A 72089-nucleotide genomic window follows, 5' to 3' on the forward strand; every position below is an offset into this window, starting at 1 on the left:
CATTAACACCATTCATTACCAAAACTCTTCCATCACCCCAAATAAAAACCCTGTACTAATTAAGCATTGAATCCCCTTTTCCCACACCCACTGAGCCCCCATAATCTGTTTTCTAGTTTCAGACTATGAATTTGCATATTCTAATTATTTATTATCGGTGAGGTAATACATTTGTCCTTTTGCATTTGATCTCAGTCAATATACCTCATTCCTTTTTACAGCTAAATAACAGCCCATTGCATATATATATATACACATACCACATTTTGTTTATCCATTCATCTTTTGTTGAATGCCTGGGTTGCTTCTACCAGCAATTCTCAATTTTGGCAATTGAGAATTATGTCACTATGAACATCGCTGTGCAAACATCTGTTCCAGTCCTTGCTTTCAGTTCTTCAGGGTATATACCTAGACGTGAGATTGCTGGGTTTATGGTAATGCTATACTTAGATGTACAAAATGTTAATGACTGGTTAACATTTTGTGGTATACCAGCACATATCACCCTAAAAATAGGATAGAAAGAGGGACCAGAATCTCCTTAAGGCTTTACAAATGAAGAATTGGGCAAATGGTTGGTACTTGCATTTGTGGACATCTCACTGCTTTCACTAATTTTCTCTTGACAAAAGGTAAGGGCCAAAGAGCATTTCAGTGTGCCATATCAAGCAATTTTTTCAAATGCAGACTCTAGAAAACCACCTAACTATGAGAAGTAGGGCTACCTTTGGGTTAAAATCTGGATCCCTTCCCACATTTTCAGTATCTAGGAAGAGGAAAAGAAAGCTAGAAACCTGGCACTGAGACTAAGAGTGGTTTCCCACCCAACTAGCTGTCCCAGATCTGAACACTGAGACTGGCCTGCTGGGTGGGGATGGGGGGGCTCTCTCCTTGAACAGGGCACCACCCCCTAAGATCTTACTTATACAGACACATCCATTCATTCACACTTAGTTCAATTCCTCTTCCCATGAAGAAAAAGCCTCCAAATAGAGGAAGAAATTTGATAAGTTATATCCTGAGGCACAGCCCTTACTAGATAGGAAAAAACTTTCCTGGACTGTACATGGGACTCTTGAGCAATAAGAGAGGAGAGAAACATTTTAACAAGCATTACATTTTTATTAAATTTCTAATCAAATACAATGATTTATTCTTTTCTATAAAATAGTTAAATATTTACAACATTATCAATTTGGAAAAAGACAAACAGTAGGAGGGAAAAGTGATCAAAGACAGATTCAAGCATAGAATAAATACAGTCTATTAATATGTCTGTCTGGACCTGGTAGTTTCTGCCATGTTGCCAGACCCTCAACCTTAGAATTAGGAATAGTTTAAAATCTCCTCCAGCTTCAACATGTCCAAGGGGGGGATTTTGGTGACTTCAAAGAAAACTCTGCAAAAGGAAGAGTAGTCTGCTCAGCATAAAACAGACAAAAGCCAAGTAGGCCTCATGTGACAAATGGAGCATAGAGCCCCTGGTTCCCTATCTTGCTTTAACCCTAAAGCAGAAAGGAAGATGAAAGTATATGAATCCTTTTTCCTTAAGTGAGATTAGTTTGGGCCCAGTGCTTTAAGGCTTCTCCATGACTGAGTACAACTCTGCCCTCAACGGGCTTGGTACTTACTGATGAGAGTACTTGGAATACACAGTCTTGAGCCTGTGGCAAGACTGGAATGTCAGCAGGACGTTCAACTGCCTGACCAAAGGGTGAAGATCAGCAGTCTTGTAGCCACTGTAATACTCTAGGGTAGGAGCCTGGAAGCAACAGCAAGAACAGTGACTTCTAAAGCATATCATTCCTCCATCTCTGCTACCCCAAGTCCAAACTTCCTACCCATTGCATAAGCAGGGGTGATATTCAAAATATTTTAAAACTTATAAAGCATAGACACTGTCCAAAATTATATTGATTTTCTAGAATAATACTATTCTAGAAGACTGAGTTCCAGTCACAAATTACTATTATAGCTATATCCATATGTATTCATTGAAATTAGCCTTGATCATAGGTGACCATGTGGCTGAAATCCATGAATCAAAGGATCTATAATTTATTCACGCTTATGTCCAGAGCCAATGGCGAGACAAACCCCAGGACAAACTTCAGGTTCCAACTCAAAAGCCAACAGGAACTAGGGCTGTTCCTCCTCTCTGGTTTTAAAATTATCACTCCTGTGGTGGAAAGGGGAACTTTAGAGTCATTTATGTCACCAGAAACAAAGTTAGAGGTTAAAACATGGGAATGTATAGCACACATACACAAAAATTATCATTCCATACATTCGTTTTTTCATTCATCTTCAAAAAAGGCCCATTATGTAGCAGAAGCAGTATAGCAAAGTATTTAAGAACAAAGATTCTGGAGGCAAATTGCTTTGATTCAAATCCCAACTCCACTAAGTGTGGCATGAAGCTAATTATTCAACCTCTTGTGCCTCCGTTTCCCCATCTGCCAAAAGGGGATCATTAACATAATGATATCATAGTATTAAATGAGTATATATAGAGAGAGCATTTAAACAGGGTCTAGTACATAGTAAGGACCCAGTCAATGGTTTCAGTAATTTCAGGATTGATGTTACCAAGCCCTGTGTAGGACACTGGGTATACAAAGATGCCCTTGAAGAGTTTGTAGACTAGCGAGGGAGGCAGACACACAGAGAATGGCAAACTGTGATGGAAGTGAACATGGGATACTAAAGGAACAGAACAGCAGGATCAATGAACACTGGCGAGGAAAGTCACAGAAACTTTATACAGGAAGGCCCATTTACAATGGGGGTTGAAAAAAAGTGGGAGCTCAATAGGCATAGAAAGAAATAGGACTAATTTTATAAGTTACAGGTTGTCTTAAAAGGTTTTAAATTATTTCCACTGAACTCCTTTTTTCAATATATTTTACCTGGAAGTAGAGGTGGAGACCTAGAGGCCCACCAATTTGGATCCCTTTACCTTTTATGTTGTCCCTGAGACAGGAATCCCAGGAGTCTACCAAATACTGTTTGAAAAACACAGTGACAGGAAGTCATTGGTGTGAGCAGGGGAGTAACACAAGGGAACAAAATGTTATATTGGGCGTGGTAAATGAGATTAATAGTCTCACTGCCACTGCATTGGTTCAGATCCTCAATGCTTTACCTTGACCACCTAACCTACTCATTACTGTTCCTACCTTTAGATTCTGTCATCTAATATGCTGTCTATATTGCTGCACAAGCACTGTTTCCAAAATAAACAACCAGTAGTATATCTGTGCTTAATTAATTTCCAATGCCTTAGGATGAAGTGAATTTCTCACAATCTGACCACAACCTACTATTATACTCTCATCTCTTACCATTCCCTATTAATATAACCTTTGCTCTATCCATAGCAGATATTTTATCCTGCCCTAAATATATCACACTCTTTCCTTAGTGCCTTTTCAAATATTATTCATCTTAGCTAGAATGTCTTCTTTCACAAGTTCCTTCTTATCTGAGTCCCACCTCAAAAGCCACCTCTTCTGTGAAGCCTTCCTTATCTATAGTAGAGGCAGTATAATATAATGTACTGTGGAACCAGACTACATGAACTCAAATCAGGGCTAGTCTTTAGGTGACACTCCCTGGTAAAACCGTACCAAGTTGAAACATTGAAATATTTCTGCACCGATTGGCAAACAGTTTGCTGTTCTGAGCCCCTCAATTGTCCCCTCAGGACCTACCAAACTCCCCCAGGATTCAAGGATCAGTCTTGCTCAGCATGTGGCCTCCATGGCTCCAGAACTATGTTCACATCAATTCTGATTACGTGGCAGTTATACATTTTGAATAGCATTCTTATTTCCTAAAGCCTAGCTCTGCCTCTTACTAGTAATATCAACATGGAAAGTTATATAAATTTTCAGTACTTCATTTGCCATTCTATAAAATAGGGATAATAGTACTGATCTCATACAGCTGTTATTAAATGAGTTAATACACAAAGTACTTAAAATACTAAGCATTCATTCAATATATGCTAGCCATTATTATTTATTCTTTTTGTCATCATCACTGCCATTTATTGAATGGTTTCTCTGCCCCAAGAAATTTCAATATGACTGGTCCAAGTTCATACAACTGCGTGTGGGGTTCTTTCTCAGTACACAGAGGTTTTCCCATCTGCAGTGGCTCTAGAATATCTAGGTAGGAGTTTGGGGTGGCTGGGAAGGGGGGCTGCATTTGCACAGTGATCATACCCTGTTCATGGGTTGCATGTTACACATCAATAAAAATTTAAAGTTTCCTAAAGTTGCTTTTATTTGTAATTTTTGAGTGAGCCTCAAATATTTTTCTTTGTAGGAGGGTTTGGGGACCCTCCCCTTCAGAGAAGAGCACAAATGTCGTATCTCTGAGTCCTTATTATACACTTGGACAGCTGTTTTTATGACTCCATTCTCTAGGTCAGTGCTTTTCAAACCTCGTTCAACATGTTTTCTCAGGGACCAACTTTGGGTCTAGGATAAGAAATGACCCCACTCCTGCTCTAACCAGAGTAACTCCATATTAGTGTGTTTTGTGATATTGGACTTTCAGGCAAGCTTTCTTTGAAACAAAGGGTGCTGTGACTAAGAAAAATAAAATATTTCAAAATCATTGCCATAGAAATTCTTTTGGATGGCCAGGCTTCCAAGCTGTTGAGATGTTAAAGAACTCATAATTGTGGGGATGCAGTAGTTTTCTCACCTATAATTTTCTATTGTCCTAATTTACACCTTCCCCCTGAGCCAACCCTATACTTGTCAAGTCCTATCCTTTGTCCCCCACAAGTATTTACCCAATGTCCAAGGTTCTTCATGTAGAGAGCCAGTAGGAAGGAACCAGCAGCCAGTTTGGAAGCCCGCTCCTGAACATAGTCATATTCCTTCAGGGTCATCTCACAGATGAAGCGGGACAAGGTCAGAGTCTTCATACTGGCATGGACACACTAAAGGCAGCAAGAAGGCTGGTTCAACAATCAACTTAGAAAACCAGCACCAAACCAAAGACTCCCCCCCACCCACTCTCTCCAATGATCCCAGACCTAAATATCTTTCTGCTTGAGTAATTTACCTCTCTTGCCCCCATGACTCCATCCTAAAGGTGCCTACCCCCCAAAGCACAGAATCTTTTGGGGAAGATTCTGAAATTAGGAGTGGGATTTGTCACCTGTATGGTTTTCAATCAAATTGCAATTGTGTTTCTGGTACTCTCCTACCTCCCCTTTCTGTACTAATCATCCTTTGAAGAGTCAGAATCCCCCAGTTGTAACTTTGTACCTGGTTCCAACCTAGGAGGTTGTTCACACTCCCAAAAAAACCCTTACCTTTTCTCGCTTGAGCCTTTAAAAAACATGTGAACTATAACACACACACACACACACACACACACACAAAAGTATATAACACATACTTGTAGAATATAATAAATAATTACAAAGTGATCTCCCATGTAAGCAATACCTAGGTGAAGAAAGAGAACATTACTAGCATCTCCCCCCAAACTGCCCATATGTCCTTTATTTTCTTGATCACAGGATATTTTTCCCCTTCCCTACTCTGCCTTCATCTCAAAATCTATAGGCACACCCTGGAAATCAGCAAGTTGGCCTCCCTACCTCATAAAGATTGCCAACCTTTAATCCAGTTGGTTGGATTGAAAGAGAAATTTCCCTTGCTCCCCAGTTGCCCCCTTTTCCTTTTCTTACCGCTCAGGCAGCCACTCTGTGTAATAGAGACTAGCCCAGCAGAGGGAGAATGAAGATGTGTCTCTATCCCTTACCCTAGCATATCTGCGTAGAAAATGATAGGCGATGGGAATGTTGATGTCAAATTTGAGGGTTTGCAGGATACTGATCTCCATGGCAAGCATCTCATCTCGCTGATAAATATTATCACAGATGTACAGGAAGTCATTCACTAAAGGTGGGCAACGTTCCTATGGGTAGAGGGTAATGACAGTCACAACCAGGCACAGACAGCCCTTTCCTCTCTGCTCAGATCTGAAAGGCAGAGGAGAGGGGTGAGGGACTAGGAGGCAACCACATTTCTTGACATAAAGCTTCAGGGTAGCTCTGAGAACCAGATTCTGTTGATTTGAGTGGTTCATCAGAGAAACAAGGCCTGAGGGGAGGAACGGGGGCAGATAACAAAAACAAGCAAACAAAACCCCACACTTTTAAGCTCTTTGAATTTAGTACAAGTTCCTATCTCTCTGTTCCTAAAGATTCAGAGAGGTTAGTTGGATCGTTTAGGGTCATGAAGAAAAAGGCCAGCTACTTACTTTATACTGCTACTTCAAAAATTACTATTTCACTGGACCACTGAGAATCAATACTATGTAAAAGCCTCCAGCATCCAGGTTTATAAATGCTTCCTTATATTTGTAGACAAGACTCCACTAAATGGGGATAGAGTTGAGGCAAGAAGAAAATGGCAGGAGGCAAGAGCTTCACCAGAATGAAGCTTTAAAAAGAACTACCCATTTAATTAAGCACATGCCCAAATGTACACATGTTCATATAGATAATGGAAAAACCTTGATGATGCCAGGTAACTGAGCTACACCACCATATCCATCCAACATCAGCTTCCCTGCTTGAGGAAGACAGACGAAAGATTTGGTAGGGAAAAATTATGCCTGTATGTGTATATATTTGTACACACATATTATGACTGTATGTGGACATATAATTGTATATGCCCATATATACACAAATCTATACAGTCAAATTTGTGTGTGTGTGTTTCTATGTACTTAATTCCCTCCATGCCCTATGGACTCAGGCTCACCTCAAATTTTGCTGCAATAAGGAAGGCTGTGGAACCAAGGAGTTGTAGTTTGTCCTTTTTGCAAACTGCCTCCATTAGGTAGTGATCCACCAGCTTCACTGCCAAGTACAGGGTTTCATGATTCATCTCAAAGGTCATCTAGAAGAATACACAAACAGGGCAGGAATCTGGATATTGTCTAGCTTCAAAGCCAAATCAGATAGCTGTAGCTACATGGAGTGTCTGCAACATTAAGAACAGCGAAGTAACCAGACCTGGACAACGAGGATTCTACTATGAACAAGAGAACTGCCTCAGCTAGGAACCTGGGTATATCTCCTATTATTTTCAAGATCTTGACATTATCTATGCTTACACATATGAGGCAAGTGGCCATTCTTAGAAACCAGAGAGCTGTTGCCGTTGATCTCCAATACTTAGATTCTTCATTTCCTCATTTGCTACCGTATACAGTGAACTCCAAAGAGAGATCATATTTGTTTAGCTCTGAAATATTCAAAGACTTGTTTATTAGTAAAAATACTAGTTTACTAATAAAAAAAAATTAGTTTGTAGTTTCTCTTCCTAACTAGGTATGCTGCTAGAATTTTCAGTTGGCAGTGAGTACCAGTAACACCATTTGGAAGTGAGCTGAGGGAATGGAGAAGACAAAGAAGATTAAATAATTAGTAATATAACCCTTCTTCCCTACTTCCTTTTATTTATTCTTGTCTTGCATTCGCCAACTCCAAGAACTATAGCCCTAGTCCCAGGGTTAGTGCCGGCCCTAATGATGCCTTTGTACAAATTAGGAAAAAAGCATCTTCTTTGGGTGAATGAAGCCCTGCAGGTACACATCTTATCAAGTAGACGATATCTTTGTATGAATTTAGGAAAAAGCATCCCTTCCTTAGGGCACAGGATCCCCACAGCCAGAATGTACAGCCTGGCAAACAGTATGAGCTGGATTTTAATACCTACTTTCCCCTTTGGCTGTAGGCCTTGTGTAGGGACAATTGCACAACTGTACTCAGGGGTCCCACCCAATCCTCAATGATGCTTCTTCTTCACAGTCCTTCAGGTTCTTAGGTTCAAGAATAAAAAAATACACACTGAGGGTACAAGGGTAGTTCAGGGGTAGAATTCTCCCCTGCCATGCAGAAGACCTGGGTTTGATTCCCGGCCCATACACTTCTCAAACAAAGAAACCAACAAAAACAAAGAAATAAGAACTCAACAAATGGTGCTACAATAACGGAATATTCACGTGGAAAAAAAGAATGAAATGTGACCCCACCATATAGCATACAAAATATATATATATATATATATATATATATATATATATATACACACACTAGACTAACACCTCAACCATTGCATGAATCCTTTCTTTAATGTCTCCACTCATTACTGCTCAGCTACTGCCATAGCACCTTCAAATACAGCCCAAACTGTCTTTGAAGGCTTCTAACTGAGAATTCTTCCTTCAAGTAGAAATCTCCCTCCCTGCAAGCTTCACTTCAACTGGATCCTGTTTTGTAAGCTACTCTCAGTAACTGGAGCCTAGATAATTGAAAAATAGAAAAGATTAAACCAAAGCCTAAGAGAAATAAATGTATATTTCCATGGGCAAATGATTTTCGAAAGATGGCTGACTACAATAGCTCAGAGACACATTAAGTTTCAAAACAAAAGAAATTCCAAGAAACAGTTCTTATTATTCCTGGGATCTTCTCAGTAACTTATATCTTTATTAGTTCTTTCTGATGTTATAACAAGTTAACACAAACTTAAAACAACACTAAGCCAACATGTTACAGATTTGGAGGCCAAAGTTCAAAATGGGTCCCACTGAGCTAAAACTATGCTGGTAGCAGTGCTATATTCCTTTCTGGGGGTGTTAGTTGAGAATCCATTTTCTTGCTTCTTCAAAATTCTAGAGGCTGCCCTCATTCCTTGGTTTGCAGCCTCTTTCCATCTTCAAAGCCAGAAATTGCTAGCCAAGTCTTTCTCACATTATACCACTCTTCTGCCCCCTCCTTCCTTTTAAGGGCCCTTGTGATTATGTTGGGCTCATGTGGATAATCCAAAATAATCTCCCTCTGTTAAATTCAGCTGATAAGCAACCATAATTTCATCAGCTAACTTAATTCCCCTTTGGCCTACCACACTGTCCAAAATAATATAACAGGAAATGGATGAGGAGAGCTCACGCAGATGAAGGGTAATGATCACCACCTAAATGTCAAGAAATTGAGATCAGGTAATTACCAAAAGGAAAAAGAGAGGGGGTGCAGTAGAAATAGAAAGCAGAAGTTCTCTGAGGATGTCTCTGTGATCAAATGACACAGCCAGCTCTTCTATAACCTCCCTCCAGTACCTCACATACACACTTGGACTCCCATGATGCATTCTAGTTTCAATGGTGGCATCTCAATGTGTAGGTAACATATGAATGAACAGTTGAAATTTGGAGTCAATAAATGTTCAAATCAGCAACTGTGCCAATTAGAGCAATATTCTTTCCTACCCTTCTACACTCCTATCTTTCTAACATTACCTTAACACTTAGGACTACATAGAACAAGTCTAATTCTTCTATGACAGCCCTTCAGCTACTGAAGATGGATATTATGCCTTATATAGGTCTTCTCCATGCTAGACCAAATAACTTGACTTTCTCTAACTGTCTTTCACATGATATGGTTTTCAGTTCCCTCAACATCAAGCTCCAAATGAGGGTCTTTTGTGCCAGTTAGAGAAGAATGGCAGTGCTCCAGATAATTTCAAGCAACTACTACAAATGTGAACAAAAAGCTCTTGAGAACAGCAGTAAGGTTTTCTCCCTCATGACTGCCTCTGGCTAAAGTACCCTTCCAATTCTTCATAAACAGTGCTCTTCTCATCTGGAGATAAGTAAGAAGAAAAGGGAAATGATAAATAAATCAAAACTGTAGAAAATAAAAGGATTACTCTTAATATCGTACTATGAGATAAGTGACAAAATCCATTTCAAATTCAAAAACCATCTTCTGTGAAAATGAGTATATGGATCAACATGGCAATGTAAGACATCTGCTGAAAATCTCCCCCCAGAGTGTCAGGGAAAAAAGGGACACATCTCACTTGTTCAGAATTCTGGAGGAAGTAAAAGACTGGAGAAGGATTCCACAAACACTAAATCAAAGAGAGAGAAAAATACAGGTTGGGGTAACTTCTGGTCCAGATCAGCTGTTCCTCTTTCCACCCCCTCACTCAGTTCCACACAACTTGGGAAGTGCTCTAAGGTAGTGACCAGAATCCATCCCACCTCCCACTAGGGACACAGACTATATAAGATCTCTCACAGCAGTGAGACAGATCCCCATATATATCAAGACATAGAGACCCAAGTCCACACCTAGGGCAGAACACAAGACACTGAGAAGTATCTTCCCAAGGGCCCCAAGGAAAAGCTTCCAAAACAGATGATTAGGGAGGGATCAGCAGAACCTATTTCTTTCCCAAAAGCAGCAGTAGCTGGGCAAAAACTGTTTGAATTAACTTTTGGAGACCCAGGAGACCAGGGAGGATATTTCAATGCCCAGGTCAGTGTAGAACAAAGAGACTGAGAAAACATGGGCAGAGACTATAATTCTAGCCACAGCTATCCTTAAGGGACAGAGCAGCAGGTGGCCTAATCCTTGCCTCGCAGACAGCTGTGGAAGCCCTCTTTCCCAAGTTCAGAGAGGGACACAACTCAAAACTGAGCCAAATACTGGCCAGTGAAGTGAGAAAGTGGGATCCCTGCAGTTTCAGACCAGCCTGGTCAAACACTACTGGGCTCCGAAGATCACTACCTGTTGGGCAAGCCAGGAAGTACAGGGGGGTAAAAAGCAGTTTTTTTTTTACAGACTCTAAAGATCCTATCCCAGGCCCATAAGAGCTGGTCGACAACCTCTGCATGGGTACCCAGCACTGTTTTGACTGGGAAATACTGAGAATCCAACTATCAAAGCAGTACCCTAAGACAAACCCAAGCAACAACTAAGTCCTAGACAAGAGAGAGAAACTGACCTTCAGAATAGAACCATCAAGATAATCAGATGATGAGATATCAGCAAAAAATTACAAGACACACTAAAACACAAAGATATGGCCCAAAGAGAACAAATTAAAAAGTCAGAGAAGACACAGAATTAGAACTAATAAGATATTCAAATAAATCTCCTAAATCAATTTGAGGAGATAAAGGAAAATGTGAATAAAAAGATAAAGGATATTAAAAAGACACTAGGAGAGCATAAAGAAGAATTTGAAAGAATACATAGAAAAATAACAGATCTTATGGAAATGAAAGACATGGTAGATGAAACTAAAAATGTACTGGAGACATGCAACAGCATATTTGAAGAGACAGAAGAAAGGATTAGCGAGCTAGAAAACAGAGCAACCAAATTTGAAGAGACAAAAGAATGAAGGAAAAAAATGGAAAAAGTTGAGCAGGTTCTCAGGGAAATTACTGATAACACAAATTACACGAACACATGAATCATAGGCATTCCAGAAGGAGAAGAGAAGGGAAAGAGGCCAGGAAGAATATTAGAGGAAATAATGGCTGAAAATTTCCCAACCCTTATAGAAGACATAACTATGCAGATCCAAGAAGCCTAAGGCACTCCAAACAGAATAAATCTGAACAGAACCACTCCAAGACACATACTAATAAGACCACCAAATGCTGCCAAATGCCAAAGAAAAGGAGAAAATTCTGAAAGCAAGAGAAGAGCAATTCACCACACACAAAGGAAGCCAAATAAGACTAAGTGCTGATCTCTCCTCAGACACCATGGAGTTGAGACATTTAAGATACTGAAAAAAAAAAGTTGCCAGCCAAGAATTCTCTGTCCAGCAAAGCTTTCTTTCAAAACCGAGGGAGAGTTTAAAATATTCAAAGATAAACAGAAGTTGGGAGAGTTCATTAGTAAGAGACCAGCCCTACAAAAACTACTAAGGGGAGTTCTGCCAACAGAAAAGAAAAGACAGGAGAGAGAGGCTTGGAGGAGGGTATAGAACTGAAGAGTATTAGTGACTAAAGGATAAAAAGAGAGAACAAAATAGATCTGAAAAATTAAAGCTAAAGGATAAAATAATTAAAGAAAGTAATTTACAGCAATAACATTCAAATGCTAATGCATTAAACCTCCCAATCAAAAGACACAGATTGGCAGAATGGATAAAAAAAATATGATTCATCTACATGTTGTTTACAAGAGACTAATTTTAGACACAAAGATGTTGAAAGTTAAAGGATGGAAAAAAATATTCCACACAAGCAGTAACAACAGCAAAAAAGCTGAGGTAGCCATACTAATGTCAGACAAAATAGACTTTAATGTAAAATGAATAAACAGAGAAAATCAACAATATAAGTGAAAAAGAATAAGTAATTTTTAAGGTTAAACATTCTAAGGAATTGGAGCAAATATCTACCTATGAAATCTTTTCACTCCAAAGAATTAGAATAATTTTTTAAAGTATATCCTCAACCAGATCTGAGAGGATACTGAATCTAAGAAAAGAGAACATTTCTGGAATCCAGAAAAACTAGTTCCTGGTGAAAAAGCAAGTACTTAATTAAAAATTTTAACAGATGTTGCGAGTAGATTAGATACTGCCAAAAACCAAATCAATCATTCCAATGGTCACCTTAGGAACTCTTCCCAAAACTGAGGTAAGAGAGTTGAATACAATGAACGCAAATTTGAGAGACATACAGAATAGATTCTGGAGGTACGTATATTTTCACACACAAACACAAATATACACATATAATCAAAAGGGCAGAAGAGAGAAGGCCAAACAGAAATAAAGAAATAATACGTGAAAATTTCTGAGCCGAGAAACACTTGAATTTTCAGATTGGAAGGACTCACAATATACTACACAAAACCAAGGAAAACAGGGTCACATCTAGACATACTTAGTATATTTTTTTTAAATTTCAAGGCAAACATATTTTGAAAACATACACAGGTTTGATAGTTAATCAAACAGTATTTAAGATAGTATTTAGGGCAGGCCATGGTGGCTCAGCAGGCAGAGTTATCGCCTGCCATGCCAGAGACCCGAGTTCGATTCCCGGTGCCTACCCATGCAAAAACCAAACAAACAAAAAAAGATAATATTTAATATTTAGAATCTAAGACACTCTGATATTTATATCTATAGATTTTTTTCCTTCCTTGCTTTACTTTTTTTTATATCAGTCTTCTATTTCATTGCAACTGGATTTTTTTTAACTTCTTTATTGTATAATATAACATATATACAAAGCAAAGAGAGAAAAAAGCAATAGTTTTCAAAGCAGTCTTCAACAAGTAGTCACAGAACAGATCCCAGAGTCTGTCATGGGCTACCATACCATCGTCTTAGATTTTTCCTTCTAGCTACTCCACAACGTTGGAGGCTAGAAGAAGTAAGTATTTTTTATCATCACAACTGAGTTTTTTTCTTTTTTGTGACAAATAGCATATATGCAAAAAGCAATAAATTTCAATGCTCAGAGCAACAATTAATTGTAGAACAGATTTCAGAGTTTGGTACAGGTTACAATTCCATAATTTTAGGTTTTTACTTCTAGCTGCTCTAAGATACTGGAGACTAAAAGAAATATCAACATAATGATTCAGCAATCATATTCATTTGATAAGCCCTATCTTCTCTATATAATTCCACCATCACCTTTGATCTTTCTCTCACTCTTTAGGGGTATTTGGGCTATGCCCATTCTAACTTTTTCATGTTGGAAGGGGCTGTCAAATAATATGGGGTAGGGAGATAGAACTAGTTGATATTCTGGAGAAGCTGGGCCCTCTAGGTTTCAGGACTTATCTAGTCTGGGGACCCATCTGGAGGTTGTAGGTTTCTGGATAGTTATCTTAGTTCATGGAACCTTTGTAGATTCTTATATATTGCCCTAGGTGTTCTTTAGGATTGGCTGGAATGGTTTTGGTTGGGGTTTGGTAAGTTATGATAGGTAGCAACGTCTAACTGAAACTTGCATAAGAGTGACCTCCAGAGTACCCTCTCAACTCTATTTGAACTCTTTCAGCCACTGATACCTTATTTGTTATACTTCTCTTCCCCCTTTAGGTCAGGATGGCATTGTTGATCCCATGGTGCCAGGGCCAGACTCATCTCTGGGAGTCATCTCCCACATCACCAGGGAGACATTCACCCCTGGATGTCATGTCCCAAGTAGGGGGGAGGGCAATGATTTCATTTACAGAGTTGGGTTCAGAGAGAGTGAGGCCACATCTGAGCAACAAAAAAAGGTCCTCCAGAAGTAACTCTTAGGTATACCTATGGGAAGTCTACCTTGCTTTACTTTTAAATTGGTTTGTGAAACATATTGTTCAAACAGGCTTTACAATGATTATTTAGATTTTATTTAAATATGCCTATGGATAAGCTAACTAAGAAATCTATTGTAGGTGGTCAAATTTTTCATATGTTAATTGTAAAAACATTTGTATCTTCATATTTTCCTGAAACCAGGAAAATGTTTAGTAACATAGGCCATTGCTATAGCATTGTAGATATTTGTAATGACTTTCTACTTGATATTTTGAGAACATTCACAGTTTTGACAGCTGATCAAATGGTATTTAAGTTAGGTTTTAATATTTAGGATTTCAGAAACTCTGCTGTTTGAATTTGTAGACTTTTTTCCTTGTCACCCTAATTTTAAATTAGTTTACGAAACTTATTGTGAAACACAGGTTTTATTTGGATACTTTATTTAAATATACCTATGGTTAAGCTAATACATCCATTTTTGGTGGTTCTAAGTGTATTGTTTGTTTTTTTTAATAAAAATATTTTTAAAAATTCAAGGTAAAGAAAAAGAATAAAGGGAAAAATCCTATGAACATCCAAGCATAAAATCAAGTTATTTAAAAAGAGAGAAACAAGACTCAGATTAGCCTTAAACACTTCCTCCATAATACTAGAATGCCAGAAGATGATGAAAGAATGTCAATGACATTTTGAGGGAGAAGACTGTGACCCAGAAATCATTAAATATTTAAGCAATGGATAAAAGCAACAAAATTCTAAAACACTGAAGGATTCAAATGTATATCACCAAAGCATACATTTACTTAAGAGTGTTTCAACTAATTTATTTAAAAGTATTTCAACTGATTGAGAAGTAAATAAAAATAAATGAACTTAAATATGGGGAAGCACAGATTGTGTCTTAGTTTGCCAGGTTGCTAAGATAAATACCATGCAATTGGTTAGCTTAAACAATGGGAATTTATTGTCTTACAGTTTCAGAGGCTAGATGGCCTTGGTTCCTCCTAGGGTCAGTAACATCTAGTACTGGTATGTCACAATCTTTGGAGTTCCTTGGCTCGTATCTTGTGTCATGTCACATGGCAATGTCCTGTTCTTTCCTTTCCATGTTCCTTTCCAGGTTCCCACTGGCCTCCTGCTTTCCACTGTGGCCTTCTCTAACTTTGGCTTTGGGTTTCTTCTTTTTATAAGGCCTCCAATAATCAGCTTAAGGCCCAACCTGCTTCAGATGACCACACCTTTAGTAAAAATAACATCTTCAAAAGGTCCTATTTACAATGGGCTCACCCCACAGGGATGTGGATTATGATTAAGAACATGTCTAAATCTGGATACATAATTCAACTTGCTACACATAATATATAATAAGTTGTAATAAAAATGAAGCCAGCAAAACAAAGAGTTCATACCGAAATAATTATTGTGCATGGCAATAAAACTTAATTAATTCAGTGGTAGAATTTATGCAGGAGACCTGGGTTCGATTCCTAGTCCATGCACTTCCCCCAAAACAAAAAAAACAAACAAAAAAAAATTCAACAAATGTTGCTGCAATAACGGGATACTCACATGGAAAAACAAATGAAATGTGACCCTGCCATATAGCATACAAAAAAAAAAAAAAGAGTAAAAATGTCAAACCTAATTCTTCATAGGAAAGATAATGTATGAAACACTAATAATCTGGATCTAAAAGCTAAATTATTTCAACTCAGAATAAGACATGACATAAATGGATATAAAATACATCATCCTATTGGAGGTGAAATTAGCAGAGCAGGGTCATCAAAGGGGCTGATTACATAATGGTTGCACCCACAAAATAGAATATTATGCAGCAGTTTATAAGAGTGAAAAAGATCTATATTTATATGGAAAGACTTCTAAGATTTATTCTCAAGAGAAAACAGCAAGTTGCAGAGCAATGAATACAGCATGGCCTATCAATACAACAAAAAATTATTAAAACCCACCTTATTAAAAACATTTTATATGCACATATATGAATGGAATCTATATATTTATGTATTACTCATATAATTTGTGACTTTTAAAAAAGGGCAGTCAAAAATTCAATAAAAAAGATGACACACTTGGTGTCATGTATTCTTGTTTATCATAATACTCATGGCTTTGGGACTTTGAATTGTCCCAAGTATTCATGAATATTCATGAAAAAGCATGATACTTTCTATATAACCTCAACTATATAAAAATGTATGCACATAAAGGACCTAGAAGGATATGTCAAACTATAAACTGCTTGTGATTCTGGATGACTTTTGTGTTCTTTGCTTCTCGTGCTTTTCAGTTTTCTACATTGCACAGTTAAAAGCTTAAAAACACAAATATTTTTAAAACCTTCCAAAAAAATCTAGAAGGATATATTCTAAAATTTTATAGTTGTTATCCTTGAGGAATAATAATAAAGGAAAATTGTGGTTGATTTTATATACACACACAAATATATATACACAAAAAAGCATACATACATACACACACTCATATATATTATAAATGTAATAATTTGGTAATTAAAAAATTGTGATTTTTTTAGATAAAATGAGATAGCTAAATTGAGATAAAATGAGATAGCTATTGAGATAAAATTAAGATAGCTACAATATTATCTTTCAAAACTAACTGGTTGTAGTCAAAGCTGTAATTGGGTTAGACATTCAACTCAAGAAGCTATGCAAAAAAAAACTTTAGTAAAATAATAAGAGCAAAGATTAAAGCAGATGTCAATGAATTTTAAAAATCAGAAAAAGTTAAACACTTATCCATTAGATGGTTATTTAAAAAGACAAGAAGTTTGAAAAAAATTCTTATGAAGAAAATTGAGAGAGAGTATATACATGCATGTAAGCATATGGGAACAAGATAATACATTACACACAATATTATGAATGAGAAAAGAAATAATTACAAAGGATTATAAGAGAATATTATGTACAATCAAGTATAATAACTGTGGAAATACCCATGTATGGGTTATATTTTAGGAAAATATAGATTACAAAACTGACTCAAGAAGAGTAAGGTTTTCTAAGTAGACCAATAAGATGATGTATTAGAAAAAGTTATCAAAGAATGACATGCAAAGAGCACCATGCATCAATGGGTTCATTGGTAAGTTTTTCAAGGAAAATATAATTTCTGGGTTAATCTGAATACTGTTAAAAACCTATAAAAAGAAGAACAAATTAAACTCAAAGCATGAAAAAAAGGAAATTATAAGAATTAGAGGAGAAATCGATAAAATTATAAGCAGAAAAACAATAGAGAAAATAAATGAAACCAAAACTGGATTATGAATGTTTATAACAGGTCTTTTCACTGAAAATAACCCAATTGTCCTTCCACAGAATGGATAAACAAGCTATGATATATCCAAACAATGGAATACTACTCAGCAATAAAAAGGGAATGAACTATTGATACATTAAATACATGGATGAATCTCAAGGGCATTATGCTGAGTGAAAGAAGCCAGTTTCAAAAGGCTATATACTATGATTCCATTTGTACGATATTCTTGAAAAGACAAAGCAGTTTTCAGAAGTTAAGAGTGGGGAGAGGACATGACTACAGAGAGATAGTACGAAGGAGTTTTGTGGGAGTAATGGAACTGTTTTGTTTCTTTTTTTTTTTTTTTGAAAGGAAGGAAAGACAGAGAAGGAAGGAAGGGAGGAAGAAAGGGAAACATTTTCTTGTTTTATTATATTTTGTTTGTTTGTTTGTTTTTTACATGGGCTGGGGCCGGGAATCGAACCGGGGTCCTCCGGCACGGCAGGCAAGCATTCTTGCCCGCTGAGCCACCGCGGCCCGCCCTGTTTTGTTTCTTGATTATGTTGGCAGTTAACACGAATCTATACATGTTTTAAACTCATAGAACTGTTGTACCCTTCAGCATTTACCAGAGAAATGAAAACTACACAGATTACACAAAAATCTGTACGTATATGTTCATAGCAGTTTTATTCTTAACAACCAAATACTGGAAACCCAGATGTCCTTCAATGGGTGAATGGTTAAATAATCTGTGGGATATCCATACCATGGAGTATTAACTCAGCAATGAAAAGGAATGAACAATTGATACATACAACAACTTGGATGGCTCTCAAGGGAATTATGGTGAGTAAAAAAAGTCAATCTCATAAGGTATATACTGTGTGACTCCATTTATATAATGTTCTTGAAATGACAAAATCATAGAGATAGAGAACAACTAGTAGTTGCCAGAGATGGAAAAGTATAGGGAGGGAAGTAGTTGTGACTATAAAAGGGTAGTACAAGTAATTTTTGTGGATGGAACAATTCTATACCTTAACTGCAGTGGTGATTACACAAATCTACACACGATAAAATTGCATAGACTACATACACACACACAAAATAAGTGCACGTAAAACAGGTGTAATTGAAATAAGGTCTGTGTATTTTACCAAAGTCAATTTCCAGATAGTGACAATATACTATACATATATAACTACACTGTAGTTATGCAAGATGTTTCCGTTGGAGGAAACTGGCTGAAGCTTAGATACATGAGACCACTACCAATTTTTGCAACTTCTTGTAAATTATTTCAAAATAAATGACAAAAAAATTCATAGAACTATATAACAAAGAGGTCTATTTTCTGGCATTGTTTTAAAATATAAAAATTAAAGTTATAAAATACATATATGATCTTTTCTAGAACTGTGATTGACATGGAATGTACATTAGCATCACTTTATGTGTGTCTGAGTCATATCTTCACAATTCTGATTTGGTAAATTCAGAATGGGACCTGGGCATCCAGTGATTTTGAGGTACACCCCTCATAGAGACCTACTGTTTTAAAGCTGTGATTGGGGGTGGAGGAGTAGATACACACACATGAATGTTAATAGTGATTGTAGGATATGGGATCATGGGTGATTACAATTTTTTTTGCATGCTTATGGCAGGGGTCACATTTCATTCCTTTTCCATGTGAGTACCCTGTTATTGCAGCACCATTTGTTGAATTTTTTTGTTTGGGTTTTTGTCTGTTTGCTTGTTTGTTTTTTTTTGGGGGGGTGGGGGGTGGAGTACATGGGCCAGAAATTGAACCCAGGTCTCCTACGTAGCAGGTGAGTGATTATAATTTTTTTACTTTGCTATAATAAATGTGTATTTTCATGCAATAAAAACAACAAAGGCTTTTTTTAAGATTCTATTCATCATTCTAGGAGGTAGAAATATTTTATCTCTGCTATCCATTTATTTCCTGTCCCTACTTACAGTTTCATGAAACCCCCATATTTGATGAGTAGATTTCTCTGTTCTCATCTACATGACTAATAAAAATACTGATCAGAACAAAGTCAATGGGAATGCACTAGAAATTTCTTTTCAGCTTGGTAATGATCAAGAATCTTTGGGCTCTTATTTAAGATTTTGTTTTGTTTTTTCATTTTTAAATAGTTTTATTCACACATAATACAATCCAACCTAAGAAAAAAATCAATGGTTCCCTGTATAATCACAGAGCCATGCCTTCACCACCACAAACTATATGAGGACATTTCCTTTTCTTCAGCAAAGAATCCCATGCCCTGCCCCCATATCCCCTGCTTATTGACATTTAGTTTTGGCACACTCCTTTTATTATATTCAATGGAAGCATATTACAATGTTACTGTTAACTATAAGCCCTAGTTTGTACTGATTGTATTTTTTCCCATATACCATCCCATTTTCAACACCTTGCAGTGCCGACATTCATTAGTTCTCCCTCATGGAAAATCTTACTTAAGAATCCAAATTCTACTCTTATCTAGTTTACTATTCTTCATCATTTCCATACAATGAGAGATATTTTCATCCTCTGCTGATGTCCAAATATACTATGTCTAGCACATTTTCGTGGTCTGTCACCCCAGTCAGACTGAACCACTCATCTTGTACTTAACAAAGGATACAAAACTATATATACTAGGGGTACACAGGTAGTTCAGTGGTTAGAATGCGGGACACCTGGGTTCGATTTCCGGACCATGCACCCAAAAAATAAAAAATAAAAACAAAACAAAAAACTATAAATACTACTTTTTCTTCTTAGTTAAAAAATAAGACTCTGCTGAACAAAAACAATGCCTTAATATTTCTTGAAAACTCCATAGCAATTCATCACATTCAATTCATTCAAGAAATATTTACTGACTCCCTATTATGTACTCACTAAGTGTGGCCTCTTCTTCCTTAGTATTCCCTCAACATCCAACCCTGGACAAACAGCTACCTGCTATGCCTGGTACCACACTGTCCTTCCTATTCACCCATCCTACACAAAATTTAAAAAGCTACATCACTGATCCATGTCCAAAACACTGGATAGACTTTTACAAGGCTGAGAATTATTAAAACCCTGTACCATCATTGCCTTTTCTAGAAATGATCTTGCCTTCAACTGGGTTCTCTCAATATTTTATTTCTAACATTCCTATAGTACTTAGTATATTCTACTTTGTATAATACTTATTTGCCTGCATGTCTTATCTTGCGCCCTAGATTATAAGCGCCTCAAGGGCAGGAATGATGACTTATTCAGCTCTGTATAACCAGGACATTTTTACTGTGCTCGGCATGTGAAGGTGCTGAATGATTAAACGAAAAAGAGGATGCCAACTCCTTAAAGCAGCAGTTGTCAGGCTTACCTGTACCTCTACCAACCAGTCCACAACAATGGCCCTCATGTCACTGCTGATCTCGATCTGCCTGTCCATGTATTTTTTAAGCATGAACTTTTCCTGGAAGCAATGAGAAAGGAATGTTAATGAATAAACTCTTTTCGGAGTTCAAAAATTATAACTTAATATAATTAACTCCTTCATGGTTCTAATTATTTTCAGGTGGTAACAGATAGGGGCAAGATCAAAGTATCATTTACCAGGAATGTTCCAGTTATCCTTGGGAAATGGAGTCAAGTATGCTGGTATTCAAGTGACAGGGTGCAAATTGAGGAGTCCAGGGGGGATATGGGCAGGAACACATCTATGTGTATATACAAATGACAAAAATGTTCTGCCCCTTCTATGTAATGTAATCTAAGGCAAAGCACAACGCTTGGTAAAACAATGCTTCACAAATTTTAACATGTAAATGTACCATTTGGGGGTCTTATAAAAATGTAGATTATGATTTAGACGTTCTGGGGTAGGCTAGGTTTCTGCATTTCTAACAAGATCCCAAGTGAAACTGATACTGCTGAGCCAAGGTCCACACTTTTAGAATAGCAAAGTTGTCTCTTACTTCCTTCAAGGCATGCTAGAAAGAACATGAACTTCAGAGTTGGACAAGAAATTAACTGCTACCTCTCTAGGGAGAAGAGATATACACCTTCCCTTCTTTTACCTGGCTTGCTAAAATTCTGATGGGCAGATAAACTTGGTCCTATCTGTTCCGTTGAGAGAGACAGAAGAAAATTTGGAATTAATTAATATTAGCAGTAAAATAGATTGACAGATTTCAAAGGAGAAAGAAAACTTAACCAGGTTGGAGAGCCAGGGCAAAGGGTGTGATTTTACAACAATACCAGAAATTTGCATACAGATGGATAAAGATCTTTGAGTGCATCACTCAGAAAGATACTATTTGACCATTTTTGTCTGAGATTGCCTTGTCAGCAATTAGAGATGCAATCTTATGGTCTTCAAGGTAACCAGAGTTTAGTACAAATCCCAGCTTTGTCACATGCTAGCTATCTGCCCTGGGCAGTTTCCCCTCTCTGTAAAAGGGAGAAAATAATAATAACACCTACCAATATGAAGTTACTGAAGAATTAAAATAGCTAATGTCTATAATTCCCTTAACACAATGTCCAATTCATAGCAAGCTACCAGATTTTATCTGTTATTATCATAGTTATTTTCATCATCATCATCATGTCCCCTTTCAACTTGCATGCTGAAGTAGATGGAGGATTAAGGAAATGAGATGTAGAAATCATTGACCTTTCAGCTACCTACACACCTCTCTGTCCTTCATGTAACTGAAGATATCCTTGGCATACACTGAGTTGAGAAATGGATCACTGTGGTCCTTGTCAATATCCTCCAGTGAGGTAATCTGCTCAGAATCACAAAAAAAGACATATTAGAAGGAAAAAGATTTCAAGGAATTTTGTGAACATCAAGGATGACTCCATTCTCCCCACTGTTCTCTTCTGCTAAGGTTCCTCAAGTCTCATGTATCCTAGGCCATAAAACAGCACCCATTGGCCCTGCAATTCTCAGATTGTTCTGTGACCAAGGAATGCCTAGCCCTCATTGTAAAAACCTTCTCTTCACTAAAAACCAGGCATCTTTTAAACAGTTAAACTTAAGACTTTCCAAGACAGATATTCTTAATTTTACTGTTTCAATTTATATCACTTGTCTCCTTAGGTCCTTTGTTAAGTCTCAAGGTTATGATGTGGCCCAATTCATTTTCTTGGCAGACTTTACCTACCTTCTCTAAGTTTTCCCAGGTTGTTTTACCTACAAGAGAGGGATATTTCTCCTGCTTGCCAAATCTCATCCCTTGGCTCTCCCAGTTAATAACTTAAAGACCACTTTACTTGGGAGATGTTCCTTTGAACTGTTCCCATCTTTGGCTGATGCCCACTATCATGCAGACTGCAATTGATAAGAAAGGCAATCTCAGGAATGAAATTGTCTAACTGCTACTACAAAGCCCAAGTATCTAGTACAATATTCCTGACCCTGTGAGTGTTCCTGGAGTAAATACTTTCTAATTGCTTGGGCCTGGCACTATGCCAGTTAAAAAGTCAAGGCCAACTTGATTTAAGAGAAAAATGCCAAAGAGCCTGGTAAATGTATTCCAGGTTCTAGGTAACCACAGGTTCCAAAAGGTGGGAAGAGATGATTCTGTGACATCTACCATTAGTTAAAATCAGAAGTAAACCCAAGAAATATCATCCTCTTGCTGAGCTGAAGGGCATCTCATAATTAACTATATACAGATTAAGTATTTAGAAAGGCAAAAAAAATCTCTTTGTTAACAGCTACCTACAGAACAAAAACGAACACTTTACCTAATTTACAGCAAGAAAAAATAGAGAAGAATACCTCTTCCTGTGTTCTCATGCTCTGAGGTGAAAAAGATTCATTGGAACTGAATTCACATGCACTGGACTTGCTGGTGGTACTGGACTTGCCCATATTGGACATGGTCCAAGCATTGCCAGACTTATCTGTTCTGAACTCTGTGGCAGTGCTGGATACATTTGGGATGGTCTCAATTGGGAAGATCAAGAATGTTTTAAGAAAGATGTCTTCCTTGGTGGTGGGATTCTCTTGTAAGACCAGTGGCTCCTGGAAATGCAACTCTTCTACAGTAGTGGGCTTTTTATTCAAGGCTAATGCCTCCTTGAAATGGAATGCCTCATTCCATTTCAAGGAGGGCTTTTCCTTTTCCTGCAAAGTCAAGGGCCCCATGAAGAAGATCTTCTCAATGCTGGGCTTCTCCTGAAAGGCCAATGGCTCCTTGAAGAGGGATGCATTCTGAATACCAGGCTTCTCTGGCAAAGCCAACAGATCCTTGAGGAAGTCCTCTTTATCAAAGATAGGATTCTCCTGCAAGTCCAAAGACTCCTTGAAGAGGGCATTCTTCTCAATGCTGGGCTTCTGAAATGCAAACAGATCTTTCAGGAGGGCCTCCTTCTTGATATTGGGATTTTCCTGCAAGGCCAAGGGCTCTTTGAAGTGAGCATCTGTATCAGTGGTAGGCTCCTTGAGGAGAGTCTCCTTCTCAATGGCAGATTTCTTCTGCAAGGTCAAGGACTCTTTCAGGATGGCCTCCTTCTCAATGTTGGACTTCTTCAGCAAGGCCAAAGGATCCGTGAGTATGACTCCCTTCTCAATACTGAGATTCTCCTGCAAGTCCAAGGGCACCTTGAAGAGAGCTTTCTCCTCAATGCTGGGCTTCTCCTGCAAGGCTAAGCACTGCTTAAAAAGGGACTCCTCTTCATTGGTGTTATTCTCTTGCATAGCCAATTGCTTCTTCAAGAGTAACAAGTTAGAAGTAGTGGACTGCTTCTTTAAAGATAATTGCCTCTCTACAATTGTTAACTCCTCAACAGGAGTCTCTTTCTTCAGAGCCAAAACCTTCTTAAAAGGGGACTCCTTCTCAATGGTAATTTTCTCCTTCAAGGTCAACAGCTTCTTCAAGAAGGTTTTTTCTTTGGTGTCAATACTCTCAGGAACATCCAATGGTTTGTTGAAGAAGGAGTCTTCCTTGTTGGTAGCTTTCTTCAATGAAAATAGTTCCTGGAAGAGGAATTCCTCCACCATGGCATACCTCTCCTTCAAGGCCAATGACTCCTGAAATAGGAATGCCTCTTGGGAGGTGATTTTCTCTTGTAAGGCCAGTGGCAAGGCCCCCTGTTTGGTCTGCTTCTCTTGTAATGCAGATGGTTCCTGGAGGATGGATTTCTCCTCAGAGGCAGGCTTCTTTATAAAGGACAATGGATCCTTAATGAGCGATTTCTTTTCAGTGATGGGCTTCCGCAGTATTAGTGGCTTCTTCAAGCAGCGCATCTTCTTCTGAGTAGTGTGCTTCTTCTTTAAAAATAGCAGCTTCATAGTGAGTGTTGACTCCTCAATGGCACACTTCTTCTTACAAGCCAAAGGCTCCTTTATAAATGATTCCTCACCAGTAGGACTCTTTTGCAAGGCCAAGGGATTCTTCAAAATTGACATCTCCTCAGGAGTGATCTGCTTCTCTTGTAATACAGATGACTCTTGGAAAAGGGAATTCTCTTCAGTGGTAGGCTTCTCTTTAAAGGACAGTGGCTCTCTAAAGAGTGACTTCTCTTCAGAAATGGTTTTCTGTAATATTAGTGGCTTCTTCAGGTGGGTCATCTGTACCTGAGTGGTGCACTTCTTTAAGGATAACAGCTTCTTGGTGGGGGTTGCCTCCTTGGTAGTACGCTTCTTCCTAAAAGAAACTGGTTCCATAACAAAGTCACCTTCATTATCCTTATTTTCCTGCAATGCCCAGGGCTTCTTGAAGAGGGCCACCTCCCTCTCAGTTGTATGTTTCTCTTGCAATGCAGATGTGTCTTGGAAGAGAGACTCTTCCTCAGTGGTAGGCATCATTTTAAAGGACAATGGTGCCTTAGCGAGTGACTTCTCTATAAAGGTGATCTTCTGAAATACTAGTGGCTTCTTTAGGGGTGACATCTTTTCCTGATTATTATACATCTTTAAAGACAATGGTTTCTTGGTAGGAGTTGTCTCCTCAGTTTTATGCTTCTTCCTACAAGTCATTGGATCCATAATAAACTCATCATCACTGTCAGTCTCCTCCTGCAAGGACAGTGGCTGCTTCAAAAGAAATACCTCTTCCTGATTTGTGTATTTCTTTAAAGATAATGGCCTTTTGGAGAGAGTTATCTCCTCAGTAGTGGGCTCTTCTTTTAAAGGTAATGGCTTTTTGAAAATAGATGCCTCCTCAGTTGTAGGTGTTTTGGATATTGTAGCTATCTCCGGAATGAGTAGTTTCTCCATAATGCTTGGTACCAAGGTGGTAGAGGCTACTACTGGTGAGGGTTTCAGTTTACATCTGCAAAAGAAACAATGCCTGGATAAGAAGACTGTAGTTCCTAGAATCTTCACCTACCATCTCAATGGAAATCTACACATAAGGTAATTTGTGCTACATTTACTAAAAATATTGAAGGGGAAAGGGCTTCAAACCTGAGATAGATTAGAGGGTAAATGGGTACCCTGGTGAATCAAGTAAGTAGCATTCTATAGTTTTTATGGCCTAGGACCCTACAATTTTCTGAAAATTTTCCTCTGCAATCCATGTCATACTTTTTCATATATTTTTATTACCTTAATTTATATACAAAGGCTTTTGTTATAATACTTATCACACTGTATCAGTTATCTGCTCATATATCAGTCTCATCACTAGCTGTATTTATCCTTTGTGTCTATCAGCACCAGGTATATGGCAAAATGCTGGGTAAACTCATATTGTTTGAAGGCTTATGATTTGCATTTGCAAGAGAAAGGTGAGCTGGCAATTAACATTGGTGGTATCTAATCACATTTCTTTCATTCTGACAGTAACAAGGGGCTATTCAGGAGACACTTGCCCAATGGAGCTAATAAAAAGACCAAAATAGAAACTAGTTCAAATGTGTTAAGTGCAAAGCTTTGTTTTGAATTATTTCATGTCCAACTACAATGACTGACTTAGTGTGAACAAATCACTGGGAGCCTAGAAATCAGAATAAGAAAGGAGAGTGGATTGAAGGTAAGTATAATCACTCGTCTAAATAAGAGTAATTTCCTCAAAGGGCTTGAGCTGACCAAATAAGTTCCAGGTCTTTCCTGATGAGAACTTTTAGATGTGATCTTCAGATAATCCACTTGTGACAAAGATCATGAATTCTGGACCTAGACTGTCCAGATTAAAATCCTGACTCATTCATTTACTGGCTGGGTGTCCTTGGGCAAGTTAACTCTGTACCTCTATTTTTTCATCTATAAAATGCAGATCATAAAAGGCCTGTCATATTATGAATATTCAAAGAAATATTTAAAAACACTAAAATAAAACTTTATAAAACAGATAAAATAAAGCAATAATTTGAATAACTGTCTGCCAATAAATCAGATAACTTATATGAAATGGACAAACTGCTAGGAAGATACAAGTACTGAAGCTGACTCAAGAAGAAATAGAAAATCTGAACAAAACTGTAACAAGAGATTGAATTAATGATCAAAAATTTTCAACAAAGAAAAGCCCATATGACTTCACTAGTGAGCTCTACCAAACATTTAAAGAAGATTTAATAACAATTCTTTGTACATTCTCCCCCAAACAGAACAGTCCCCAGCTCATTCTATGAGGCTAGTATGACTCTGATGCCAAAAACAAAGACATCACAAGAAAACAGAACTACAGACTAATATCTCTTATGATTCAAAAATTCTCAACAAAATACTAGCAAAGTGAATCTAGCAACAAACAAAAGGATTATATACCATGATCAAATGAGATTTATCTCTGAAATACATGGCTGGTTTAACATCTAAAAATCAACTAATGTAATACACCATATGATTATCTCAAAAGATCCAGAAAAAGCATTTGACAAAAACCACAATATAAACACTCAAGCTAGGACTAGTAAAGAGAGTCCTCAATCTTATACAGGGTGTCTACAAAAAACCCAACATTAACATAATAGTGAATGGTAAAAGACTAGATGCTTTTCCTCTAAGATCAGGAACAATACAAGGATGGCCACTCTTGCTACTTCTATTCAACACTGTACTGGAGATTCTATCCAAGGTAATTAGGCAAGAAAATTAAATAAAATCATCTATATCAGGAAGGAAGCAGCAAAATTATATTTGCAGATGGCATGTGCTTATATATATAGAAAATTCTAAGGAACCCACACAAAAACAATAGAACTAATAAACATGTTTAGCAAGGTTGCAGGATATAAGATTAATATACAAAAATCTATTGTATTTCTAGAGACTTGCAGTGAACAATCTGAAAATGAAAATAAAAAACAATTCCATTTATAATAATTTCAGAAAGAATAATGCTCAGGAATAAATTTAACAAAAGGAGTGAAAATTATACTCTGAAAAATACAAAACAATGCTTAGAAAAAACCTAGATAAATGGAAAGATAACCCATGTACATGGACTGGAATACTTCATATTGTTAAGATATGAAGGCAATACTTTCTAAATTCATCTACAGATTCAAGGCAATTACTGTAAGAATACAAGCGGGCTTATTCATAGAAATTAACAAGCTGATTCTAAAATTTATATGGAATTGTAAGGGGCTCTGACTTCAAAACTTACCACAAAGCTACAGTAATAAAGACAGTGTAGTACTAGCATAATGATAGAAATACAGAATCCATGCCCAGTCTTGGTATGGTTATCTAATCTATTAAAAGTTAGAATGGCCCATCCCTGGAGAACTCATTTCAATTGCAAAGAGGAAAGGATATAGAAAGGTCTTACTCCATTTTCTAATTTTTCTTCCAATGAAAGCTTCCCTATAGCTAAATTCTGTTCCCAATGCTAGATGGAAATGCTCCTATCTACTTGCAGAATCTGTGAATAGTTGCCTGTAACAGCTGGAAGAAAAATGGTTTTAGCCTAGGGAGAAAATATTTTCTCTTCAATAACAAGAGACAAACCTCTCCTAAAGCTTCAAAGATGATAGGCAGACTGGCCAATGACCAGCCACTGCTGAGAATCCCCTAAAATGTTATGCTACCCTCACATCCCCAAGCACAGCCTAGTCAAACAGGGACTGAATTACCAAAAGAGAGAAGAGATGAGCACAAGGTCTTTTACCACATTCCCTAATGACAACAGATCTTCCAATAAGTATACACACTGTGGAAAAGAGAGGGAGAGAGAAGAAGCCTGTAATTCTTCAGCAACCATAATTGGACCCAGCTGAGCACCGAGGGTTAAAGTAATAATCACTAATACAGCTCATTAAACATGCTCTCAATGGGGACAAGAGGAGGTCAAAAGAATGTCACACTTTTCCTTTTACCATCTAAAACAATGCCACCTGAATCCCCTCTTACCTTTTTATATTCACCTCATTGTTTTTAGCCAGCTCAAGAGCAGCTATATTTTTGTTTATCTTCTTGGAAACATCTTTAACCTCTTTGTGGGCCTCCTTCTTGGGCTGGACAAGCTGACTTTGAAAAGCCTATAATAAAGGAGGAGGAAAAGGTGGGGAAATAAAGAGATGCACAAGTTATTCAAAAGGTAGCTCTTACAGAACATCCTGACCCACACCCCCATCCTGGGAGTTTGTTTGGGTATCCCTAGTTGTGATAATTAAAACATCTCACAACTGGTATGGCACTGATGCCAGCCAATCACAACGGAAGCTAAAAGCAAACAACCAGTACAGGCTAAATAGCAACTCTAAGTGCTCCCATGGGGACTAGGATGCAGTTCTCACCTCCATGTCAGGCATAATTGCTGGCAAATAACTGAAAAGATGCTTTATTAACATCACATTTCACTTTGACCGCAAAAGATGTTGAAGGGGCAGCGGGGAAGCAATATAACTAGCTTTGCTGTCTTGGTATGTCAAGCTCAATTAACTTTTCAGGGTAAATCGTTAACACAACAACACTACCTGTGATACATTTATCCCATCTCATTGAATAACAGTAAATTGCAGTATTTATTTAACGTGAGTTCCGGTGAGTTCCACCACAAGTTCTAGTCATGACTAATTCTATTAAAGAATAAGAGAGATCTTGGGGCTGTGAATAATATTAGTAAGAATACATTTAAAGGTTATAGCCTTAAAATGAAACAAATGAACTAATTCTCATTCCAAATAAATACAATAATCATACTACAGGAAAAGGGAAAAAGGAGGGGAAAGGAAGGGAAAAAGAACTAATTCAGTAACTTATAAACACTGTATTTGACTACATAATTTGAAACTACACATTCTCAGTCAGTGTGGAGTGGGGGAGCAGGAGGAGGGGGAATGTTGCAAACAAATCTTGATCTCTTTCTAGCAGGGTTTTTACTGTAGTAATGCGGGCAAACTAACTTTGAAACTATTTTAGATGTATTACAGTATTGAGTAAATGTGTTGCTGTCCTTGGGAACCAGGGTACTCACTGTGGAGAAAGGAACATACAAATATGAATTAGGGAATAAAAGAAAGAGCCCTGTGTATTAGAATTGGAGATGAGCAAACTCATGATTTCTTAAATAGGCATATGTATGTATATATGCATATTTAAGTACACATATATGTGCATGTGTGTGCATACATGCAGATATTCCCAGCTCTGTCTGCTGAAAGGACAAAAAAGCAAAGACACCCTAATGGCAATGAGCATATGTAACATCCAGATCTTGGTCTCTACTACCATTTTCTGCTAAAAGGAACCAGAACTCTTTGGAGAAATAGCTTACTCCAGGGCAGGGACAGAATAGGTACAAGATGACCGTGGAGCATCCTGTTGTGCTAACAAAAAAATGTTCAAAAAAATTATGAGAGTATGGCACAATGACACAGTAATCAGATTGAAGGGGTGCCTACTGGCCAAATTTGGGATGATTTGAGCATTAAAAACAATTAATTATAATAATAAATAATAAATCACTGAAAAATGGAATTCATGAGTCCATATCAATAATAAAGAAATGGGGGAGAAGGGAAGGCTTGTATTCATAATAGAATGCCAAGGGCAAACTGATGAATGTTCAGCGAGTGCCAGAGTTGGGAAAAACATCATAAAGGTTTGTCCAGGCAAAAACATTATCAATGGATGCTAAATTTAAGTGACATTTTGATAAGGAACAGGCTATTTTCAGACTTTTAGAGTGTGTCCCACAGACTGCTTATTACTTGCAAAAGAAAAAAATGTAATTATATAGTGGAGAAACCAGGCACATCTTGACTGGGTGATCAAAATTAACATCTCCCTGGAGGGAAAGATGGTCATCTGTGCCTCCAGATATGTGATCCTGGGAAGAACAGAATATTACCTATGCAGTTTTGCAGACAACGTATAACATCAATATAATCATGAGAAGACATCAAATAAACACAAAATGAGGAAATTCTATTAAAAGGAAGGGGGTATGATGGACTGTATTCTTCAACAATGATGATGTCATAAAAAAAAGCTAAGAAAAATATTCCAGATTAAAAGAGGTTAAAAAGGCAAAGGTAACTAAATGTAATATCTGATCCTTGACTGAATCCTTTACTGGAGGGGGGGAAATGCTATAAAGGACATCATAAGCTCAACTGTCAAAATTGAAATATAGATGATAGATTACATAAAAATGTTGCATCAATATAAATTTACAAAGTTTATAAATGTACTGTGGATAATAAGATACTTTCATATTCTTAGTAAATTCACAGTGAATTATTTAGCAGTAAAGGGCCGTGATTTGTATAAGCAAATGATACAGCAAATGGGATTAAAATATTAACACTAGGTGAATTTAGGTAAAGGGCACATGGAGGCTCTTAGTACTCCTTTTATCCTTGCAACTGTTTGTAAATTTTAAGTTATTTACAAATAAAATGAAAAAAAGCATGCCTTCATATCATACCATAACAGGCAATGACAACTCAATAGGAAATTCTATGTTAGTTGGTCTGAGGACCACAAGTCATCTACCTCTGCTCTTCAAGTAGCTTGGCATGGTCTTCATTTTAACTTTACCTAAAGTTTTACACACTGTCTATATGTGCAACTGAGATTCAAAATAAGTGTATTCTTGGTGGGAGAAAGGTGGAGACCCTAACCCCCAAGGTGAAACACTCTGCTTGCCATTTGTAAAGATTCCAAGCACTGGTAATTTTCATATCTAAGATTGAGGGGGACCTTTAACTGTCAATTCCCCATAATTGTTTCACCAAGAAATAAGAGACTAGAGATGATAATCCTACTGACATTAAAACCATTTAGGTAAACATGGATATAGGCCCTATCTCCTTGTCTACTGGCTTAGGACTTCCCCATGTTGGAATGATAAAGCAGGGGACTGAAAAAAAAAACCCACAGTAGATGAACTAATTAAAATAAACTCCTTTTGGCAGGCCAGGACCTCACTATGGTGAGTGTTGAGGAGGAGATAGATATGGAGACATGGAGACTATTAATACTGACTAGAAGAAACAAATCATCATATAAAGAATCCCCAAACTTCAGAGAGAAGAATCCCTCAGCCTCAAATAGATGAGCACACACATCTCAGAAATGCCCAAACCTAAGAATGGCTTAGGTATACTGTATTGATGGAACTTTTTCTGGAAAGCATCAAAGACCATTCAAGGTGACCAAAGTGAATCTTCAAAATTGGAATACAAGAAGGAAATGGAATTTCTGAGCTGATGGAAAGCTAGAGGAAGAGGTATTGGTCAGGATACATTGTTTCCCCTATCCTGGAAAACGCTATGACCTAACATGTTGAATTTGGTTAGAGAATCAGGCAGGTCCTGGGTATCTGCATGTATATCTTATTAATAGAATAGCTCCTTTGTGTTTGTTCTTTCTGAATGGTCATATAAACCTCTTGAAAAACGTACTGATACATGGTAAGAAATAAGCTTTTCATATGCTGTGAAATCTTACCTTGTACAGTGTCACTATGCTTACATCAGGGACTTTAAGGACTAAACGAAGTTATGCTAAAATGGGCTGCATCTATTACTGATCTGTATGACTACCTTATTTCAGCTGAGTTTCTAGATCCTTGGTTAAATAAGTCATAAAGGGACTTTAACCTTAAAGGTGTGTGTGGAGGCGTCTCTTTCAACCAATCTCTAGTAAATCTATTTTTTAAATGATTCAGAAAGCTATAACCTAACCATACACGTTGTAATTTGCATGGAGTAGGTACTATGATAACAGAAGGGTGGTCACACAGCTTGGAGCAGGGAGTCAAAGAAGGGAAATGTGCCAAGGGAGTAAATGTTATATACTAGATACAAGAATTCTGGTAGCCATAGAACTACATGCTATTGTGAAGAGCAGAAATAGTTCACCAGGCTTCTCTAATCTAGATGAAATAGGACTTCAAAACCAACATGAGGTAAATTCCTCATCTGTAGAGATAAACATAGTATCTACCTCATAAGGTTATATGAGGATTAAGAGTGTTGATACATGTAAAAGTACTTAAAATAATTCTAGCCACATTGTGAGCTCTCAGTAAGTATAAGTGTTTATTATTATTTTCTAAGACCCATAATTACATTTGACCTAATTCCATATTCAATTGGCAACCTTCTCATTATTAATTCTGATTTTTACTGGTACCTTAACAGTACCAGAGGGGAGGTGACTTAGATGTAAATTTAAAAATTCTTGGTGAAAATTGAGGTTCTAGATATTCATAGTTGAAGACCAGATCATGGAACTGTAGTTATCAGTGGTCCCAAACCTCAGTGGGACATTTTTGAATGCCACTGTAACTGGGATGCTGCTGGAATTGAATGCTGGGAACCAGAAATACTAGTTGACGTCAGTCCCACACAATAAGAAAACTTGCCCTGGCTAAAAAGCCCACAATGCTTGAATTGAGAAATACTTCCCTAGACCACAATAATCTCACCAAAAGTACTTACCTCTAAAGTCTAGGCAGCCATCTCTCTCTCAGTCAAGACGACAATCAAACTCACTGCCCTCCCCCTGTCTACGTGGGACATGACTCCCAGGGGTATGGACCTTCCTGGCAACATGGGACAGAAATCCTAGAATGAGCTAGGACTCAGCACCAAGGGACTGAGAAAATCTTCTTGACCAAAAGTGGGAAGAGACAAATGAGACAAAATAAAGTGTCAATGGGCTGAGAGATTCCAAACAGTCGAGAGGTTATCCTGGAGGTTATTCTTATGCATTAAATAGATATCACCTTTTTAGTTAAGGCATAACAGAGAGGCTGGAGGGAATTGCCTGAAAATGTAGAGCTGTGGTCCAGTAGTCATGTTTCTTGAAGAAGGTTGTATAATGATATAGCTTTCGCAATGCGACTGTGTGATTGTGAAAGCCTTGTGTCTGATGTTTCTTTTATCTACTTTATGGACAGATGAGTAAAATATATGGATTAAAAATAAATAAATAATAGGGGGAACAACTGTTAAAATAAATTTAATAATTTGAAATGCTAGTGATCAATGAAAGGGAGGGGTAAGGGATATGGTATGTATGAATTTTTTTCTGTTTTCTTTTTCTGAATTGATACAAATGTTCTAAGAAATGATCATGATGATGAATATACAACTATGTGATAAAAAAAGAATGTTCATATTGTATGTTGATTGGTTTATTAATAAAAATTAAAACAAAATAAAATAAAATAATGAAGTCTAGGCAGCCAGCTGAGCCACCCCTGGATTCTGTCTAAATGCAACATGGTATCGTTCTCATAGCTACCTGCAGTTTCATTTCTGATGATAACTCTGTCTGCTGCTGCTTCCAGAGAACTCCACCAAATTGACCCATGTGTCAGTAGAGGAGCACCTGAAGATTCTGAAATTGGGTAATTAATTCTAAATAAAATCTGCTCTCAAAATTTCAGAGAAAGTCAGGGTCTGATAAACTGGAAAGTTACTTATGCAAAACCACAGCAGAGTACTAGACTAGCATACTCACATTGGTGAGATCTTCAAAAGCTGATCTCTTTTTGAGTGCTCCCTGGGGTGGAGATGAAGATATCTTTGCTTGGTAATTCTCCTCCCTCTAAGAAAGTGAAAAAGGTAAATTAGTATATCCAATTGTGAATAATCTCTTCAGGGGTCTTGGGTCATTTCAGGTCATTCAAGGAAAACTCCAGAATCTCAAGAAACTGGGGTATCATATAGTAAACCCCAATAAACTACAACAAAAGGAAATTTCTTCACTCAGAGGTGCTTATAGAGTCCCTGAAGGAGGGCACAAAGCTGTGAGATGACCTTCACTGTTAACCCTCAGAATGAGCAAAACAACTTTGTGAAGCCATTTTAGACTCTGCAATTCTCCCTTTTACTTCTCTCATACTTATGGTTATCTTATCCAAGATCACCCTACTCCTGCCACTTTTAGTCATTCCTTTAATATGGTAAATTGGTTCAGTAATTTAACAAATATTTAAGTGTCTCTTATGCTAAGTATCTGATTTAAGACATTCCCAAAGGACAATAGTACACATACCTAGATATTAGCTCTAGATCAGCTCTTTACTGGCGGTTGACCCTGTACAATCACTGAGTCTCTGGACCACAATTTTCTTATCAGTAAATTTGGAATGAAAACCTACCTTATAGGTCTTTGAAGATCAAATAAAGGAATAGATGTGAAAACTCTATATAAACTATAAAGGACAAAAATAGTACTTATTTATTTATTTTCAGGAATAGTATTTAAACAGCATATGTTCTGATATTATTATAAACCTCAAAGGAGAATTTTGTATTTTAAAAAAGGAGTTTGGTAACCCAGATTAATCTCTATTGTTAGGGCATATAAAGGAGAGAAGGGAGAATATTTTGGAACAGAGGAGGCCTTATTTCTAGGCATTGTATATATATATATGCATGACTTACCCCATTCCCAAATGAGTAAGAGCATCTCTATGGATTTACAGGCTAGGGCAAACCACATTGTATCAAACCCCTAATGGCTTTTATTTGGCAAAGGTCTCCTAAATCTCAAATTTCCCTTAAGAAATGAGAACAAACCCTCTGTGCTAACTTGAAAGTATTGTGCACCCCAGAAAAGCCATGTCCTTCAATCAATTCAATATTGTAGGATGGAAAGCCTTTTGATTAGATTATCTTCCTGAAGCTGTGATGTGCCCTATTGTGGGTGTGGCCTTTTGGTTCGATGGAGATGTGACTCTACCCATTCAAGGTGTGTCTTGATTAGTCTACTGGAGCCCTTTAAAAGGGAAACATTTTGGAGAGAGTTCAGAGCCGACAGAGACACTTGGAGATGCAGATGCTTGGAGAACAGTTGCTTCAGAGCTGACAGAGACACAGATATGTTGGAGATGCTTGGAATGCTGACAGAAAGAGCAGATGCCTAGACATGGGCAGAACCCAGCAGACATCGCCATGTGCCTTCCCATAAGATGCTAAGCAAGCCAGAACCCAGAGTTGTATCCTGGAGGAGCTAAATGAAAGCCCACAGATGCTAAGAGAGGAAACCACAGAAACAGAGGCTGAAAGCAATGATGCCTAGGAGCAAGGGAGCAGCAGATGCCAGCCACGGGCTTTCCTAGCTGACAGAGGTGTTCCAGATGGCATCAGCCTTTCTTGAATGAAGGTAACCTCTTATATTGGTGCCTTAATTTGGACATTTTCATGGCCTTAGAACTGTAAACTTGTAACTTATTAAATTCCCTTTTTAAAAGCTGTTCCATTTCTGGTATATTGCTTTCCAGCAGCATTAGCAAACTAATACACCATCCCCTACTGATATTAGAGAATTGTGAAGCAGAACACTGGGAACAATGCATTTGCTCTGTTATCTATCTATATCTTGAATACTTAGTGCATGGTACATAAAGGGATCAGAAATTTAGAGAATCGGATTCATAATACAATAGATCAATCCAGCACAGTAATCTTGGAAAAACTGAGGGGAATTACTTGTGTTTTTCAGTGAATTTATCAATTCATAGTAAATAATTCTTGTGGAAATACTTAGCAAAAAATACATTTTTCTCACAAATCAGACAAAAAATTGTTGGTCTATTATTCAAATTCTAGTTAATATCACTGGTAGAAATATTCAGCTCAAAATAAAATTGGCAGCTGAAACTGCACTTAAAGTTTAGATGTGCAAAATGTGTCCCAAGGACATTGGATACGGTAAAAATAACTGCCATGACACTGATTGCATATGTAGAATGGAATGATTTCTAAATGTTGTGTGAGTTAATTTTTTTTAATAAAAAAAAAATAACTGCCATGAAAGAAAATTTACAATAGCAGAACTCTAACCAGAAAATTTGATATGGAACAAACCTGAACAATATATCAAATCTTTCTTGCCAAATTTACATGGGAAAAAACATTTGACCCCTCCATAAAAATCATTTTAATAAAACAAAAATGAAAATGATTAGGAAATGTGCTGAGAGAAAACCAATCAAGGAAATCAAATTGGCCTAATGATGCACCAGCAAATACTCTCTTGATGAAAATTCATCAGTGCTATTATAATTCTGATTAAAATATGTATGATGATGATGAACATAGAACATCTCAGGTCAACCATCCACAAGGTCAAAACAGCAGAGTCAAAACATATCCATTCTTTTAATGTAATCGCTTTAAAAAGCATAATAACATATATGCTGATCTAGTTTCCATACTCTCCCCAGGATATACCAAGCAGCCTCCTGGCAAGATGCTTTGACCTTCTCAGAGAAGTGCATTGGATTATTAATGAGAGCTGAGCTGAGTTTTGTCTGGTTTTAAGGATTGTAGATGGTGTCCTACAGTTTAGTTGTGTACTTATGAAGAAAATGAGTTCACACTTTCTCTCCAAATTCTAATATGCTGGTATTCTCCAACTCCTGTGACTGCCAACCCCTTCCCACTTTGTCAGATTAAACCACACACAAAGATTTTAGGGGTGAGAATAGAGACTGAGCTAGCACAGGAAGAGACTAACCAAGACATCATTGAGAGTGACAGTTGCTGCTCACCTTTTCAGATTGGTCATGACCACTAAGTACAATTTTGCTGGACTGTGATTTCTTCATTTCAGGTTTGGAGCTTCGGGGTAGTGGTGGCAGTGGCATCTCCTACTGATTCAGCAGCGTCTTATCTGAGACACAACTGTAATCAGAAAGGGACTCTTTAAAACATCTTTTACAAAATAAATAAATAAATAACAGAATTCTCTGCAAACCCTTGAGAAAACCTAATCTCTCTATACTATCACTAGGAGAAAATTGACTTTGGGGTCAAAGAGATCTGGGTTCAAATGTTGGTTCTAAGTGACTTAAACTTGCTGAGCTTCCGTTACCTCATCTATAGAAAAAATAATTATACCTCTTTCCACAGGGTGCTGTTCAAATTAAATTAGATACTCTATATAAAAAACCCTGCAAAGAGCCTGTCATCCTCTATAGGCACTGTGACTGTGACATAATTCCTAATTTAGCCCTAGGAACACTGAGAACAAAATTACATGAGAGTTTTGCATTGAAAACAATCAAGAACATAACAGCTAAGATAGTACTGGTTTCATATAGTACAAAGGCCAGCCAGGAGAGTTAGTGTTCTTTAAAAGGCATGGGTTCCTGATCATAGCAATAATGACTCTACAGAGAAGACAAGAGAATATACTGCACATACACTTATATACACTTACAGACTAGACAGTTTTCAAAAGCTGTATTCAATTAGAAGAAACTAATTCAGTTCCAGGCACCTGGTAGGAAAAAAATCAAAGGATGAGATAACAGAAAAAGGAACTAATTTATTGAAAATCACCTCACATAAGAGCTTAACAGTCATTACAGACTTGGGAGAGCCCTACATTCTCCCCATTCTGTTCTCTTTATAAGGTTCTTTTAGTTTGTGAGTCCTCACAACAGTTCGGATGCATTTACATGCTGTACAACAAATATGCTAATAGGAGGAATTTTTTTTTCACATTTTTTATTAATTAAAAAAATTTTTTTTAAATACCAAATGCAAACATTCTTAACTTTTGATCATTCCATTCTACACATATAATCAGTAATTCACAATATAATCACATAGTTGCATATTCATCATCATGATCATTTCTTGGAACATTTGCATCTATTGAGAAAAAGAAATAAAAAGAAATCAGAAAAACATTCATCCATACCATACCCCCACCCCTTCCCCTCACCGATCACCAGCATCTCAATCTAAATTTATTTTAACATTTTTCCCCCTATTATTCATCCTTATTCCAAATATTTTACTTGTCTGTTGATAAGGTAGATAAAAGGAGCATCAGACACAAGGTTTTCACAATCACACAGTCACATTGCGAAAGCTATATTATTAAACAATCAATCTTCAAGAAACATGGTTACTGGAACACAGCTCTACATTTTCAGGCAGTTCCCTCCAGCCTCTCCATTACATCTTGACTAACAAGGTGATATCTATTTAATGCGTAAGAATAACCTCCAGGATAACCTCTCAACTCTGTTTGGAATCTCTCAGCCATTGACACTTTATTTTGTCGCATTTCACTCTTCCCCTTTTTGGTCAAGAAGGTTTTCTCAATCCCTTGATGCTGAGTCTCAGCTCATTCTAGGGGTTTTCTCAATCCCTCGATGCTGAGTCTCAGCTCAAGGAATCATTTTTTAATACACAGAGATCCTTTCCGTTCAGATACAATGGCCCTTCCCACCCTACCCACATTCAATTTCAAAGTTCAATTGCACTTGACAGATAAAAGGCTCCCCAAAGACAGAATCTAAAGGCAATGCAACAAGTTTATCACTATGTATCAAGTACTTCAGGCAATGGAGATACAAACAAATAAATCATAGATCTCCTAAAAGTATTCACCTGCACAGCCCTAACATTAATAAGCCGTAACATTAATATAAAAATGTGACAAATGCTTCAAGAAAGGTAGAGAAAAGGTACTACAGAAACATTTCGGGAAATTGGTAATCTTATGAGGAATAAGGAGTCAAGGAACAATTCACATGGAGGTAACATTTGACTTACACATTGACAAAGAGGTCCCCAAATAGACTAGGGACGTTCCAGGTAAAAACAGCCTGAGCCCAGGCAGAAACACAAACATGAAGAACATAAAAAGTTCAGAGACTTTGCAGTTGTCTGGAGTATGGATTATAAAGAATAGGCTGAGGAGGGATTAGACAGAAACTGAAGTTTCTTTCTTCTAGGCTCTGGATGTTGATAAGAAAGGGAAGCAGAGAAGACTGCAGCTTGAAGGAAAGTTCAATAAAGGAGAAAGGCTGATTTCGGTTTTGCTGTGGATGGAGAAGTTTAATATTTTTGTAAGTGAGGAAAAGCAAGTATAGGCATGTGTCTTCACATTTATTAATTTAGTTGATCCTCACAACAAAACTGTGAGAGTAGATAGAGCAGGTACAATTCTCCCCATTTTAGAGTTCCAGATGAGTTAAGTGACTTACCACCCAGCATCACAAGCTATTAAGCAGCACAGGTCGCTCAGCTCTTCCCATGACTCTTTCTATAAAATACCATGAAGTCTTTACAATCAGTCTCAGAAAGATTACTAAGCAGTCCAAGGACCAAAGAGAAAACAGTAGTGTGAGGAGGTAGAACAAGCATGGGCTTTGAAGTCTGAGCAACTGGCCTTCTAAACCAGCCAATTTAACATTTCTGAGCCTCACTTTCTTCCTCTGCAAATCAACTATAACGCTATTACTTGCAGAGGAGTTGTGTGGTTCAAATGTAAATTTGTATGAACCGCCCCCCCCCCCCACAAATCCAACCCTACTTTCCATCTCATTCCTCAAAACCCTGCCAATCAGCAAGAAAGCTAAATTAGGTGCACCAACCTTTAACTGCCTTGTGTGAAAACTACTTACTCCCCTATTATTATTCACATCTCATACAACTTTTAGTGGATGATCAAAGACTCATGCTCTGAAACCTTTACTGTCCAAAAAAAGAAAAAACCTGGCTTCAATAGGCAAGAAAACTCTCAGCTGATGACATTACAGGTTAGCCAAACCCCAAAGTAAGAGAAAATAAGGTTACTCAGATGATTACCGTATACCACCTGTATTATTCTGAACATTAAGCACTTACTTTAGGGGCTACACATTGACTTAGGTAAACTAACTTTCCTGCCTCTGGGGTGGAGGAGTTTGACACTACCAAACGCATCCTTTCATAAAACCCTCTGCCCAACACTCTCAGCTTCTACCAAGGAAGAAAAACAGCATGGTGGCAGTGAAGGCAGCACTGGACTGAAAGGAGGCCTAGGGTCTAGTTCAAGCCCTGCTCCTAGCTGTCTAGGTAACACTGGGAAAATCCTCTTCACTCTCTGGGCCTCAGTTTCCTCACCTGATAAAATGAAGCAATGGCACCAGAGCATCTCCACTATTCAAAGTGCGGTCCTTAGACCAGCAACATTGCCATCACCTGGGAGCTTGTCAGCAATTCAAAATCCCAGTCCCCAAGCTAGACATATCAAATTGGAATCTACAAGTTACCAGCATCTCCAGGTGATTTGTATTACGTTAAAGTTTAAGAAGCACCATTCCAGATTCCTCCAACCGCTGACATTTCTTATCACCATAGCAAAGGCAGTAACAAAGCCCGAGCTGAAAGTAGTTTGGGGGCAGGGTTGGGGATAGAAAAAAGCCAGTGAAGATAAAAGGGATAAAAAGGGGGAGAGGACAAATGTTTCCATCCTCCCTCCAACCTGTATTCAAATGATATCCTTCAAGTAGCATTCCCTGACTTAAACACGTCTGCTTCTTCAACACTTGTAGATGAAATCGGTCCTGTAGTCCTTTGCACTGGTGAACAGACTTTTATAAATATACTCCCACTCAGGTATGTGTTCTGGTCGCTCTATCTAAAGGCTTGAACACAGTTTCATTCTAATCTCACTCCCCAAAACACGCTCCCCGCCCAATCTCCTACAAGGCTCACTCATTGCTGAATGACAGGAGAATGAGACGAAGGGTTTGTCGCAGGGACGCTGCACATCCTGGCAAGAGAAGACAGTATATAACAGGGGGCTCACGTGGAGTCCCAGCACCAACCTGCGAGCGACAGAGCCAGACAGTAGAAGCCCAAAGGCACCTACCTCCCACTAAGACTGAGGACAGAGCAGGAAAGACCAGGATGCACCCCCCGAGACCAGGAGAGGCCCCAGAAATGAATGGAGCGCCGTTCGTGACGACTCGGAGTGATCTGTCTCAACCCAGCCTGCGCTCCCTCAAAAGGACCCAGTAGTGGATTTGAAAACTACAGCTCCAGAAGGAAGAGCAGTGGTGATTGGCCAGCGGGAGGCCAATCAGCGTGCACAGCTGCCACTTGTGCTGACCTAGTGAGGAGGAGTACAGAGGAGCATTTTAAAATCGAATTTTGCGCGAGTGGACTTCGCATTGGGGCGTGATTTCGAGCACCGGGTCCCTTTAAAGAAATGTTTTCATTTAAATAACCCTCCTAAGGATCAGAGAGATAGCTGTGAAGTGTAGGTTCAGATCAATTAACACATTAAAATTAATAATCCGTTATAGAGACAAATGCTGGCCCTGTGTGGGAAGCAGGGCAGAGATTATCTCTATTTTACGATGCAAACCCGAAGTGCAGAGTGCTAATATTAGCTAATATTAATCCAGCATTAGCTTTGTGCTAATTGCTGTACATTTTTTATCCTTTTAAATCCTGCCCAATATGATAGGTACTTTAATTACTGCCATTGTACAATTGACAAAAACGTAGCTTCTTAACGTCCAATGTCTCAGAGCTACAATGTGGTAAAGCAGGTACTACAACCCAGATATTCTCACTGATTTCATTCATGCGTCCATTCGTTCACTTAAATATTTACACAGCACCTGTTTTATTCCAGACACTAGAAAAAATATATATGAAGAATTGACAAGAGACTTGAATTCATAACCATGCTCCATCCTTTGAGGAGGCAAAGAGAAAATAGAGATGCCAAGGATAAAACCTAGGACCACCCACATATACAGCGGGCACTCTACCACTGAATTAATCCCTACTTTGATTAGTAGCCCATTCTCTTTTTAATATCTTGTGGCCTCTGCATTAAAGGTAAAATATCTACCTGGTTCTAGGCCCTCTTCTCTTTTCAATCTCTCTAGGTTATCTCATCTAAATCCACAACAGTTTAAATATCATTTCAAAGCTGGCCTTGCCGGTTCCTTAGAAAACTAAATATCAAGTTGCACTACGACCTGGGAATACCACTACTCAGTATATACCCAGAAGAGCTGAAAGGCAGTGACACAAACAGACATTTGCACACTGATGTTCATAGCAGCTTTATTCACAATTGGCAAAAGATGGAAACAATCCAAGTGCCCATCAATAGAAGAGTGGATAAACAAAATCTGGTATATACATATGATGGAATATCATGCGTAATGAGGCCCTGAATCACATGACAAGATGGATGAAACTTGAGGACATAATGCCAAGTGAAATAAGCCAGACACAAAATTATAAATACTGTATGATTTCACCTTTATGACCTTGATAATGGTAAACTCAGAGGCTTATAATATAGACTATAGGTGACGTAGAGATACATGGAAGCTCGATATGGGTGAACGGTTAGCTAATGAAGTTGAATTTAAATATAAATGAATGGATAGAATTGAAGGCAGTTCATTAGTGGGTCTATAAGTAATATTGCCATATTGAAGGTGAACATGATTGAAAGGGATTATGCGTCCCACCGATTAACATTACAAATATGAATAAGTTCTTGCATGAACTACTTCAAAAGTATGAATCTTGTACAAAGAGTAAATAATATTGGGGTATAAAGGGAAACTACTATTGCATGCTATGGCCTATGTTTAACAGGAAGACATCAACAGTACCACAGCAATACCCAGGGTAAATAATTGGAGGAGGGGGAGGACAAGAGTTAAGGGGAGGTTTGGATTTTCTATTTGGTGGGGCTATGTTTATTGGTTATTTTTCTCTTGGGAACAATGAAAATTGTCTAAAATTGAGAGTGTTGATGACTGTACAACTAAGTGAGGATAATGTGAGACATGGATTGTTGACTTTGGACATTATACATGATGCCCTATGGATGGAAGTAGCTGAAGGATACACTGACTGAGAAGTAGAATGGCAAACTGGTGTGTGCATATGATTGAATATTATGTGGCTACAGAAAGGAATGAAGTCATGAGGCATGCAACGAGATAAATGAACCTGGGGGACATTGTGTGATGCAAAATAAGCCAGAAACAAAAAACCAAATGTTGTATGGTCTCTTTTAGAAAATACTTATAAGAAAATTGGAGCCTATATTGTAAGCTCTTATGACACTCACATCTAGTTTGGAGCTGTAATTGTTCTTTCTGGATTTTGAGACTAAAATCTGGAATTTTAGATACTTGTGTGACACCTAAGACTCAGAGTAGGAGTCCTGCAGGTCTGAAAGTCAGCATTGCCTCATACAACAACTGTTAAAGAAATTGAAAAAGAAATCAGCCTTCAATTAGAGATAAGATCAAAGCCGATCAGATCAAGACTAAAGTAAATCAGAATACAAGGATAAGGAAGACATTGTATTTTAGAAGTTCACCTACCCAGTGGGACCAAAGGAAGAGAAGTTTATTTTCTCCAAAACATAAATTTTCTGTAGCACATAATCTAATTAAACCTGTCTGGATAGATCATTTAAACAACCCAAACACATGGAGCCCAGAATGGGAATGCGGGCTTGTAATTCTGAATAGTGTAATATAATGCCCAGATATATATATCAGAGTATATCAAGCAGATAATTAAAAAGTATTGGCAAAGTCCCTTGAGGGATAGGGGAAAACTATGGAACTATTAAACTTTACTACCAGCGAAACCCCTGATACTGTCTCAAATATTAGGGACTCCCAAGTCAATAGACAAAGCCACTGATCTCAAGGCTTGCTCTTATAGAAGCTAAGCCTACCTATAGTTATGCCTACGAGTTACTTCCAGAGGACCTCTTTTGTTGCTCAGATGTGGCCTCTCCCTCTCTAAATCCAACTCTGCAAGTAAAATCATTACCCTCCCCACTACATGGGACATGACATCCAGGGGTGAAAGTCTCCCTGGCAACGTGAGATATGAATCCAAAGGATGAGCCTGGCACTGGCACCATGGGATTGACAATACCTTCCTAACCAAAAGGGAGAAAAGAATTGTAACAAAATAAGGTGTCAGTAGCTGAGAGAGTTCAAATACTGTCCGGAGACTATTCTGGAGGTTACGCTTACACAAGCTTCAGTGAGATACTGCTATTTACTATGGTTTGCCAAACCCCAAACAACTATTCCTGCCAACCCTAAAGAACAACTAGGGCTCTATATGAGAGTCTACAAAAGTCCCATGTACTATGATTACTTTTCAGAAACCTACAACCTCTAAATGGGTTCCTAGGCCAGATGAGTCCTGAAACCCAAAGGGGCCAGCCTCTCCAAGAACATCAACCATTCCATTCCCCTATCCCATATTATTGACAGCCCCTTCCAACATGAAAAAGTTAGAACGAGCATAACCCAAATATCCCTAAAGATTGGGAGAAAGATCAAAGGAGGAGTAATAACAGAGAAGATAGAATTTAATAAGTGAGTATGACTGCTGAATCATTATATCGATATTTCTTTTTAGTCTCCAGAGTCTTGGAGCAGATAAAAGGGAAAACGTAAAATTGTGGACTGTAACCCATATCAAACTCTGAACTCTGTTCTATAACTACTTGCTACAGTATACTTTGAAATGTATTGCTTTTTTGTATATATATGTTATATTTCACAATAAAAATGTTTTTTAAAAAACTGGCCCTGAACTCCAGACTCATAAAGAAACTGACGACTCCACATCTTTATTTGGGTGTATAACAGACATCTCAAACTCAACATGTTCACAATAGAACTCTTAATTATCATCTCCTCCCCAAACCTGATCCTTCCCCCAAATTCCCCATCTCAGAAATGGGTACCACATCAAAACTATTTCAAGCAGAAACATGGGTATTGTCCTAGACTCCTCTTTTTCATTACCTTATATCCACCCCACCCCCACCATATCCAACTTTTCAGCAAGTCCTGTTGATTTTACTTCAAAAATATATCTTAAATCCATCCACTTGTCTCCACCTCCACTGCCACCATTGTGTCTTATTTGGACCACATCAAGAGCCTCCAACCTGGTCTCCCCACTTTTTGATCTAGCCCTTCTCTAATACAAATATGACACAACAAAGCAATTCTAATTTTAAGAAAATTATCATGACAGTCTCCTACTTCAGTGATTCCCTTAATTTTCTTTTAGAGTAATTATCACTATTTATAATTATTTAACCTATCTCCTCACTCAAGAATGCAATATCCTTGATGGCAAGGACCATATCTATTGGGTTCTAGCTCCAGTGATTAGTATTACTAATAGCTCAAATTTATTAATTGCTCACTATTTGTCTGACACTGTTCTGATACAATAATCCTATGAAGTGATGTTATCCCCATTTGGCAGATGAGGAATGTGAGACACAGAGAAGCTTGGTACAAAAGGATTCACTTTGTTGTACAGTCCTCTATTTTATCTTTTAATTTTTATTCTAGCAAAATATATGACACAAAATTTCCCCTTTTTAACCACAGCCACCTATATAATTCAGTGCTAAACAGGCACTTTAATGCACTGTAGCTGGGAGTAAGAACTGCCATATGTTTTGGGAGGGTTACTTGAAATTACCTATTAAATTTTAAATGTTTGAACCCTTTTACCGAGAAAGTTACTTCTAGTAATCTTTCCTACAAAAATACTTATTCCAAGAAAGATGGCTGGAAATTTCCCAAATTTGGCAAGAGACAGAAACCTATAGATTCAAGAAGGTAAGCAAACCCAGAATAAGATAAACACGAAGAAATTTATGTGAAGACACATCATAGCCAAACTTCTGAAAACTAATGACAATGAAAAGCCTTGAAAGCCACCTTTCTAATAGGTGTGAAAAGTTTTGACAGTTTCTCATCAGAAACCATGAAGGTCAGAAGCAGGGGGACCAACAATTTCCAAGTTCTAAAAGAAAAGAGGTATCAACTCAGAATTTTATATCCAGTGAAAATATTCTTCAGAATATAGAACTTCCCCCAAAACACACAAAAAAACCCCACAAACAAACAAAAATTCAACAAATGGTGCTGCAATAATGGGATACTCACATGGAAAAATAATGAAATGTGATCCTGCCATACAGCATACCAAAAAAAAAAAAGAAGTTCTTAAAATAGGAAAGAAATTAGTAATAGAGGGAATCTTGGAATATAGGGAAGAAAGAAAGAACAATGGAAAAAGCAAAAACATGGGTAAATACAATAGACTTTCCTTCTGATCCTGAGTTTTCTTAATTATGTTTGACAGTTAAAGCAAAATTCATAATACTGTCTGATGTGGTTCTAAAACTATGTAGAGGAAATATTTAAAAATAGTAATATGTAAGTGGAGGAGGGTAAAAATGTAAAGGAAGAAAAGGAATCTACCCTTCTCAGTAAACTGGTAAAATTTCACCAGTAGACTGTGATAAATTATGTATATATAATGTAATATCCAGAGCAACCACTAAAACAGATACACTCGAAAATGCTATAGACGAGTAAAAATGAATATGCAAGTAATTGACAGGAAGACTGGAGAAAAAAAAACAGAGAAATGAAAAGCAGAGGGAATAATCAGAAGAAAAAAATGACAGACTTAAGTGCTAACATATAAATAAACACATTAGATGTAAATGGCCTAATAGAAGAAATAAAAGTCAGAAATTCACAGAGTGTATAAAACCATGACCCACCTATATCTGTCAACAAGAAACTCACTTTGAACATAACAATATAAGTAGGTTTAATGTAAAAAGATGGAAAACAACATACCATTCACAAATTAACTTTTAAAAAAATAAGTGTCACTATATTATTATCAGAGGAAGTAAACTTCAGAGCAAATTAAATTACCAAGGACAGAGAGGAGTATTACGTAACGATTAAAGGGTCAATATACCAAGAAAAAAGCAATCCTAAGTGTGTACGTATTAGGAAAGAGCTGCAAAATTTATGAAAGCAAAAACTGAAAGAACTGAAAGGAGAAATAGACAAATCCACAATTACATTTGGAAACTTCAATAGCCCTATCTCAATAACTCATAGAATAACTAGAAAAAAAATTCAGGCGATGACATGATGGTTTATGTAGATAAAAGAATCTACAAAAACACTCCTAGGAGAGGATTATGGGAAGATGGTAGAGAAGGAAGCTCTAGGAATTGGTTCCTTCACCAAAACAACTATTGAACCAGCAGGAACTATCTGAATCTGCAATCTTGAGACTCTGGAGTCTAGTGGAACATAGTGCAGCATCCAGGGAGGAGCTGGAATAAGAGGTTGGTAAATTGCGATAAATACTGGTGAGTTTTACCCTGCCTACAGCAGCTACCACCCCGCATCCCCCAGCTTTGTAATGTTCAGTAGTGGGAACTAGAGCTCAGACTCCTGGTGCTTCTTACTGGTGCAGGGGTGGGACATAAAGATCTTGGTTCTCCATACTCTAGAGGTGTGTGCTCTGATCCCTGCTTTTGATCAACTACTTCAGATCACTGGGGGCCAGCTCTGAGGGTAACCATTGCTCTACCCTCCCTCAGGCAAAGGCACGCACTCCCATTGTGGGTCCCCAGCTCTGTGCCAGAAGTTAAAAAGTGGCCCCTGCGCACATACTGGGGCGCATGGATGCCAGTGCCAATGTTTCAGGTCGAAGTCTAAGAGACTGAGCTGGAGAACTGGTCTCGGGTTCACACTCTCAGAGTGTGTACTGAGGGCAGAGAAGCCACAGCTGGGACACTGTGAGAAGCAATTAAGTTGAAGTGGCCTAGGGCAAAGGACTACCTGCATTAAGTCCCTCAAGAGAGCACCCAGGAGGGCGTGAAAGTCTATTTCAAAGAGAGTAGAGGAGGCATTCACTTGAATTCCTGTACATTGTAAAAAAGGGGATTCCTAATACCTCTAGCAAGCACAAGCCCATGAAAAGAAACAGATTTTGAGGCTACACAGAGGATTACATAAAAAATAGAGAACCCGGCACTTCACATTTGCCTCCAGTTGATCTTCTTAATAGAAGGGTTAAGTTCTGAAGGAGACTACCAGCCAAAGCATAGCCAATTTGCAAAGACAGTGAAAGGTACTTTTTGCTTTGGTTGGTTTGTTTTGATTGGCTCCTGGCATTCAAGAAAATCTCCATCACATCTCTAGTTGGATACAGACCAAATCCAAGAGTCAACATTTTAAAATATTAAAATGTACAGTATGCAACAAAATATTACAAGACAAAGAAACAAGAAATGATGGTCTATCCAGTGGAAAAAGATAAAATTCCAGAAACCATTAATGAAGAGGATCAGACTGTGTCTTAACAGAGACTTTTAAAATGAACCACAACACACTTAAGGAGATAAAAGAAAACATGGAGAAAGAACTAAAGTATATGAGGGAAACAATGAATGAACAATATGGAAATATCTTAAGATTCTCAGTAGGAACCAGCAAAAACACTGGAGTTGAAGAACTTAATAACGAAAATGAAAAAAAAAACCCTAGAGGGTTTCAACAGCAGATTAAAGGTGGCAGAAGAAACAATCAGTGATCTCAGAGACAAGTCAAATGAAATGATTCAGGCTGAGGAGCAAAAAGATTATTTTAATTATAATTTTTTAAAGAGAACAGAGCATAAGACACCAGTGGGACACCATCAAGCATAACAATATTCCCGTTATAAGAGTCTGAGAAGAGAGAAAGGGGCAGAAAGAATGCTCAAAGAAATAAAGGCACAATTATTCTAAAATTTATACAGAAAGACAAAGAAAACAGAATAGCAAAAGCAATTTTGGAAAAGAAGAATAAAGTTGGAGGAACTACTCTACTCTATGTTAATGTTTACTACATACATTAGTATCTATACCATGAAAGATTACTCAGCAATAAAACACTATTGATACACTCCTCGATTTGGATGGATTTTGAAAGCATTATGCTGAATGAGAAAAAAAGCTAATTTTAAAAGTCCACCTACTGTATAATTCTTTTTATCTAACATCGATACAGAGTTGGACAAAGTCACTGCCTTCCATCAGTCTATGCAAACCTTTATGATGGTGATATTAAGGAAATGTATCAATGAATACAACAAACATAAAAGCCCAGTTTGAGGATGGGGAGTGATTCTATCAAGGAGGAATCACCAATTTCCCTTTTAATTTGAGGAATGACTTTCAAAATGGGCTTTTTAATGAGATGATAATGTGCTCTGACAGAACATGCTTTTCAAGCAGCTGCAGCCTCTTACTGGCCACATGAACTCATCACACCGATTGAGAGCAAGAGGGACAGAAGGCCTAAGCCTGACATCCCCAGAGCGCTACTACCTGACAAAACTGAAGACTATACCAGTCTTCATCCTGTTTTAATGTCCCTAAAATGAGGGGAATCCTTGGGGGTGGGGGCACGTGATGGGGGTAGGGGGAGGATTTCTATGAGTACAATAAGGAGACATAAAAGCCTTCATGCTTCCGGTTCTCCTTCCTCTCCTTTATGGTATTTATTCTGTAATACATTTAAAACTTTGATTCACTGAATAGATATTATCTGGAAGGAAGGATAAAGGCTTTTTCATCAATTAATACCATAATTACTTTGAAAAGGTCATTCGGTCAGATGTTTCGGAGACATTTGTCAGTTTGGCAGGGGAAAGCAAATTCCGATTAACAATCTAGTTCCCTCAGCGATTTTCCTCCCACATGTCCAGCACTCACACAGGAATATAAAAAGGCAAAAAGCTCTTTTCACAGCCAGAAAAACAATTGTACCTTTAGCAAGCCAGCCAGTGATGGATTGGAACAAAAGCTATGCCTTCACGAGGAGTTCTCCATCGGTTGAAAACGGGGGGGTGGGGGGTGGGGCGGGCAGATTGCGGGCCGAAGAAGAGCGGACTAACCGCCGCGAAATAACGGTCTCTGAAGAGCCGCCTCGGAATAACGGACCTGGAGGCTACCATTCTCACCAGCAGGGGGAGATAATGGATTCGCACTTTGGCCAGATGTGAAACCACTAGATGGGGCCAGAAGAACAGGTACCCGTTAGACTTTTCTTTTTCTCGGGGAATTTTTCTTCTGGATCTCTGACTCTGGCAGAAAGAAGAGATGGGAGGAAATTAGCTCTCGACTTTCGCACCCCCTGCCTCCAAGAAGATGGAATGGAAGAGGCTAGTGCCTAATCTTGTCTCTGCTCTTCAGCGGCTCATTTATAAAAATCCGGCTCAAAATTGCGTGAGATTTAAATGAGATAATGCACGTAAACACAGTACCAGGCAAATTTTCAGGTTACACCACTGCAGAGTTTTTAAATCGGGGACAGGGCACGTTTAATAAGCCCTCCAGGTGATTCTGATACACGCTAAATTGTGGGAATTATTGCTCCAGGAAGACCTCCCTATACATAGCTAAATAAAGTTTTGTTTTCTTTTTCTTTTTGTCATTATTACAGAACCAATGACTCCATGGCTTCTGTATTATGTTTCCTGCCTGAAATTCTGAAATAATCATTTGTTTATTGAGCCCAACTCTGTGTCCAGGAGCATGGTGGATACAATGAGAGACGGAACCTGCCCTTCAGGCTTACCTGTAGGTGCACCAGGAATAGGATAAGTTAATTAACTTTAAAAGGTCAGATCTAATAAATGTCAAATAATTTATACAAACAATAAGCAAATATTCTAAGAGATGAGAGGGAGTTCACAGTTATGAGAGGAGCCTGACCAGGAAATGGCCACTGCCAAGCCAAGCCCACACTTCAAAAATAGCTGTAAGTAATTTTCTAAAACAGGCAGTAGAGCAGACCTTAGCTGCCTAATTGAGCCCCTACCTAAAGGGAATCCCAAACATGTTCAAAGAATCCACTTTCCTTTAACAGGTGCCCCTGAAATATTTTTAAAAATGAAAATATATATTGCCTCTAAAAGTTTTTTATTTTCTCCCTCCGCTTTTTCAGTCCCTCATAAAGGACAGACAGATATGCACAACACAGTCATAAATACTTAGCAGTTTGTTCAAATTTTCTTTTCTCATTATTCATAATAGTTGCATTGCAAACACAAGTCCCATTTTATTATCTTAATGGCTTTTTCAGGCCAAATATCAACTGAAAGCATATTTGAAGTCTTAATTTCTACTGTTATTCAGAAATTAGTGTGGAACAGAACTTGTTTGGGAGGAATAAACAAGGTTAGAAAATGGAAGATTCTGGTTAGAAAAAGAAAACAATTATGATGAAGGTTTTTGTGTTCAACATCTCTATGTTTGGCTCTTTATTTTAGAAAACTGTTTTAGAGTACTTTACTGTATTTTTTCACTTTTTTATTGTGAAATATAATATATATACAAAAAAGCAATAAATTTCCAAGTACATTTTAACATGTAGTTATAGAACAGATTTTAAAGCTTGGTGTGGGTTACACTTTCACAATTTTTTGTTTTTTCTTCTAGCTGCTCTAAGATGCTGGAGACCAACAGAAATATCAATATAATTATACAGCAGTTATACTCATTTGTTAAATCCTATCTTCTCTGTTATACTCTTCCTTCTCTTTAAATAACATTTATAAGGGCAGTGCAATGGTGGCTGAGTGACAGAATTCTCACCTGCCATGCCAGAGACCCAGGTTCGATTCCCAGTGCCTGTCCATGCAAAAAAATAAATAAATAATAACATATATACATAAAACCGATAGATTTCAAAGTGCATCACAACAATTACTTGTAGAACATATTTCAGAGTGGTATGGGTTACAATTCCACAATTATAGGTTTTTATTTCTAGCTGCTCTAAGGTACTGGAGACTAAAAGAAATATCAGTATAATGATTCAGCAAACATACTCATTTGTTAAACCCGACCTTCTCTATATAACTCCACCACTTTTGATCTTTCTCTCACTCTCTAGGGGTATTTGTGCTGTGCCCATTCTAGCTTTTTCCTGTTGGAAGTGGCTTTTGATAATATGGGATAGGGGAATGGAACATGTTTGGCTCTTAAAGGCTAACTAAATACATACTGCTCATACACTAAAGCAGCATATTCCTCCTTTTGATTCTTTGAACATCCTGCTGCCCTGATCTGTTACCACCTCTACCAATTTGAGAACCTTGGTAGTTTAAGATTAAGAGGCAGTGGATACACTGTAGCCTATGACTGTCATGTCTGCTTTGATTCTTTCCATGCATTGTCTTTATTGGTTTCCCATCCAAATACTGCCCATGTCTGCTCCAAGTCAGTCTCTGAGATGACGAATTGGGGTGTCATGGGAGAAGGCTCTGATCATCCATAAGCAGTTCTCTGTCATTTGAGGATTCGGTAAGATATTTTCCAGGCCTGGATCACAGCTGTTCCCTTCTGGGCTGGGAGACATATGAGCTTTTGTGATGTCTTGTGGAATATATGTTCTTGTGCTTGCAGAATATATAAACATTTTCTTTCTTTACTTCTTATTCCACAGAGATAAGCCAGACACAGGCGCTCCAATTTTTTCTTTAATCATCAAAAGATCCCCCTGAAACTGCTATTACATGCTATGGGCTATGTTCAAAAGGAAAACATCAGCAATACTGTTGCAACAGCAGAGGTAAATAATGGGGGAGGGACAAAAGTTAAGAGGAGGTTTAGATTTCCTATTTGGCAAGGGTGTGTTTATTGGTTTTCTTTCTCTTGGGAACAATAAAATTATCTAAGATTGAGAATGTTGATGGACTGTGCACTTTGGGCTTTATACATGATGACTGATGAATGCAGGTGGCTGAAGGATGAGCTGACTGAGAAGTAGATTAGGCACATGATGTGTATACTTATGAACAAAGGTTGTGCTGCTACAAAAAGGAACAAAGTTGGGCAGGCCACGGTGGCTCAGCAGGCAAGAATGCTCACCTGCCATGCCAGATGACCCAGGTTCATTTCCCGGTGCCTGCCCATGTAAAAAACAAAAAAAAGGAACAAAGTTGTGAGGCATGCAACGATGTGAATGAACATGTGGGACATTTGGTGAGACAAAATAAGCCAGAAACAAAAGAACAACAATGGTATGGTCATCTTTAGAAAATTCTTCTTAGAAAACAGGGACCTAGATTGTATATAGCAGATACATTAAGTCCGGAGTGGTGATTATTGTTTTTGGATTTTGAGAGGCTGTTTTATAAATAAATAAATACACACACACACATTTATCCTGATATTTAGAGATAAGAATGAAGCCAATCGGGTTGGGGCTAAAGTAATTCTGAACACAGGGCTAAAGAATACAATGTCTATATTTTAGAACCACACATGCTTTGAGACCAAAGGAAGAAAGGTTTATTTGGTCTGGAACTGAAATTTTCTTTAGCGCATAATTTAACTCAACCTATCTGTATAGCTCATTTGAACAACTGAACCACAGGGAGCCTAGAATAAGAAAGAGGTCCTTTAATCCTGTATAGATTATTGTAATGCCTGGATACATTCTAGAGTATATTAAGCAGATAATCAAAAAGTATTGGCAAAGTTCCCTGAGGGATGGGAGAAAGAATATGAAACTATAAAACCTTACCATCAGGAAATCCCCGGATACTGTGTCAAACTTAAGGGACGCCCAAATCAATAGGCCATGCCCTCGATCAGGAGGCTTACTCGTGTGAAGTTTATGTAAATAGCAGAGAAGCTTCGACTACCAATAGGCATGCCTATGAGTTACTTCTGGAGGACCTCTGTTGTTGCTCAGATATGACCTCACTCTCTCTAAGCCCAAGTCTGTAAGTGAAATCATAGCTTCCCTCTACATGGGACATGACATCCAGGTGTGAAAGTCTACCTGGTGACGTGGGATATGACTCCCAGGGATGAATCTGGCCCTGGCACCATGGGATCAACAATTCCATCCTGACCAAAAGGGGGAAAAGAAGTGTAACTAATAAAGAATCAGTCGCAGAGAGAATTCAAATAGAGTCAAGAGGCTACTCTGGAGGTTGCTCTTACTCAAGTTTCAGTTAGACCCTGCTACCTATCATAACCTGTCAACCCCTAACCAGGACCATTCCAGTCCATCCTAAAGAACATCTAGGGCAATATATAAGACTCCACAAGAGTTCCATGCACTAGAGTAACTTTCCGGAAACCTACAACCTCTAGATGGGTCCCTGGTCCAGATAAGTCCTGACACCTAGAGGGCCCAGCCTCTCCAGAACATCAGATAGTTCCATCTCCCTACCCCATATTAGTGACAGACCCTTCCAGTATGAAAAATTTAGAATGGCCATAGCCCAAGCACACCTAAAGAGAGGGATGGAAAGAACAAAGATGGTGGTAGAGGGCGGACCACGGTGGCTCGGTGGCAAGAACGCTTGCCTGCCATGCCAGAGGACCCAGGTTCATTTCCCGGTGCCTGCCCATGTAAAAAATAAAATTAAAATTAAAAAAAAGTTAAAAAAAAAGATGGTGGTGGAGTTATACAGTGAAGGTAGGGCTTAACAAATGAATATGAATGCTGAATCATTAAATTGATATCTCTTTTAGTCTCCAGTATCTTAGAGCAGCTAGAAGTAAAAACCTAAAATTGTGAAATTGTAATCCATGTCAAACTCTGAAATATGTTCTATGACTAATTGTGGTACAGTGCTTTGAAATGTATTGCTTTTATACATATATATATGTTGTTTTTCACAAAAAAGAAGGAAGAAAAGTCTAGTGTGATGATAAAAAAGTATTTAAGCCTTCTAGCCTCCTACATTATGGAGCAACTAGAAGGAATAAAATCTGAGAGGATCATAAGGTAGTACATGACGAACTCTGGGATCTGTCCTATAACTACTTGTTGAAGAGTGCTTTAAAAACTATTGCTTTTTTATTTCTTTATTTTGTATATATGTTATACTATGCAATTAAAAAGTTAAAAAAAAAATCTCCTAACACAAAAGGCAGTAAAAGGAAAAGCAGGCCCTCTACTGTGAATTTTAGCTGATTACCATGAACTAACAGAATCAGAATTGTACAGCAGGGGTGAGACTTGCAACCTTAAGAATAACAGGAGAAAGAAGAAGTTGAGGTAGAACCAAGAATATAAAACTATATTTTTTGAAGATTATCTGAATTGATTTTAATGCAGATGTATTTATTCACATGCATGAGGTTAAAGTGTAGACAAGTCAAGAAAGGAAAAGGAGAAGACAAGGTAAGACTTGGGCACAATGAGAGCCATTTGGCTGTGGATTAATGTTTCAAAGCTGTAACTAAACTGAAGGCATCTTAAAGTGTAATGGATAATCCTCTAAAAAAATACTATAATCAACAACCCAGCACTGTTAGAATGGAAAAGAATAACTGGGACTTAAGTCCTATATAGCTTCTATATAAGGCTCAACCTGTCCTAACTAGTTCAATCTCTCTCTGGGCTAATTACATTTTATGATGATGATCCAAGCTTGTTGGATGATTTAGAGCCCCCAGAATCCTAAGAACAGAGTCCCAAGCTTTATGTTGTCACTGTTTTCTATAGAAACAGCAATGTCATGAAGTAGAAGTTCTCATACCAGCTGGTGGTTGAGGCTTTAGGAGAGTATGGAGGGTTGAAGAAAGAACCAACATCTCAGGTCAGACTGGCAGGGTCATCACAGCATCCAAACTGACCATAACATCTGTAACATCAAAGGTCCTAATACTACAAAGGTAGGAGCATCCTCTGACTTCTTTTTGACTACTTAAGGTGGAGAGAGGGTCTAGATGGTAAGGTTAAATTACAGAAGCTACTAAAGAGGCCCCAACTCTGTATTTTAATTTTATTTGAGCTATCCAGAAAGGGTTTTGAGCAACATTTCTTTGTTTCTACATAAACCCAAAGATCTCTTGCACATAATTCTGATTTTCTAGTGAGAAACCCAACAAGAAATAAGCTAAGGTATGAAAATTAACACTGTTTTGTTTACAAAGATGGTTGGTAATTCTGTATGTGAAAAACATAGACCCCACCAAATTGGGGTCTAATATAATTGGATTCTTGATATCTAGCAGAAAGAGAAAAGGGAAAGGCGATATCAAGGGGTTATAAGCTGGAGAAAATGTGAAAGATACATGTGTGCTTTCCTAGAGATAACAAACAAGAAAGGTTTTTCTTACAACAGAAATTTCTAACATACTTTTAATGTGAAAATGCTACTGAGTGTACCAAAGTGTCATGCCTATGCTGATGCCTATGCATTGTGACTCAACAAACTCTGCTGTCACACCCCAGGGTCAGAGACAGCTTTAAAGCCTGGCCCACCAGTCACATCTAAACAGCTGACGGGAGTGGCAGCCACCCGCAGGTGCCCAAGAACTTAGCACTGCCCGGTTCCATCTAAAGGGGCACATCTCCCTTCTGTGTGGCACATTTTCAGCCAAAAGTCTGAAAGAACTTCATTATCAAGGTAACGAATTCATCGATTTTGTTTTCTACAGTTCTTTAGGATGTATCAAAATCATATGATGAATCTCTGTGTCTCCCTCTTTTTTCTAAGCTAATGCTCTGTAGCTTTTAAAAAAAGAGACTCTGTCTTCTAAGGGCATCTTTTCCTACAGCTTTTTCAAGAATTTGTAGAGATTCCCTAAAGGGAGAACCCAAAAAGATCTTGAGGAATGGCAGGGATGGTAAAAGGTGGGAATGTAATGTTACCATGTCAGTGGGAGGGAGGAAAAGAGACATGCAGGTTATTGAAGGAAGTTGGCAGAGATTATTTTTCTTTCTAAATAAAATTAAGTATGATTATATGAGATCAGAACCTGGTCTTCTTTCAGACACTTGTTTCTTGGTTTTATTTATGGTTGTTAGACTAAGTGTTTGCAACTTGTTTCATATGTTGAAATCTTATAAGTTGTTTTTTTTTTAAAGGTTGACTAGTTATTTACACCACTGGTATTGATTTTAGTCTTTTCCAATGGTCTTAAATGATAGATGTTACAGGTATTTAAATAATTTCACTTTCTTTAATGTAATTAGAGAGAATCTGGTTGAATTGGGGTTAGCTCGAATTAGAGGGGATGGCGTGAGCTTGGTTCTTTGAAGGTACTCAAGAATGAGTAGAGAAAAGTAGAAACAAATGAAAAGATTTAGTAGTAAGAGTTGGGTAGAAGTGAATTGCTAAATTTAATCCCCACAGTCTCTAGACCTCATTGGAAAGCTGGACAGGGAGGATGGTTGAATGGAAAGAGAGCTGACCCTGGAGAGATTGTCTATTGTTTGTCTATTGCCATTGGCTGGCTGGGAGAGGGATTTCTGATGTCAGAAGCTATCTGGTTGCTCACCTCCTTTTACATTTGCTTCCCAGCCTGCCATTTTCCTGATGTTCTCCCAAGTCAGTATATCCCCATGGTTCCAAATACTTGATGTGGGAAATCTAAATTAAACTATGGATTTTGCTAAAAGATAATGGGCCTGAGCATCACTTGCCAAAGTTCAAACATGTCCTTCCTCCTGTCCCCAAGCATTAATTCCTAGCCTAAACCTATATGAATCACAGAGACAGGTTTCAGGAAAACCTCCAGAAATACTTATCCATAATGACTTAGTTTCTTAAAACATGTATAAGCCTCTTAAACTTTTCTTTCTCTTTCCAGATGTCTGATGAAATTGACTGGTTACACAGCCGCAGGGGCGTATGCAAGGTAGATCTCTACAGCCCAACAGGACAGCAAGATCATGACCGTAAAGTGGTAAGATAAAAAATCTAGCCCTACCTGGAGTGGAAAGAATTGGCATATGTGTCCCTATAGACATCCTGGACCCCAGGATGGACTAAAGGAAGCTGATGTTGAGACTTCTCTAAGCAACCAAAATCAATTAGGTCTGTTGGGAACCAGCATTCTTAGATATCACATGGGTACAAATCAAGTGAGGGGCAGGATAAGGAAGTAGGGAGGGAAGGATAGGAGGGAGCCTGAGAGGGGTAAGAGCAGTGATTGCCTAGTTACTAGCCCCTATTACCTAACACCTAGGATATAATAATGTCACCTAGCTACCAATATGTTGCAGTAAAGTGGGACCTCTCAGGAGAGTATTAATGCTTCATATTTTGTTTCCCAAACTTCAAATCATTTGCATAATACTTCACACTTTTTATCATGTTCAAATACAACCCATATTATTAGTTACTTAATATGTATTTTTGCAACCATTTTAAACTGCCTTACATTAAAAAATTTACCATCACCCTAAGTAATATTATCCATACTATCACAGGTTTGATATTTTAGTATATATTTTTCCTAATGCACAATACAAAAATACAACTATTAAACACAGAAATGTTTATCCACGTACCAACTAAAATCTTCTACATCATAAGTAGTTAAAAATACCACATTTGGAGAAGCACTAGTATAGTAGGGAAATGCCTAAATTAGGAACCAGTGTAACTGTTCTGAACAAAGCTCCACCTATGAGTTTATTGTCAACTGGGCAAATCACTTCTTTCTTTTCCCCACTATAAAATGGGCATAGTATACTTTGGGTTTCTCTCCTACTGGTAGGTATTCTCATTTAGAAAATATAGTTATGCTAAGATTTTGTCTGGCTATTAATAATAATAGTAATGACTAATATTTATTGAGTGGTTCAATGTGCCAGGCACTCTGCTAGAAAGTTTACATGAACTCTCTCAGTTAATCCTCATAAGAACCCTATGAGGTAGGTGCTATTATTCCCTAGAAAGAGAAATGAGGGCCTTTTCTCTAGTTTGTCTAAATTCACCCTCCCCTAATTTAATGCAGATATGTTTTGTCGATGTGTCCACCCTGAACGTGGAAGATAAAGATTCCGAGGTGAGTATCCTCTCCTCCACTCACAGTTGGAACAGGTGGGTGACTGTTGAGAGGGTTATCATTGATAGCATGAAGGAGGGAAAGGTTGTGGAAGAGGGTGGAAAGGTGGAGGGTACTCAGCTGGAAAGCGATCAGTCTCATGAAACTAGGAATCCTGGTTCAGAATGTACTGTTATTCTTAATACTAAGTCTCATTGAAGAAGCCATTTTAGTATCTGCTTGTGTTGGAAGATAGTATGCCACGAAAGTGAATAAAACATCTGTCCAAAGGTTTGTGATTAATGAAAAATGATTCTTGAGACTAATGGCTTTATGAAGGAAATGGTAATTTGTGGAAGAAACTTTGTCTTATTCTTCAAAGACTATCATAGCAGAAATAAAAAGGATAATAGGAGACATCACATTTGTGTTTTGAAATGGTAGGGTAGGGGGGACAGCTTGTAGAAATCTCAAAAAGCAAATGTCTATAAGAATCTTGCCCCTTAATTCCCATAGGATGCTGCTGGTTCCAGCTCAGAAGGTGACTTAAACCTGGAGAATCTGGAAGAAAAAGAGATTATTGTGATCAAGGACACCGAGAAGCAAGACCAATCTAAGGTATACTTAGCCTCTAAAATTCCACCCCCTTCCCCAGACCCCAATGCTGAGTCTGATGACTCTGGTTCAGAAATGGTAACAGGACTGTTGTCAAACAGACCCATAAATATGAACACTATGGCATTCTAGTGAACACATGTCTAAGTCCAGGGCAACAGTAGATTCAGTACCCAGATATCTAATAATGGGTCTAATCACAGAGATTCAGAATGCCTTCTCTTGATTCCTGGGCACCTTACACCAGACAGAGTATTACTATTCTTATCCTAACAGAGATGTGGTCTTATAGCCAAGTTCCTTTGTGATGTTCCTATTTTGCTTGTGATGGACTTATATACCCCACGTTGCCCAGCAACCAACAAGGAAAAGAGAGGGATATGCAAAGAAAGAATGCATAATCACCAAGAATTTGCATACCCACCTGTTACCGTAGTGGTTACTCAGGCTGTTGGGTAGCCTAAGGTTAGAAGCAATTAGACTTGCATGCCACTATCATATACAGAATCCTTTGCTTTTGTGTTAATGTCCCAAATTGTATCTGCTACAGCCCTGTTAACCAGAGGGTATTGGAACATACAACAAATTGCCCATACTTCCCTAGGATTTTTAGCTTTAAAGCAAAAGTAAAATACTTATTTTTCTGTGTCCTAGGCTCATAGGCTATAACCAGGGACATCAGTTCTGTTCCCAGGCACCCTAGAAGTGATGGGAATGGTCCCCCCAAGGAAAGAAAAATGCATTATTTAAAACACCCATAGATATCTGGGTTTAATGGAGGGTGGAGGCCAAAGTGGCATCTTAAGGGATACATAATAACTGGTGTTTATCTCTAAAAGAACAGCCAGTATTTCCTACACACAATGCAAATCTCCTTATTTGTAATTTAAGCCCATTTGCAAAAAGTTGATCTTATGACCTCACATTTCCAGAAATGAAGCAATAAAAGGGGCAAAGAGGGTAAGGGTACTTCCATCTTTGTAGAAGATGTGTACATAGCACATATACACATAAATGTACACAAGCATACACAGTCACAAGCATAAATATATACATATAAATTTATACAAAGTGACACATATTTATATATACATTTATTTACAGTAACAAAAATAATGTATTCAAGCAATGACACATGCCTAATTGGCTACATGTGACAAATGTACACAAGCATTGACATAACAAATATATATATTGACCTATTCTTTTTTTTATGGTTTTTAATGTCGACCATTATATTTTTCAGTTTTTTAATAATTTTTAATTTTTAAAAAAAATAAAAAAACATCAAACGCAAACATTCTTAACTTTTGATCATTCTGTTCTACATATATAATCAGTAATTCACAATACCATCATATAGTTGCATATTCATCATCATGATCATTTCTTGGAACATTTGCATCTATTCAAAAAAAAGAAATAAAAAGAAAACAGAAAAAAAATTCATACATACCATATGTCGACCATTATATTTTTCAGTTAAAATCCATCTGTTCATTCCTAATTGTCTTTTCCCCCTAATTGTCTTTTTTTATTAATTAAAGAAAAAAAAGAAATTAACACAACATTTAGAAATCATTCCAGTCTACATATGCAATCAGTAATTCTTAACATCACACATATATTGACCTATTCTTAAACAATGACTTACATACACATATACAAAGATATAAAAAGTCATACATGGATGTGCTGACATGCCCACATGACACACAAACACATCTGTATAAACATTGATACACATAATGCATAAAAATACACTTACATACATTAACATACACAAACCTTGATCAAAAATAGTGACCTAAAGGATGATGGATATAGTAACACAACATTGTGAATGTAATCAACATCACTTAATTATATACTTGAATATGGTTAAAAGGGGAAATTTTAGGTTGTATATGTGTTGCGAAAATAACAATTTTTTAAAAACCAAAGAACTATACAACACAGTTGAACCCTAATGTAAATTATAGGCTATAGTTAATAGTACAATTATAATAATATTCTTTCATCACTTGTAACAAAGGTGCCATACTAATACAAAGTGTTAATAATAGCAAAAGCTGGGGGGAGGCTGGGGTGGTAAATGGGAACTCTGTATTTTCTGCATGATTTTTCTATAAACTTATAACTTTTCTAATATAAAAAAATAGAGTGACTATATATACTCAGGTATTAGTAAAAGGGGCAAAGAGGGTAAGGGTACTTCCATCTTTGTAGAAGATGTGTACATAGCACATATACACATAAACATAAACAAGCATACACAGTCACAAGCATAAATATACACATATATAAATTTATACAAAGTGACACGTATTTATATATTTATATACACTTATAAATATATACACATATGCAAACATATGGCTATACACAGACTTGATGACATAAACACATACAAACTTAAAACAAAATGACACATACTCTATAACATATTTATTTGTATGCATTGACACGTATATTGACACAAATGCAATGACATACCCACTCACTTGTTAACACACATACTCAAATGCCAGGTTATGTAACAATGACACAAACATTCTCAGGCATTGACATAACATAACATAAACCGATAACCAATTTATTAACAAAGTCATTAAGCAATCCCTCTTTACATATATTCATATTTTAGCACACACATTCATTAATATGGTAATATGTATGTTAATGTATAAATTCATGCTTTATCATATATAAATGCATTTATAGCTGCATAGTATATAGTATTGGATTTATATGTACACATATGTAGATGTTGTACTCAAATTGACATGGCTTATTTACATATTCAGAGACACACTGACATACACACTTATTTCAACATTCACATACGTGTACTGGTATACACACTAGCATGCACATATTGGCCTAAACAGTAGACATATTCAACATGCATTGGCATCAACAATTTTTATACATGCTTACATACAGTCATACATGTGCACTGATATAATATGTACATACACACAAATACTAGCATATTTTCACACATCAACAATACAGACACACATTCTTAGATGTGTTCACACATGAATTGATATATTAACACGCGTACATTAATATATACACAATCTGACATATATATATATATACATCGACTCATATGAATCAATATGTATTTACATACACACACATTCACATAGATGCATTCTTATATGTTCTAAACATAAACACAACAGACATATTGACGCACATTTTTAAGACTTTTAGATAAGCACCCATATTCACATGAATTGACAAACATTGATAACCCTTGAATATAGGTAAGTGTACAATGTAAATTATCTGAGCATGATACATAGCTTTTGTTGCTGCCACTTCCACTTGAATGTGCATGAATGGAAAACATATGGTAGGTTATATGGTATGTATTTTATGTTCCATGCAAATTCTAAAGAAACATAAACCTAATCTGTGCAGTTTAGAAGATTTATCTTCTAAACAAAATAAGGTAAAGAAGTAGTCTACCCAAATTCTTATGGATGGGTATTCTTTTTTTAGACAGAGGGATCTGTGTGCCTTTTCAAACAAGCTCCCTCTGATCCCATAAGTGTCCTCAATTGGCTTCTCAATGATCTCCAGAAGTATGCCTTGGGTTTCCAGCACGCACTGAGCCCCTCAGCCTCTAGTTGTAAGCATAAAGTAGGAAACATAGAAGGCGAATATCACAAATTATCCTCTGGGAACTGCTACAGTGTCTATGCTGATCAACTAAACAGGGATTATGTGGCCAATGCATCACAGAGCCTACATGTAGAAATGACAGCAGTCAAAAACACTAACAACAACCAGAGTCCTTCGACTCCTCCAGCCAAATCTCCTAGCAATCAGAGGGCAGTTATCTCCCCTGATGGAGAAGATATCGATGACCTTTCCTTCTATGTCAATCGGCTATCTTCTCTGGTAATCCAGATAGCCCGTAAGGAAATCAAGGAGAAGTTGGAAGGTGGAAGTAAATGCCTTCATCATTCAATCTATCCTTCCACTGGGGACAAAGGAAAAAACAGTCCCCGCAGTGCTGTGAGCAAGATCGCTTCTGAAATGGCCCATGATGCTGTAGAAGTCACCTCTGCAGAAATGCGGGGCACTGGGGAAGAGTGCAAGGAAGGCGGCCGGAAAACCTTTCTGTATAGTGAATTATCCAACAAGAACAAGAGTGGAGACAAGCAGATGTGCCAGAGAGACAGCAAAGAATTTGTAGATTCTATCAGCAAAGGGCTCATGGTTTATGCAAATCAGGTGGCCTCTGACATGATGGTCTCTGTTATGAAAACTTTGAGAGTGCACAGCTCTGGGAAGCCAATTCCAGCCTGTGTGGTCCTAAAGAGGGTATTGTTGAAGCATACCAAGGAGATCGTGTCCGATTTGATTGATTCCTGCATGAAGAACCTGCACAATATTACTGGGGTCCTGATGACTGACTCAGACTTTGTCTCAGCTGTCAAGAGGAATCTGTTCAACCATGGGAAACAAAATGCTGCAGACATCATGGAGGCCATGCTGAAGCGCCTGGTCAGTGCACTTCTTGGTGAGAAGAAGGAGACTAGGTCTCAGAGTCTGTCATATGCATCCTTGAAAGCTGGATCCCATGATCCCAAATGCAAGAACCAGAGTCTTGAATTCTCAGCCATGAAAGCTGAGATGAAGGGAAAAGACAAAGGCAAAATGAAACCAGAGCAGTGCAAGTCATTGACCAGTGCTGAGAAAGTCAGTGAACACATTCTCAAGGAAAGCCTGAACATGTGGAACCAAAAGCAAGGAAGCCAGGGCAAAGTGGTTGGCAAATTATGCCCCAATAGAGAGGAGAAAAGAGAACAGATCAGCCCTTCCACAGATTCACTGGCAAAGGATCTGATTGTCTCTGCCCTTATGCTGATCCAGTACCATCTAACCCAGCAGGCCAAGGGTAAAGATGCATTAGAAGAAGACAGTCCTGGATCTTCCATGGGCTATATGGCTCAAAGTGCCCAATATGAAAAGTGTGGAAGTGGCCAAAGTGCCAAAGCACTTTCAATGAAACATCTAGAATCTCGTGGAGCTCCTGGACCATCCACCTCTCTAAAGGAAAATCAACAGCTGGACTCCCAGAAGCTAGATATGTCAAACATCGTTCTAATGCTGATTCAGAAGCTGCTTAATGAGAGCCCCTTCAACTGTGATGATCTCTCTGAAAGTGAGAACAAGCGTTCTGAACCCAGGGCAAACAAAGCGACTTCTATGTCCAAGAGGCCTGACAGAGGGGAGGAACAATGCCAGGACAATCAAGAACTTGACTTCACCAGTGGGATGAAGCAAGTAAACCGGCAGTTTATAGATCAGCTGGTAGAATCTGTGATGAAGCTGTGTCTTATCATGGCGAAGTATAGCAACAATGGGGCAGCCCTCACTGAGTTGGAAGAACAAGCAGCCTTGGCAAGCAGCTCCAATTGCCAGGGCAGTGGCTCCAGATGTGGTCATGATGCCATGGTGTCACAGAACTATCAAGACACTCCCGGGCCTGAAGTCATCATCAATAATCAGTGTTCTACAACTAGCTTACAGAAGCAGCTCCAGGCTGTCCTGCAGTGGATTGCAGCCTCCCAGTTCAATGTGCCCATGCTCTACTTCATGGGAGATGATGATGGACAACTGGAGAAGGTAAGCAATGCAACAAGGCACAAGAAGAAAGAGTTGAAATGGATGGGGGTGGTATTGTACTCAGAGTACACTGGTCCAGTTTTTTTTTCAAGTCTATTTTTTACCATGAGTCTCATGAATTACTTTCACCTCATAAGGCGACATAAAAGTGATGAACCACTAAGTGTGGTTCTGGACACCTTAGGCCTGTGAATTTCTGCCAACAGGAGAGGATTGTGAGATCAGATTATTTCCAGTGTTAAAAACAAACTTTTTGGTAAAACACTAAAGAGTAGTTTTTAAATCATATACTTTGAGTTTTAAGGCCCTCAAAGCACTGGAGAGAAACAAAAAGAAAAGGGAAGCTCCTCCCTCCTCTCTGAGGTGATAGAAATTTCATGGACCCATTTTGTCTCTGGTCTGCCATTAACAATTTAAAGTCTCTTATTATTTCATCTTTGTTCTTCCCCCAAACTCATGGTAATCACAAAGAAGCTCAAGCCACAACTAGGAAATGATAATAGCTTCTTTCTTTCTGTTTTGAGTTTTACTGCAAAGAGGAAGCTAAACACTGGACCCTCTTCTTTCTCTCCCTCTCTAATTTTTACATGTGTAGACTAAAGCTCTCCGCACACCTTAACTGGGAGGTTCAGTGCCCACTGGTTCGGCTATCTCCAGGGCTCTTCTATTCACCATTCTCACAGATAGTACAGTCTCTCTAGCAGAGCTGGAGTAGGGTAAAGCAAGTAAGGTGTCTAGGATGCAAAATTTAAGAAGGCAGTGCAAATGCCCTGAGAGTGATTGTGAACTCTATTTATGCCCTAGATACTTGCTTACCTCACCTTAGTGCTGGCTCTGCTTCTCAGATCTCACATACATATAAAAGATGTACAAGTTCACACATACACACACACACACACCACAGCTGCATTTGGTACATTAGATGGATTCCAGGGAAATCAAATACTGAGTCAAATTATTTTCAGTCCAGGAGTTGAGACCAGGCAATTCTCCCCACCCTCAATCTCACTTTTTTAGGGAGGTGATGGAATGGCATCCTCTAGCCTTGACCTAGCAATCAGCACAGACTAACTGCAGTACCTGGTGAAAAGTAGTCAATGATCACAATTGTTTTCAATTTCGAGCTCCGAAAGCCTGGGGGAAGGTCAAGGAAAAGGGAGAGCGGACCTCAGTCCTGGATCTGTGGCATGCTTGACTCTAATCCTATAACCATGGTGGGGAAGGGGCATGGCATAGTTCATTTTGTCCATCTGGGCCCCTCCTCCAAAACCCACCAAGTGACTCAAGTTATCTCTGCTCTCTTCACAGCTTCCTGAGGTTTCAGCCAAGGCAGCAGAAAAGGGGTACAGTGTAGGAGACCTTCTTCAAGAAGTCATGAAGTTTGCCAAGGAACGACAACTGGATGAAGCCGTGGGAAACATGGCTAGGAAGCAACTGCTAGACTGGCTGCTCGCTAACCTGTGAGATAACAACTCTGTCAACTCCTCTCCATCTTACTCCCGCCAGCAGCGTTCCATCCCAGTTCCAGCACCCCCACCATCAGGCCAGTGAACTCCATGCTATCCAATGTATTTCCCAATACATCTGAGAGGATGCACTGTGCAAATACAGGGTGTCCAACAAACTGGGCAAGAACATGAATAAAAAAATTAAAAAAAAAAGTGCCATTGTTCTCTTGACCTAAGGCAAGGGAGGGGAATGGGTCCAATTCCCACAAGTGGTAATACAGTGTTGGACTTGTGTCCAGATCTCCCTCTAGGTTATTTACTGAGCACCCAGGATACAGGATATAATCCACACCCAAGACCCTAGGTAATCTGTTTTATCTACATAATCTCAATTCACAACTCAATTCACAGTTGATTTCGAGTTTTGCCCTCTGTAGCTTTCTTGTTTCCCCCAGAATTGCAAAATAAACCTGATAATATCTATTTTCAAGGATACAGGTTCTTGGTCTTTGTTAAAAGAATGTGCTGAAGTACTATCTTAGATCAAAAGCAAGTTGAAAAATGTATATTACTTATGTACATTGCACCCCTTGCCACACACACACAGTGTTCACTGCACATAGCTAAATACTGCCCAGAACTATAACAGGACCTGATCCTTCCCATTTGTGAATAATACTTCCTTACAAAGTTGTTCCATTTCATTAATGAGATTTCCTTGTATTCCACGAGTCTGAAAGAAAAATTTTCTGACAACCTAAAGTTACAGGATGGTGAATTTCTTGAAGCCACCTAGGTGAGTCCCAGTTTTCCCTTTGGATTGACCTACCAAGTGAAATTTGAGACTAGCACTAAGTTCCTAGATTTGTTATATGCTTTCCAGAAATCAGTCACCATGCTAGAATTCATTGCAATAAGGTAAAGAGAGTGATTTCAACCCTGTGGCCCTCTTTTAGCTGGTCTGCTTTAGAGTTGGTGTGTTCTCCTGGCACTTCAAGGATGTGACATCTGAATAGATTATAACATCAAAGCTTTACCTCTTACTAGTTGTGTGGCCTTTAAGTCATCAAGACTCTGCGAATGTAGACTCTGAGCCTGTTCATCTGTAAAATGTAACTAAAAATTACCCCCACACTGGTTAAGAGGCTAAGCTGGAGAAGTGGATGTGACAGGCTTCAGGCAGGGTAAATCTTGTTAACAAATGTAGAAGAGAGAGGAAGCTATACCTCAACAATACCTGAACCAGTCAGATACAGGGAAGTGAAAGCAGGCCCCTTTAAAAGAGGACTTTCTAAACTTTCTAAACTTCCCAGCCCAAATGAAAGCTAATCAAACCTTTTCCAGTTGCATCCCACCCAACGAAAAGTTCTGGAATTGAGTCACCACAGATCCTTCCCTTTGTCCTTGAAGAAAATCCTTAATAAATAAATCCTGAGGCCTGGGCTGCATTTCTGATGACTCAGCCCTCCCTGAACACAGCTGGGTCTCATAGTAGTTTACTTCCTTGATTAACTTGGCTCTTGCCTTGCTCCTGATTTTTATTATGAGGCAGTCTTGGGGATTCTTTGGAACATGGAAACCAAGCAAAGGAAGTTATATGTTCTGTTAAATTAGGGAGGTTGGGACAAAATGGTCTCTGAGGGCCTTCCATTCTGACATTTGAGGATTCTAAAAACTAGTTTCTTTTTCATAATTTCTCAGGGAATCTTGTGTGGATGAGGTAAGTATGGGGTAAGGAAACTTGATTTTTGCCAGAGCGAACTGACAAGACTCCAGCAGAGAAAGGAATGCTTTGGGCCCCAAAGGGCCTTGACAAGGATCTGGAGAAGCTCAATAACCCTTGGGGTTTATTCAGGAGGGTGGACTCTGGCCTTTCACCCTTCTAAATGGAGAGGCAATCCCAGGCATCCTAATAGCAATATGGCCATGCTCAATGCCAGCAGTTGAAATGGACAAGGATTTCTGCTGAGCTGAGAGCCTGACATGTAGTAGAAAAGGGAGGACAAAAGCAGAAAGAAAAGGAAAACATGATTATTTCCTGGCAGGAGGTGCAATTGGCTTGATATCTCCGGCAGTTTCAGTCTCTCTGAACATCATTCCTCCATTTTGAAAGAAAGTTGTGAGCAGAACTTGCTTTGCAGGACCGGGAGGAGGGTGAGGTGAAGGAGGCAAAAGAGGGAGGCACTTAACTCAGGTACAAAATTTAAGGGGGGGTGCCAAAAAAAGTCAGTAATCAAGATTAATGTTTTAATGCAACATTTAAAATATTAAAATTAATGCAGAAAATCCATGATGAAAACTTCAAAAATTTTAACTCGGCTTTAGTTATGGTGCTGTGCTGAACCATCTTGGAGCAAAAGGCAAAAGGCAAAATCAGTAATAGTTTATGAGACTAACACTTTATGGCAATAACAATACATTTAGAGAACGTACTGCCCTTAAAGCCTATACCAGTACAAAACAGAAACAATGAATTAATTCCCCATCTAAAAACTTAGGAAAGGCACAAATAACAAACAAGCTTAAGAAAGGGAAAATAAAATTTGTAGCAAGGAAAAAAAACAGAAATGGAAGAAATATAGGGCTGATAAACATGAAGAGTGGTCTCTTGGGAAGAAAATCAACAAAATTAACAAACTTGTAGCCCAATTACTCAAAAAAAAGAGAGAAATCTTCAAAAATGGTCCAATCATTCATGAGAATGGTGGTATAATAATGAACACAATTATTTTTATTATACAAAGAGAAGAACCTTATTTGGGGCATGCTAACCAAGTAGAAATGCATGCTGTTTCCCTAAACTATCTTCATGAGAAATACAAAATGTGAGGGCACCTATATAATTTTTTCCTTATACTTTCAAAGACAAGAGTGTTGCTTGTCTAATATAATGGATCAGTAACATCCCATCCATACCCATATTTTTTAGCACTTTATAAACGAAATGAAGGATTGAATGTTGTTCAATCCATTTCATGGACAGATAAAATTTGGATACTTAAACTTAGCAAACATAGCACTAAAAGACAATATTATAAACCAAACCCATTTCTGAATGCAAATGCAAACATTTAAAATTCGATCTTCATGGTGATGAATATACAACTATGTGATGATATTGTGAGCCATTGATTGTACACCATACACAGAATGTATGTTTAGAATGTTCATTTTTGTATGTTGTTTTGGTTTGATAATAAAAAATATTTTTTTAAAAAAGATAAAAACATTAAAAAAAAAAATAGGACGGGTCACAGTGGCTCAGCAGGCAGAGATCTTGCCTGCCATGCTAGAGACCCAGGTTCAATTTCCGGTGCCCGCTCATGAAAAAAATAAATAAATAAAAATAAAAAATAATTCAATCAACACATTAAGATGTTTATCTATTATGACCCAATAGTGCTGATTTGAGTAACTGTACGCTCTTATAACACAAAACTATCAACACAATTCACAATAAGAAAAATAGAATCACGTTATGATCTTCATAGATGCTATGAAGCCATATGAAAAGTTCACATCTTGTTTCAGTTAAATCTTTAAAAACAAGGGGATAGAATGTTGCAGTGTTTTCTCTCTTGTGTAACATGATGAGAGTACATCTTTCCAAACAAAAGTTCTTGTTAGATTAATTCTGCTTTAAAACAGGGACCAGACAAGAATGCCCCTCTAAAATTATAATTTAAATTGTATATTCTAAGTTCCATTAATGAAAGAAAAAATAAAAGTAGAAACATGGGGGAGGCAGAAATAAAATGTCACTTTTGCAAATGATATATTTGCACATCCATGATACCAGCAGTAATGGATGAATTTTGCAAAGGTGTAGTATATAAGATACCTGTGAGCTGTAAGAATTCACCATCAACTAAAACGGTTCCAGGTGTTTTTCCCCTGCCTCAGAGACATGCAAAAAGTTCAGCAGTTTCCCTGCACTAAAATCCCTGCAGTGTCAGAATATAAACTAAATCTGAAAGAATCTATTGAATTCCTGTATCCCAGAGCCACCCAGCCAAAAAGGAGAGAGTCTATTTACTATAGTCACAATAATATTTAACACTGATCATTAAGGAAGGCAGAAGGTGATATTTATAGAGTGCTTACTGAGTGCCAGAAACTGTACTGAGTGCTTTAATTATTTTGTAATTAAATAAACCATCTCTCAAGGTTTATTATTTGCTGCCTTTTACAGATGAGAATTTAGAGGCCCAGAAAGGTTTAAATGTCTTTTTTTCAGGGACATACAACCATTAAGTGAAAGAATTGGGATTCAAATCTAGGTTGGTCTCACGTCACATATTATGCTCTTTCAATTCCATCACACAGTCTTCCTATTAATTCAGAACCTGTGTTTATTTTGAAAACAAAACTATAAAATACAAATGAGAAAAACGGAAAAAAATAAATACACAAAAAAATTAGCCTGCTCTCCTGACTGGTAAAACTAAATATTTCAACCTATAGGTGTTATACAGTGCCAATTAAAATCTTTATGAGGTATTTCTAAATTCTGAGAGGCTGAGCTCTTTGTGTATAACCTGGTCGTTCTCTGGAACATCGGGTATTTATATGACACCTGAGATTTAGAGCTAAGGTTCTGCATCTATGAAAGTCAGCAGTACCCTATACAGCAACTGTTAAAAACACCGAAAAGGTGATCAGAGTTCAATTGGAGATATGAATGAAGCTGATCTGGGTAGGAATAAGGTAAATCAGACTAAAGGGCAAAGGATGATGTTGACTGTATTTTAAAATATCAGCTTCTGTGTGAGACCAAAGAAAGGGATTTTTTTGGTGCAAAATTTGTATTTCCTGTAGCACACTAATTTAAATTGTATGGTCAGCTTATTCGAACACCATAATTACATGGAATCTTGAATAGGGAGTGAGATCTTGTTCATTTTTACAGGTTGGTGTGATGCCCCAATACATCCCAGAGTAGGCTGGGCAGAAGATTAAAAAATGTATTTGCAAAGTCTCCTTGAGGGACTGGGGAAAAAGGTGGAAATATTCAACTTCCTCACCTGGGGAAGATCTGATATTATTGCAAGCATTGCAGATTGCCAATTTGATGGGACAGGCTCTCAGTCTTGGGGCTTGCCTTTATGAAACTTACTCCTGCA

At 38.0% G+C, this 72089-nt stretch overlaps 2 protein-coding genes across 2 annotated transcripts; one reads left to right on the plus strand and one right to left on the minus strand.

The window, feature by feature from the left end:
- Nucleotides 1–947: 947 nt before the first annotated feature.
- Nucleotides 948–50330, minus strand: CCNB3 (cyclin B3). Its single transcript, XM_077145341.1, has 12 exons — nucleotides 50270–50330; nucleotides 37365–37497; nucleotides 34325–34411; nucleotides 28757–28884; nucleotides 23231–25727; nucleotides 22134–22229; nucleotides 20819–20911; nucleotides 6804–6941; nucleotides 5794–5949; nucleotides 4811–4960; nucleotides 1635–1765; nucleotides 948–1402 (listed from the first exon to the last, which is right to left on the minus strand). The coding sequence occupies exons 2-12, from the start codon at nucleotides 37458–37460 to the stop codon at nucleotides 1330–1332; spliced, it is 3645 nt and encodes a 1214-aa protein (XP_077001456.1). The 5' UTR covers nucleotides 37461–37497; nucleotides 50270–50330; the 3' UTR covers nucleotides 948–1329.
- A 5651-nt stretch (nucleotides 50331–55981) lies between these two features.
- AKAP4 (A-kinase anchoring protein 4) lies at nucleotides 55982–67177 on the plus strand. The gene is made up of 7 exons (XM_077146869.1): nucleotides 55982–56146; nucleotides 56709–56883; nucleotides 58070–58165; nucleotides 59222–59272; nucleotides 59768–59869; nucleotides 63383–65518; nucleotides 66827–67177. The coding sequence occupies exons 3-7, from the start codon at nucleotides 58070–58072 to the stop codon at nucleotides 66980–66982; spliced, it is 2541 nt and encodes an 846-aa protein (XP_077002984.1). The 5' UTR covers nucleotides 55982–56146; nucleotides 56709–56883; the 3' UTR covers nucleotides 66983–67177.
- Nucleotides 67178–72089: the final 4912 nt, after the last annotated feature.

The sequence above is a fragment of the Tamandua tetradactyla genome, chromosome X (genome assembly GCF_023851605.1).
Source record: "Tamandua tetradactyla isolate mTamTet1 chromosome X, mTamTet1.pri, whole genome shotgun sequence".
NCBI classification, from domain to species: Eukaryota; Metazoa; Chordata; class Mammalia; order Pilosa; family Myrmecophagidae; genus Tamandua; species Tamandua tetradactyla.

Excerpts from the sequence above, each read along its gene's own strand:
- CCNB3 (XM_077145341.1), bottom strand. The coding sequence starts at position 37,460 with ATGCCACTGCCACCACTACCCCGAAGCTCCAAACCTGAAATGAAGAAA. Across the intron at positions 6,942-20,818 it reads ACTGGTTGGTAGAGGTACAG|ATGACCTTTGAGATGAATCA; the intron begins GTAAGCCTGACA and ends GTATTCTTCTAG. Across the intron at positions 4,961-5,793 it reads TTCTACGCAGATATGCTAGG|TGTGTCCATGCCAGTATGAA; the intron begins GTAAGGGATAGA and ends TGCTGCCTTTAG.
- AKAP4 (XM_077146869.1), top strand. The coding sequence starts at position 58,070 with ATGTCTGATGAAATTGACTGGTTACACAGCCGCAGGGGCGTATGCAAG. Across the intron at positions 58,166-59,221 it reads AAGATCATGACCGTAAAGTG|ATATGTTTTGTCGATGTGTC; the intron begins GTAAGATAAAAA and ends AATTTAATGCAG. Across the intron at positions 59,273-59,767 it reads TGGAAGATAAAGATTCCGAG|GATGCTGCTGGTTCCAGCTC; the intron begins GTGAGTATCCTC and ends TAATTCCCATAG.